This window comes from Chenopodium album, chromosome 8 (assembly GCF_948465745.1).
Source record: "Chenopodium album chromosome 8, dcCheAlbu1.1, whole genome shotgun sequence".
Taxonomy (NCBI): domain Eukaryota; kingdom Viridiplantae; phylum Streptophyta; class Magnoliopsida; order Caryophyllales; family Amaranthaceae; genus Chenopodium; species Chenopodium album.
In genome coordinates, this window is record NC_137841.1 from 37,385,048 (window position 1) to 37,457,136 (window position 72,089).

The 72,089-nt window shown below is 38.9% G+C and overlaps 1 protein-coding gene across 3 annotated transcripts; it reads right to left on the reverse strand.

The window, feature by feature from the left end:
• Window positions 1-14,060: 14,060 nt before the first annotated feature.
• Window positions 14,061-42,768, reverse strand: LOC145641824 (peptidyl-prolyl cis-trans isomerase CYP59-like). Of its 3 annotated transcripts, XM_081692799.1 has the most exons (15): window positions 42,629-42,768; window positions 42,277-42,382; window positions 40,622-40,726; window positions 35,261-35,378; window positions 35,076-35,126; window positions 33,176-33,267; window positions 32,627-32,726; window positions 30,061-30,183; window positions 29,884-29,961; window positions 21,858-21,904; window positions 21,725-21,780; window positions 20,080-20,120; window positions 19,375-19,471; window positions 15,151-15,283; window positions 14,062-15,061 (listed from the first exon to the last, which is right to left on the reverse strand). In XM_081692799.1, exons 2-15 carry the CDS (start codon window positions 42,372-42,374, stop codon window positions 14,521-14,523), a joined length of 1,680 nt encoding a protein of 559 aa, XP_081548925.1. In that variant the 5' UTR covers window positions 42,375-42,382; window positions 42,629-42,768; the 3' UTR covers window positions 14,062-14,520. The 3 variants fall into 3 exon arrangements, with proteins under 3 accessions (XP_081548926.1, XP_081548928.1, XP_081548925.1); XM_081692800.1 differs by lacking the exons at window positions 40,622-40,726; window positions 42,277-42,382; window positions 42,629-42,768 and adding an exon at window positions 34,136-34,683 and having other exon boundaries at window positions 14,061-15,061; window positions 35,261-35,343; XM_081692802.1 differs by lacking the exons at window positions 40,622-40,726; window positions 42,277-42,382; window positions 42,629-42,768 and adding an exon at window positions 34,136-34,680 and having other exon boundaries at window positions 14,061-15,061; window positions 35,261-35,338.
• Window positions 42,769-72,089: the final 29,321 nt, after the last annotated feature.

Here is a 72,089-nt window from a genome sequence, read left to right on the forward strand (position 1 = left end):
TTAGGGAGATAAGAAACAATAATAAGGGAGCCTAGGGTCACAGGTTCACCAATAATTAATATTCTGGGATAGAACGAAGTAATTAATAATTAACAATGCACAGATAACATGATTAACAGGCTCTCGCAATTTATTAATCAACATAGATCTAACAGGCTCTCATAATTTACTAGACCTAAGTTCCTATTAAAATTAGCCTTTAATATTAAATCAACATCTGCTCGATTCATCAATTCAATATTGTTAAACATTCACAATCAAATTACATCTGCTCGATTCATAATCTAATTGCAAAGAATTAAAACAATTCAATAGGAAATTATCATGCAATATCAATAATCAATAAATACAAACTATCCCTTCACATTAATAATGGATCCCCATAAACCCTAGAATGAAACTACTCACTAATCATCATGACTAAACCAATCAAGTAAATAATTAAAAGCATAATCAAGAAAAGCAATTAAAATAGCTGAAATTAAAATGGAAGAAATTGTACCAAAAATAAATCTGGAATTAAAAGAAGTATTAAGAACAAAAGTTTAGAGAGAATTTAAGAGAGAGAAAAATACTAAGTAGAGAGAGAAAGTCTAAGAAAGAAGGTAAGCTAATAATTCCGTACATAATCGTATTTAAACCTCTCCTAAAACAAGAATTAAAACTAAACTAATCAGCTACTAAGAAAACACACGCCCGATCGGGCGAAGGGCCGCCCGATCGGGCCTGCCTTTTTGCTCTGCCCTTGCTTGGTATGCTGCGCCCGATCGAGCCTACGCTCACCCGATCGGGCGCGCTTCTTCCTGAGGCTTGCTTTTGCGTGCACTCGTCCGATCGGGCGTATGCTTGCCTGATCGGGCCCGGCTTCTTCTCTGAGGCTTGGATTTCGATTGGGCTCGATTCCTCAGCCCAATCTGGATTTCCTCATCGGGTATTGATTAGTTGATCCAATAGCCCCGGTATCGCATACCGAGCCCTTAATCACCGGCTCTCACCGATCTTGGGCTTCAAGAGTGGTCGAGTCCATCTAGCATCCGTAGTCGATCCATAAAGCCCGGGAAAAATGCTCCAAGAGTGCAATTTCCTGTAAAATACAACTAAAACTACGAAACCACTAGAACACACAAATTAGTAATAAAAGTGGCCCGAAAGAGCCAAAAACACTACTAATAACGACCAAGGGACGGGGATAAAACACTATATAAAATGGACATATCATCTATCCAGCTCTCAGTTTGCAATTCTCATTGTCACCACCAGCGGGTCATCATGAGGGTAAATTATGCCCTTCTGGTCATACTCGTCGAACGTGGCTCGTGGCTGCGGGGGAAGAGGTGGCCATCTACGCTTATCATTGTCGTTTATTTGATGTATCATCGCCCGCAGGTCAGGCCGCGCTCTATTAACTGTCCCCCCATGTACTGGACCCCCGCTGATCACGTACACCCTGCCCTCTGGCTTGCCATCTCTATCCTTGTCTCCAGCTGGGCCCCTCTGACCTCCTCTACGGTCAGCTCGGCCCGCTCTATCCTCCTCCCTTCTTCTGGGAGGGTCACCACGCTGCTTAAATTGACTCAGGTATCCTCTCCTGACTAAGTCCTCTATGTTGTCCTTCAAGTGCGTGCATTCTTCAGTGGTATGGCCATAGTCCCCGTGAAAGTCACACCACTTACTGGTATCACGACTCTTGTTTACCATCCTTGGAGGCCTCTGCCACTTATCATCAGCCTTATTTACGCTGAATATGTGAGATCTGGAATGGGTTAGTGGGGTATACTGATCAAACTTCCCAGGCCTTGACCCTCTCCTTGGATCGGACCTTCTCAGTCCTACTGCCCTGTCCGCTTCTCTGCGGTTTTGCTCAGCTTTGCTTGGCTAGTCCACCCTGAGTGTGTTCTCTGCCCGGGTGACCTCTGCCCGCTTAACTGAGTCACCTGTTGCTTTCCTACCCATCATTGCTTTGTCAGTCTCGTCTGCTTTGATAAACTCATGCGCTTTACCCAGCGCTTCAGCGAACGTTTTGAGGCTCTTACGCTCCATATATGCTTTGAATGGTGACCCTGGCAGTAGGCCACTCTGCATTGCTACTAGCGCTACTTCTTGGCTCATATTTGGAATGGTTGTTGCCTCCTTGTTGAATCTGGTGAGGAACTCTCTTAGAGGCTCATCCTTTCCCTGAACCAGGGACATCAGCTCGGTTGTCATCTTGGTTTTGTCCACCAAGGTTATGAAATGCTCCATGAACATTCTCTTCAGCTGGCTGTACGAGTATACAGAATATTTGGGGATGGCGCCGTACCATTCCGCTGCCAGCCCCTCCAGAGTTGGTGGGAAAGCCTTACACCAGACTGAGTCCGTCATGGTGTAGAGTACTATATGATTCTCGAAAGCTGATATGGCTTTTGGGTGTTGTGGTTCCATTGTACTTGCAGCTCGGAATCTTCACCTTCTCCATGGGTTCTTCCAGAATCTCCCGGCAAAATGGGGAATCATCTGGAACAACCTGGATTCGCGTTCGTTTGTCTCTCTCCGGGCTGGGTCCTCGCTCTGCGGTCGGCGACCTACTGCGAGGAACCCGCTTCTCTGGGCTGATTCGAGCGGGGGTTATTTCCTCCACGCTCCATTCCCTATTCAGGTTGCGAGCTTCCAGCTCCAATACCTTTTTCCTCAGCTGAATGAGCTCTTTCTGCTCCGGGGTGAGAGGTGAGACTTCCGGCTTTTTCGCTGCGGACTCCGCAGCTGCTGGTGTCGGTGATGGGCTTCCCCCTTACCCATATTGGTAAGGATCGCTGTCATTGCAGCCAGCTGCTCCTTGCTACATTTAGAGAGGTTCTGCAGAATGGCTGGCATGTTTACGGGCTGCGGTTTCTGGGTTGCAGGTGTTGAGACAATAAGCTCATTGTTCGCGCCTGTTAACTGCATTCCGTACTTGAAAATAGAGTTGGATCCTACCGGATCTACTAGTTTCGCCGCTGCTTAGCAGTGGCTGATGTCGATCCGATGGGGTTGGATTTCTGCGAGATGGTCGATTTGGGGTTTCCAGTGGATCCTTTTGGATCGCTGGTTACTAGGGGTGTTTTTTTTGGTGTTTGGCTGGTTCTCATTATTTTTGGACATGGGTGTTTGTACAGTTTTTTCTCCGGCCATGGTGGTTGGTTAACTAGTCCCTAGCTCAGTTGGTGAACCTCAGGTTAGATGATCCAATCCCCTCCTTCTAGCGCCAATTGTTCCAGGTATGGATCCAAGGGTTCTGCTGGGTAAGCTGGGTCCCGTCAACAACCTACACACGGTAGCACACGTAAACTGCCCTCGGGGGTGGCTCGAGGAACCCCCCTCCGAAGCTTAAGTTAGAGAGTGTTTAGAGAGAGAAAGTGTACTTAGAGAGATATAGAAAGTGTAATAACTTGAGTGTCTGACCTCCTTTCCGTTGTACTTTACCCTCTATTTATAGGCGTACTATCTCCTTCGTGGATAGTTTAGCCTGGTCAGCCCTGCGGGCTGACTCTGCCAGGCTGATGAGCCCTCCTTTAGCTGCTTATTCGGCGGTGAGTGTGCACCCTGGGGGCTGGGCGATAGTTCAGCGGGAGCTATCCTATACAGAAGCCTTCAACAAACTCATCTCAGATGGCATAAAAAAGAAAATTGAAAGAGCTGGTGGCTTATGGGAAGAAGAGCTAATCCATGTCCTATGGGCCATCCGGACTACTGCCAAAGGGGCAACCAGTGAAACCCCATTTCTTACGGTATACGGTGCTGAAGTCGTCTTGCCCATTGAACACTACGAGCCGACTCTCAGAGTCATGCTCTATGATGAAGAGGCAAATTGGGAGGCCATGCGGCTGGCATTGGACTCCCTCCCGGAACGCAGGGGCAACGCTGCCCTGCGCCATGAGATATACCGTCTGAGAATGACCAGAGCCTACAACAAGAAAGTGCACAAGCGTCCTTTGAAAGTTGATGACTTTGTGTTACGAAAAATGGAGGCAACCGGTTGGGCCAATGAGGCTGGGAAGCTAACCCCTAATTGGGAAGGCCCCTACCGGATTTATGAAGAAGTCAGGGATGGCACCTACCGTCTGGAAACCCCAGACGGCTGGCGTCTGCCTAGAACTTGGAATGTAGATAACTTAAAAAAGTACCACTTCTGAGAAATGTAAATTTTTGTAAACAGTAAGTCAATTAATGAGAATTCAGACTTTGTTTGCATAATTAGTTTGCCATTTTTATTGCTTGTCCGCCTGGGTAATACTCAGCCGGACTCTTTGTTAACTAACTAAGTTTGATACTTAGTATAATTCAATGTTATAATTGTTTGTCCGCCTCGGTAACACTCAGACGGACTCTTTGTTTAACTAACTAAGTTTGATACTTAGTGTAATTTAATGTTGTAATTGCTTGTCCAAGTCCGCCTGGGTAAAACTCAGACGGACTCTTTGTTTAAAAAACTAAGTTTGATACTTAGTGTAATCTAATAATTGCTTGTTCGCCTGGGTAATACTCAGATGGACTATTCGTTCAACCAACTAAGTTCGACACTTAGTGTAAATTCAATGTTGTAATAACGCTCGGCCAATGGTCCGATTAAAAACTAAGCACAAAAACGCTTAGTGGCTATACAATCGGTCTCAAACAAGACCAAAGGCCAATATGGCCGGATGGTTGCTTTATTTTATAAAACTGCCTGTCCCAACATGGACAAAGGCGTCCGACGACATCCCTCCGGGTGCAATCGTCACAGAGAATAGACTATTCGTCGGTTCTACGTACCTATGTTGATGGCGAAAATTGAATGACCGAATTGATCAGCTCATAGCCGTCTGACAAGAATAATCTATGAAGAACGATTAAGTTACCGAATACCGGATGCCGTGGGGCATCAGTCGGTCACCGGTTGAAGTTCTCACTTAGGTTATTTATTCCAAAGTTGCACTCACTCTCCCTATTGGGGCAAAAGATTATGTGTAATGGCTATGTGTTAACCCCAGACGGAATATAACCGCCTGGGTAAGAAGCTCAAAGCACCCGCTCTAATGGTCGGCTGTGCACTTGGTTTGGGGCAATCACCATTGTGATTGATTGGCCTAAAAACACTCCATACTTCTCCTAGTATCAAGTGTTTTCAAGCCAATCAATCAATTTGAAATAAAACCAACCACACAGCCGCCCAGGGGCAAGAGCACCCGGATTGCAAATTGCCGCATGCTTTTTTAAGTTAGGCAAAATATTAAAGAATTGCAAACAGACGCAAAATTCAAATTGAAAAACTCAAACACAAACAAGTATAAACAACCTACTGAGTCTGAATACTTCATTAAATATTTAAAATGGCTCAAAGGCCAGAAGTTGTGTTAACCGGAGTTACATCCGGTGAAGAAACAAAAAATAAATTGTTAACCCAACCCCATGGTTGGTAAAGATATAACAAAACACGGCATACAAGCCGGTAAAGAAACAGAATGGCATACTGCCGCAGAAAGTGGGGAGGCCCGCCTATGACTGAGGTGGATGCTGCAGCTCCGGCTGAGTTTGGCTGGTTTGGCCCTCATTTCGCTCATCCGCCACCGGCTCCTCGTTATTAGAGACTTCATATCCCTGCTCAGCAGCCCAATCTTTGAAGCGAGGCGGTGGAGCATCACCCAGTAGCTGGGCATCATACACCTCAGTGGCGTAATCATACCTTAGCTTATAGACCTCAAAGTATATATCTGGGTAGAGGAGGCTCCAAGTGATCTTCAGCCGGGCCAGATTATCACGCTCATTCTCCTCCATCAGCCGCTTTTGCTCTTGGGCTAGCTCGTCCGACTGCTTGTTTCGCAGATTGACAAGCTCAACCCCTAGGCGGGAAACGTCTGCTCGAAGTTGAGTGTTTTCTTGATCAGCATCTTCTAATGCCTTGAGCTCAGACTTGGCATCCTTCAGTTTCTGATCAAGATCATCAGCCCGGCTGTTAGCTTCGTCGTTCGCAGCCGTCAAACTCCGGATCAGCTCCTCCTGTTTCAACTCTACTGCTTTAATCTTTAAATCACACATATAATTAGCATATTCAGCAGAGTTGAGGTTTTCAAGGGCCCTCCATTTGGCGTCATTTACCTCTTCCTGTTTTCGCCTGAAGAGGCCCCGGAGGCCATCCACTCTCAGCATCACCTGAGAAAAGAGCAGTCGGATTATGATAAGCTAAGTTCAAATAAAGGAAAAGTATTGGGGTTGTGGGATTTTTTACCTCAGCCAGTTGGCCCATTATCCGGTCGAAGTCCACCACCGGCAGGTCAGGTATGGAGTTCTTCTCCGACCGGGTGAGGGTCTTCACCATCCGTTTGGCGAAACCCGCAAGATCCGGCTCGTCGGATGTCAGATCTGCACCAAAAGTAGTACTCTGTGAGTAAGAAGCAGCATAGGTGGCACTCATCCATTGTCGGCTGCTGACTGAACCCCCAGAGGGGTCTACCTTAGTCTTGACTCTCATAAAGTCAAGTGGCCAAGGTATTTCAATCCTTCCCTTACCTTGGGTATCCGGATGGGGCGTAGGCTTCAGCTCCTCCCCAGTTGTTGCCGCACCGTCTACAACATTAGGTGGCTCGCCACCCTTTGATGTCGTGGAGGCATCCGGTGCTTTCTGTTGCGAGCGTTCCGAGCTTTCGCTCAGAATTTTCATAACAGAAGGAGATTTGCCTCCGGTCGTTGGACGATCGGATTTGGAAGCAGAGTTTGTCTGGGGAGGGGGATCCTTCGTGGCGGCTTTCGCAGCCGGAGCTTTCTCCAGATCTTCTCCTGGCCTTTTGAGAAGCTTGGAGAAGGATCGTGGCACTCGCTTTGCAGAGTCCTGAGCAATGAACAAGGGTCAGTATACCCAACCGGCAAATTGCCTTAGTAAAAAAAATGTATATATACACATATAAAGTCAGGCGGTCTTAGCCCGCCTTTCTTAGCTTCTTTTGCATCGACGGATGCTTTCTTGGCTATGGCAGCCTCTTTGCGCAGCAGCGTCGCCGACTTAGCCGGTGTCTTTGCCGGGTCGACCATCTTCAAGGCGTCGGCTGCATGAACAGAATCCAAGGTTAGAAGAAATTGCGGCAAGTTTGCAATAAAAGTAAAAATAACAAATACTCCGGATGTAAGGTAATCTACCCTTGGGAAACATGGTGCTCAGCCCGCAGGCGGACAAGAAGCATTCATCCTTGAAATAGTCCGGATGGGGGATCTAGTTTTTGGGAACTATAACGTGAGTCCCATCCCCCATGGGCTCAGTTGTGGTCTCAAAGAAGCCCGGCTATATTATTTGCTCCCGAGCCCTAGTCGATAGCTCCGGGAGAGGGCATTTCCTTCCCAGAAGAGCTGGTTCTGTGTTATACCGGCGGAGAGTCCGGTTGTGTCTCAGAGTGGGGGAAGAAATCAAATAGAATTTGTCCTTCCACCCGGACCATTTGGACACTTTGTCCAAAGTCATCAAGTATTGGGGCAAGGTACTCAGAGTATACCATGCCCCATGGCCGCCTGGGGCCTTGCTCAAATAATGCATGTGAGCGAAGGCGGAGAAGCTTGGATTTATATTCTGGAGCTCGCAGGCGGCGATGTAACTTAGAATGTTCACCCACGAGTTGGGGGTGAGCTGCCAAACTCCTAAATCGTACCCCTTCAGGATTTTCCTAATCCCGGGGTGGAGAGGGAACCGGAGGCCGGCTTCTATTACCGCCTCGTAGCAGACAAAATAATGGTCTGCATTATCAATGTCATCGTCCCACGCCATTACTGCGTCAGCAGGCGGAACGATGATATCCCACCCCTTCCCAAAGGGGTGCTTCTCTTTAAAGGCCCTAAAGCCGCTTTTCAGTAGGGCGATGTCACCCGGCAGCATGTTCTAGTCCTTTTTGGGTTAGGTTGGTCAGCGACTTTAGGCGGATGCTGATAGTCAGCCGCAAAGTTATCCGGGTCAGAGCCAGAAGATTCGGCCTTTGACCCTTCACCGGCCTCGTCGTCACCGGTTCCATTAGAGGAGGCGGCTTCCTCACCGCCTTCCTCTCGTATTCCTGAGCTCCCGGAAGTAGAGGGAGACTCTTCATCAGAACCACTCTCCTCCAATTCCCTCTGTTCCCTGTCCTGGAACAACCTCATTGGCTGGCACTGACATAGTGCGCCGGCTCCTAGATTTCCTGGCCGTCTGTTTGACTCTGGCCATTGTGTCCTGCACAGACACAAAGAGGGAGGAATTTGGGGATGAGCACATCGGTTCTGACAGTCCAGAAAAGGCACCCCCTGTTCTAGACTCAGTCGTCCCAGGGGACCGGCCGAGTGTCCTAGGCAGTGCCGAGTGTGTGGATTGAGAACTCATTTATATTTTCTAAAAAACTATGTATACAGGCGGAGAAAGAATTGTATACAAGTTGAAAAAGAGAAAAGCTAAAATGGTACAGGCGGTTACCTTACTTTTACTCTGAAAAATCTGAAAACCGCTATAGCCGGTAAACCGGGTGTTGGAAAACTCGGAAATGCTCTGACGCAGACGGAGGCAGAGAATCTCTCTCTAAAAAGCTCTCTCTTTCTCTCTCCAAGAAGTCAAATGAACGTAAGGTGAGAGAAAAGGGGGGGTAAACTTCTATTTATAGAAGGTGAAAACGGTGGGAAATTTTTCGTTTGAAATTTAAATTTACTATCCGTTACTGTTCACCTCTGATAGGTGGACACGTGTCACAGGCCCCGCGTGATATGCACGTGAGCCCTGTGAGGGGCAAATGTTTAGGGTAAAAATACCCTAGACACGTGGACCAATGAGAGGAGGCCACGTGTCAAGTTCAGGATGGCCCACGTGGCTTAATATCCTCTTGACACATGGCCCCCTTGGATACATCCCTGAAATGGCAGCCTTCAAGGGCCCAAATCCCAAGAAGCACCGTAAAACGGCGCAGCCAACTGAAATCTAGGTCAAGTGACCTAGATAGGGGCACGTTCTCCAATGACCCTATAAATAGGGAGATATTTCCCCATTTTGGTGACACATTCAATCATTTATTACACCTACATTCTCTCTCATCAGAAAAACACCTGAGCTTGGAATCCAAGCAGATCCTCACCTAAATTTCCGTACTCTTTATTTCCTTTCAAGTTACTAACTTGACCTTCGGAGGCGGAGCTCCAACCACCCGGAGTCTCCGTTGTTTTGCAGGTACAACTCAGCCGAATTAGACTTCGTGACGTAACTCTCCCAAGGGACAAAAACACCCAAAACACTACCCATATTGTATTCAAATTACGTTAGGCAAAACCACAAGGTCTAGTCAGTTCCGATAGTAAGAATCGTCACGGTTGTAGTACTCGTTAAGTTCTTATAAAAAAAGAAAACTCTATCCTTAAGCTTTGCATACAGTTAATGGAATTGTAATTAATTTTAACCAGTAATTTCACTCCCTAAAGCCTGCCAGAAATTCTCAAAGTTGCACTGGCTGTTCCTGGAGTTATTAGATTGAGTTATTTCCACTTTCGTGGGTTTGACTCGTCATCTTTGAATATCACAGCTCTAAATTTGGTGCCACTACAGCCATCTACGGATCTACCACTAGTACCCACCGTAACAGCCTCCCAGAACATCCATAACCACCCATATTTTATCACCAAAACTGCAGAAAATGAGACTATTGAGCAAATCTCTGTCAATAATTATTTTTTCATTAATGAGAGGAAATTTTGACAATTACCACCTTATATTATGTCCATTTTAGCAATTATCACCTTCCATTTTTTGAAAATTACCACCTTTTATTTTGTAAAACCACAAAAAAAAACTCCCACCTAGTTGACTCCTAACTGCCTAATGATGTCATGTGGGGCCCACTTTTACCTTCCTTCTTCTTTTTCTCTCCCATTTCCTCTATGCTCACTCGATTTTCAACTCACCTCTCTCTCTTCTCTCTACTTCGCCATTAATATCAATTAATCCAATTTCACCCACCTCATTTGTTTAGAAAATTTACTCCCTTGCGTCACATCCTCTTTCACTGGCATAATTCTTGTTCAAATAAGTTGCAGCATTGTCCCAAATTTGTACCTTATTCCAGGCGTTGTAAGAGAGTAGAATTGGGTGGAAAACGACGCTGAAGGGGGGACCAAGCTAGGAGGATTTTGGTTGTTGGAATCAGCAAAAGGGAGTAAAAAAGCAAGGTAATTTGACTTTAAACAGTGAATTTGTCAAACCCTAGAAATCGTTAAACTTGAATTGCATACAAATTTGTGTAAGGTGGTATTATATTCATGAATTAGTTGTAAAGTAGGGTTTTTTATTGTTTAAGCTGCATGTTGTTAATTAGTTCACCAATTGAATACCCTGACCCCTAATTTGAATTGCAAAACCCTAATTTCAACTACACTGATTTAATTACCAAATTGAAAATCAAAAACCCTAAAATCAATTGAAACCCCCTAAATTAAGATGAACAACATATCTTTCTTCGTGGAATCGTTGTCATGTTGCAGCAACACCAAATATTGTTCGTTAATTTTGGTTTGGAGGAGTGAATTTAAGTGTTTCTGATTTGTTTGAGGGAAAAAAGTGAAAGGGGAGATGAAAATCGAGTTAGGAATGTGAAATTAGAGGAAAATTGGGAGGGAAGGTAAAGAGTGGGGCCCAGATGACGTCATATGGCAGTTGGGAGGCAATAAGGTGGTAACTTTTGATGTTTTAAAAAAGATAAGGTGGTAATTTTAAAAAAAAAAAAAAATAATACTAGGTGGTAATTGCTAAAATGGACATAATAGAATGTGGTAATTGTCAAAATTTCCTTAATGAGACAATAAAAAATATGCACTAGTAAATTTAGACCTCAATTCAGTATAAACATTGTACCTACATGATATGAGGTCTAAAAATACCAACATTTGTTGTAAAAAATGACGAGTAATTATTGATGTAGATCGCCTCAACATGTTTCCCCTTCTGTAGAAATTTGTAATATTTTCACTATAAGCTATAAGTCTGTTTGCAAATACAATCGGAATTTTGTATTGTAATTGTATGGCCATTTCAAAAATTTGCATACAAGGAACCGAAATGTACTTGTATAATGATCAAATGAACATTGTTATGCATAAAAACAAAAACAAATCATCAAACATGCTAGGAATTATACATGATTCAATCTGAACGTTTCTTTGAGTGGCACACATACATTAATACATATATGTAATCCTAAATGTGTAAAATGCAATTTTCGTATGAACATTGAAGTGATGATCGAACCATACATGCTACAAGTTCAATTTAAAGTTAACAATTTTTGCAAACATTTATTTGTCACACCTCAAAAGAATAATATATAATTTGATGACTTTTTTCTCACCATTACAATAAATTTCTATAGCAGCTATTGAACCCCTTAGGCGACACTCCATCTTAGAGAAGGCGTTCACCTTATAATCACTGAACATAGAGCTCAGCAAGTTCGTCCAAGGACTCATAAGCGTCGAGATTAGGATCACCATTTTCAAGCATCCATAAAAGATGATCAAATAAAACTACTTCACACTTAATGTTGATGCTATGATTCCCTGGACTTTTCGATTAGAGCATTCAACAACGGGTGAGTCAAGTACTTGGAATTGATCACATACCGCCTCCTCGAACTCCCTACGTAGATAGTCTCTCCATTGTCATCACAATGATGCTGTCGGCGGTCTCCTACCTTCGAACATTCCTTAGTTGAGTTGGATCTTAGACTAGTATAGGATGATGATCTTTTCAATTGCCTTGATAAACTCTTGCATTTCCTTAACATCAAATGAAGCTTTTTCATCTTATTTTTATAAATGCTATGATAGATTGAATGAATTTGAAACCATAGAAAGAAACTAAGATAATGAATAAATAAAGGTGACTTAAGATACACTCACATTGGTGCCAATTTGTAATAGGAAATTCACTCTTTTTTATTTATTTATTAATTTTAATTTATTTATTTTATTTTCATTTTTTTTAGTTGGGTGGGTATAATGAAGTTGTTGGCTTCTATTCCATGAAAGTGGGACCATATGTAGCCAAAAAATTCTATAATGACATAATTATACTTTCTCTTCATATTATACTTACACTAACATTTAAGTTTCACAGTATCACATATACTGTATGAAAATGGAGCATACATACCCTTCCTGTCTTACTGTGTTGGGGTGGTGTGTGGCGAAAAAGTAGAATTATAGTGGTTTTAGGGTTCAAGTAAAAGACGGTTACACGCCAAGCCATTTAGACCTATTTGCTGTGTCAACGAGCCTTGTGCTCAAACATGTTGTGCTTGAAATGGACTAAAGAAAAGTTAGGGCCTATACACAACTTGCCCACGTACCAACATGCCCCTCAACAATTTTTAGCTAGCTCATCGTGCTCATGTCAGACTCGTACCAAATTTTATACATGATGTCTATGGACAGCATGTAGAAAATTATTATGGATCTCATTTCATGTTGAGTTTACGAAGGGCTTGTGTTAGGCCTAACCCCTAATTGTCAGCCTAATTCACACATAACTCTAAGTCTCTAATGATACAAGTGTGATATAAATATGAATATAGGAATGATGATCTAACTTTTATTGAGAAATGAATTTACCTTTTAGTAAATAAAATAACTATGATTTATGATTTTTTGAGTTCATATTACAAAAAATAAATAAAAATAAATAAATAAATAAAAATAAAAAAAGCAAATTTCAATTTTTGTCGGAATAACATTATATGGAATTAGTATTATGTTAATGTTTATAATAATGCTAGTTCTAGGCTGTTAACAAACTAGTTAAAAGAAATTTGGATGGTCGTCAAGTCTTTATAAAACTTCCAAACCACTATAAAAGTTTAGCCAAAGTAAAAATTTATAGAAATTTTGTTGGCAATTTTTATTGTACAACCATTGTACCACGCGCATGGTAAAACAAAGCAAAGCTGCTATTTCTTAACTGCTGAAGATTAACCCAACTCTTTGGGCAAGTGAAGTAGAATTGTCTTCCATGTCAATTTGCTTCTTAAATGCAAACAAATCATATCTTAAGAATGTAGGTAGAATGTCACAATGGCACCATAATTTAATCATCGATTACGTGCATAATTAGAAAGTTGTTGTGAAGTGTTGGATCACTCATACTTGACGATTCATGGTTGGATTTGGAAAAGTAATGAAAGCTTATCACCAACTTAACGTAATCTCTTCTTGCTTAAAAGGAAATGCATCTTCTATTTATGTTTTTATTTGTTTATTTTTTATTTAGAAAAAGAAGATTAAGAGTTGCAGTGATACAATCATACAAGTCATATAACTTATTTCTCTTTCCAGGAAATGGAGTATGTACCAAACGTTCTCTCTGTACAAAATGATACAAACTAGGGAGAGGACGCTTTTGCTCGGCGCTTGTCTTTCCGAATCGTTATCCTCCGTTTTATATCAGTTGACACATTATTTTAGACACATTTGCCAATATATATGTTCAACTATCTACATCTTCAATCACAAATAAGCAAAATTATATAGAAAACATTGATAGATAGAATACATATGTTGAAACAAATTTACTGAAACCTCACATAATTATGTTTCATTCTTAACACTACATAACAAGAAGAAATCAAAATAATTTATTTAAATAGTGTCCAAAGTCAATACGTTCCACTAAAAAGTGAATAGATTCAACTAAAAAGTCAATACCTAATTTGATGGCATCCACCTAATTATTTCTGCTTGAACACAAGGCCAATACCAACACGGACAAATCGATCTACCAATGAATTATAAGAGGTACTACCGACACAATGGTCGATGATATTAGTAATAAACTTGAACGTTGCATATTAATTTCTTGCTGATGATCAAACATGAATTTTGTTACTCTACCCTAAACTAAAAGCTAAACTTTCTTAAAGGCTAATGATCAAACATGTTTTTTGTTACTCTGCCCTAAAAAAAAAAAAAAAAAAAGTTAATCGTTCTCAAATCTCAATGCATGCAGCATGCCTATTTTGGAGATGTGATAAATGAGAGACTGGGAAGAGTTTGGTCAATTAGTGGTGAGAGAAAAGAGAAAAAAAAAAAAAAAAAAAAAAAAAAAAACAGACATTGGGCTTTGATTTATCAAAAGTGAATTGAAAAGCAAATAATCCATAAACACATAAAACCAAAGTAATTCCTGTACTCAAACTTAGCAAATTTCGTCTTCTAACCCCAGTGGACATTTTTTCTGCTTTTAATCAAAGAAGGCCTATAAGTTGTACATGCATCTCGTGAAAAGAAAGAAAGTAACTTCAAAAAGTTCAAATTTCCTACTCACCGAATTCACGGTCAAAAATTTCATTACAATATGGCCGATTTCTCCTCTTTTTAACTTTGTACCAGTTGGTATATTGTTAATACTATTACAAACTGAGAACTACAGTAGATAAGGGTACTCAACTGTCTCTCTGTAAGCTAGGTATCGACACAAAAAACAAGAAGCAAGATCAAGAGGGCACTGGCTTACAAAATCAGAAGCATCTCTATTAATCGGATCGACAAAGTTCACCTCCTGTCAGTTCGCCGCCTCTCATTGTTGCCATGAGTGTAATCTCTTGAGCTTCTTCTCTGATTTTGCTCTTCCTTTCTGCTTGGCTCATAAAAATCTGAATCTCTCCTCCTATCCCTGTCCTTACTCCTATCAGCTCCATCTCTCTTGCTCAATATACCTATATTTTCAGTCATTTTTCTGTTATCCCCATCATTTTTCTTCTCTCGGCAATCCTGGTCAATCCTGCGATCATACCTACTCTCTTTCCGATTCCTGTCTTCCCTCCCATGACTTCTCTCTCTTTCCTTGCCATCCCTGACATAACTATAACCTCTCTCCCTTTCATCCCTTCGGCCACCATGCCCATCATGATCATCATTTTTGTATCGACGTCTCTCACTGTCCCTTGAGTCTCTATTCTTCCCATCACGCCTGTGTTTATCATCACCGTGATCCCTCCTTTCAGATTTGTGTCGTTTCCTATCTGGCTCATAATCTCGGTGCCTCTTTTCTCTTTTTGGGCTTCCACCATCTTCATCAAACACCATCTCATAGCTGCAAAAATGGCAAACATTGTTAGACATGGTAAAGAGCCATCCTCAAGGGAATAGGTGCAGATTCATCAATAGCTGCTGAAAACTAACCCTGCATCTCTATTTCCACCATGCTGCTGATTATCTTCTTTTAGAACATATTTCTGATGCTGACCAGGCATTTCTCCCATGGAGCAATCTTTTGCAACATGATCTAGTGCACCACATTTGAAGCATCCTCTTCCTACACATGACAGAAACAAGGCATTTTAGAAGCTATCATTGGTTTATCGTAGAGCTGCCAAATTTCCAATATGAAAAAGGAATGGAGGGAAATAGTTCTTTGGCGGTAAACACAATTAGTATTTGGTTGAAAATCTTAACTATGTTTTAGAGCCTTTTTGGTTGTAAACACTGTTAAACAGATTTATGATATACACCAAAGCTGTTACTTGGACTTGGTACAAGTGATGTACTTTATTGTCAGACATGCCTAATTCCCATAGGTTTTCTGCTGTTTTTGAGGATCATAACACGCTCAACAAAGCGACACAGGTATGATGATGAAATGGATAAGTCAAGGTGTGAAGAATACAGGTGCCATAGGTCATCTACTCATCCATATTCGAGTCTCCACAATTCCAATACAAAACTGACAGGTATTATGTGTTTGTCATTTTACTAGAACCAAAATCTTATACAGTGCTTCCATGGCAATCACTTCTTCACATACAAGAAGCCACAACAACTTTCAACTTTGTTTAAGCCTACATTGGGACTAACAGGTGATATAGGGAGCCTACCCTACACCAGCCAGCCTTCTACTAGAAAGGCTATCCACAAAATAGAATATACCTAGACCCCACCAATGGAAGAATTCATCATTCCACGTGATGTGAATCAAAGGTTAATTCTTTTGAAGGGTTAAATACACTTTTAGAAGGTCCAAACAACTCTATTGTAGGTTGTCCAAACAAGGAAAGGTTCAATAGCTGAAATGGGGAAGAAAGAAGCATGATTTACAAGGAAGACAAAATGACACATCTGACTTCGACGAAGATTGCGGCTGCCACGCGCCGACTCAGGCCCCACGCTGCTCCTGCTTGGACTCTTCTTGACCGTGGACAGACGCGTGCACCTCCATGGTGGCGCGTGCATCGAGCTTCGGCTCTGACTTGAAATGGAAGATTTTCCATACTTAGGTTTTTTTTTCTAGAGTTTTGCTTGCAAGTTTTTACCTTTCACTTGAAAGGGTTTTTCTTGGTTTAAGCACTTAGGATTAGCTTTATTTTCTGTTATTTAGTTTCTGTAAACTTCCTAAGGTTATTAGGAATGTTTTTAGTTAATTAGAGTTTGTTTAGGAGTGTTTTCCTTTTCTAGTTAGAAGTATCTAATTAGGATGCTTGGAGCACAAGGTTAGGGGTTTGTCCTAGTGTCACGATCTGAATGTTTTGACACCGGATCGTGCGGCGCGCACTTGTCTATTGACGACAAGGACGCAAGCCTAGAGCAGGAAAGGTTCGTGAGCACACAGCAACACGGACCAAGGGTATCTCAAGGAAGCACTCGTCAACCACGGGTGCGGAATCGGGGCTTGTGACGGCCGATGCTTCAAAGCGGGCACAAGCGGAACCGACGAGATGAAGGCGTCTTTTGGAGGTTTCTTGGTTTGGTGGGGGATGCTTTAAAACAAGGTAAGCACAATATCTACAAAGGCTTAAAACAACACACAAGTCTTAAAGCAAAGCAATGGGGTCAGGAGCTATGATTCAATAACCAATCACTCCTTAAAGAGCTTTATATTGATTGCATAGAGAAATACAAGTGAATACTGAAACTACAGTAACACAATAATACTCCCTAGAGTCTAGAAAATAAAAAGGAAAGACTTAGAAGGTAAAACCTAAGGAAAATACAAGGAAAAGGAAGGGGATACATAGAGAAAGAGGCGGATTCTAACACCTTGTCCTTGTAGGAGTAGAAGTAGTGCCTCTTATGCCTATAAATAAGGGGAATTTCGTGGCTTAAAGAGACACATAATAATACACAAAAATTCAGATTAATTGTTTAAGTTTTATACTTAAGTTTTGGTTGATTTGCGAATCAATTGTTGTTTTGCTTGTTTTAGTTTAAAACATTCGTTTGGATTAATTAATTAGGTGGATTCTTAGTTGATTGGTGGATTTCCTGTATAGAATTAAGCTTAAACTTATCCCTTGTGTTTTGTTGATTTTCGGATCAATAATTCACATCATCTTGGTATCAGGTTGAGCGCTTTGGGTAGAAATTAAACCAGTAGCGTTTGGCTGAGTATCTTTAGCTGAAATTTGGAGGGTAGACTCTAAAAACGTTCAGCTATCACGTCCTAAAATTTCGTAATTTTTGGACAAGTAACGAGTTCTGCACAGCCTCAAACATTTGGTATTGCTGCACTAGTTTCCAGGTTGGCATGCTTTTGGTAGAAAAAAAAAACGGTAACGTTTGGCTGGGAATTTTTTAGTGATTCTTTTTGCGTTGGACTCTAAAAACGTCAAAAAATGTCGTAGCAATTGGTTGAGTATCGCGACCTACACAACCTCAAACTTTCGGTGTTGCTGCACTAATTTGCGGTTGAGAGCCCGGTTTTGTTTTACTTAATTATTGATCAAAGATTTGATATTTTAATCAAGAATTTTGCATAAACTAACCATGTTAGTGTAGGAGTTATGAGTGACGAAGAGATACCACAGGTTCCTAAGGGTTTGACCCTAGAACAAGCCCATAATTTGCGAAGGGATCGACAACTAGAAGCCTTGACACAACAGGTGGAAGAATTGTTGAAGAGAGTTGATCGGCGTGATAGATCTTCATCAAGGAAGGGTAGTTCCACCTCAAGTTCAAGTGAGGAAGAACGTGAGAGGAGGAAGCCTAGGAAGCCATGCAAAGATTACTCTTCAGGTGATGAATCTCCAAGGCGAAGGAGGAGAGATAGACCAAAGGATGATTATCGTAGTTTGAGACTTGATTTTTCAGAATATAGTGGGAACATAATAGAGCCTGAAAAATACTTTGAATGGGTTGGAAAAGCCGAGGCATTCTTTGATTGCAAGAAGTATGACGAGAGAAAAAAGTGCAAGATCGCCAAATTAAAACTCACAAGCTACGCTAGTTTGTGGTATGATAACTTGAAGAAAAAGAGGCGCAAGGAAGATCGTTCTAAGATTACCACTTGGGAGCAACTCAAGAAACACACAAAGAAGCGATTTGTGCCCCAAGAATATGTGCAAGATGTATACATGGAGGTTGGTGCCGAGCAAGGAGTAGAGAATTTCGAAGAAGAGGAGGATAATGTCAAGGAGTTAGATGCAGAAACACAAGGCCAAAGCTTGGTCCTTAGGAGAACTTTGCACTCTAAGCCCGTACCTGTTGAAGAAAATCAAAGGGAGAAAATTTTTATGACAAGGTGCAAGGTGGAGGAATGTCTATGTGATGTGAAGATCCACACAGGAAGTTGTGCCAATGTCGTGTCTACAATGTTGATCAATAAATTGGATTGGCCTACAACCGACCATCCAAAGCCCTACAAGTTTCATTGGCTTAGTGATGAGAGTGATATTAAGGTACTAAACAAGCCTTAATCACTTTTCCAATTGGTAAATTTCATGGTAAAGTGCTATGTGATGTTTGTCCTATGCATGCTTGTCACATTCTTTTGGGTAGACCATGGCAATTTGATCGACATGGGAAGCATGATGGTGAGGCCAATATTTACTCGGTCAAGGTAGGAAAGAAACGTTTTAAATTGCTTCCTTTGTCTCCTAATGAAAACTGTTCAAAAGCTAAGGAGAATCATCTTTCTAATATGTCCATGAATGCAAAAGGGTTCGAAAAGAAGATGGAGGAAGATTGTCAAAAGGATAGTGATGAAGAGAAACATGTTGGTGCTAAAGAGCTCGAAGCAAGGGTGATTGAAACAATTGATGTTCCAATTGTGTGTGACGATGTTCAAGATGAGATTATTCATGATGATCTACCAAACATATATGCATGATGGCTTTAACCAACATATTTTAAAAGCTGATGTGTTAATTTATAGTTCTATAATATATCTAGTGCCATTTTTATGTACAGAAATGGCCTCTATCATTATTTCATGTTCTGAGCTGTAGCTTTATCCTACGGAATTGGTACTATAAAGAAGATAAATGACTTTAAACAATAAAAAAAAAAAAAAAAATAACTTGGCATTTATACCTTCTTCCCGGCACCAACAGAATTAAATTGCCAAACTCAAAGTAAGAGAAGAAAAAACAAGAGGGGGTGAGGGGGAAGAAAAGCAACAGAGCATTTTTTTACCTTGAGTTCCTTTCCGTCTAAATTGATTCCAGAGCTTAGAAACACTTTGACTAAAATCAACTTTTATCCTCCTGTCATCAATTAGTGCATTGTCCATCTACAAGAAGACAAAGTACAAGTTACATAAGGTCCACCAAACCTTATTCTCTTCTTTAAGGGTATGATAGACAAACTATTGGAAATTGGAGCTAATAACCTGAAGCTAATTAAACCTGACTAAGTTTTCCTTATTTTCCAAGTATCGTATTGCACCAGTTAAGATTGCATTTCCAAGAAATAGGAGATGATTACCAGTTTCTATTTTCCAAGTATCTTATTCCACCATTTCAAATTGCATTCCCAAGAAAATTAGATATGATTATCATTTTCTACCCCCCCCCCCCCCCCCCTCTCTTATATCAACTTAAGAATCTTCCCACCCATTTTTATTCCTGAATCAGTGTAACCAAATTTGCTAGATTCCATTTATGATTCGAAAAATACGTATTGGTACATATGAATTGGTAAAACAAAGAGTTTTGGATTAATTTAACAAGATTTGTTGATGAATTGCATTTTGTACCCATTCCACATACCATGAATTAGTTATCCCAAGTATGTTCCTTTTCTAAATAAAAACTAGAAAACAAATTATATATATTATATCAGTATAAGAATCTATGAAGATCAGCAAAAATGTAATATGTTTCCTCTGCTATAACAAACCTTGAAGTAAGCTCGCTCGCAAGCGTCATTACTCTCAAACTCTGTTACATTTAAACATTATTGACAAGTCAGTCATCACAGATAGCTATTAAGTGATAATATGTAATTATAAAATATTTTAGCATGCATGAAGTAAAATTCAATTTAAGCATCAACAATACTAAGCATAAAAGACCAAGTAGAAGCATAAGGGTGTTTCAGGGAGTTAAATGATTCAGTCCATTCTCCATTGTAATCCTTCATTCAGTAGCATCTTCCGTTTAATAACATAGCATGGTCAAAAGAAAATTTAAAAAAAAGAACATTGAAATATACACTGGTTATGCTGTTCAATACATCTTTTTGCTATGTTGCTATGACTAATTAAGCATTCATTCAAATTGTAGTTTGAATCTTATTCCTTATGGTGCAAGCATTTCCGAGTTCATGGTATCTTTAGTTTTCCATGTTCAGTTAACATGGAAAGCCACCTTTGCTATTCCGTTTGCAAGAGATGGAGTGGATAGCGTAAGAGACAAGAGGACTCATGTTTAATGAAGGGGGGTAAAGAACAGGTGACAGTCTAGCTAGGTGGACCCTTCTAACAAAGAGCGTTCACATTTAATAGAGGTAGCACCGGAAGAATAAGGTGAATTACCATTGAACAATGTCCAAACAGGTGCTACGAAGTCCATATTTCTAAGGGCGTGGAGGCTGATGGATGGTGGGGAATGTTTTGGGCTTTGGATAATTCAGTGGCTTCCCTCTTATTAAAGATGGTTCAGATGCTACTTGAGCGACGATCTGAAACAAATATTTTTTATTGGCATGGAAAAGCTGCATGATTCATGGAATTAAGTCTACCAACTTTATGTTTTTAATCTTAAATCTGAAGTTCTACAACTGCAAGTGCAAAATTTGGCTCTTTGATTCAAACTTAGAGATGGGAGATTAGTCATTCAGTTTGGAAAATTTTGGTCCGGTTCACATTTGGGTACAAAGTTATTTTGGTCAGGTACTCAGGTACATTAAGTCTTTGGTCCTCTTCACTATTCACAATTCAGCTGTATTGCCATTTGGTTTGATATGCCAAATTTTATCAATATCATCCATAACATTTTCCAGGTTGGGTCGGTTCAAGTTGGGTCATTTAGAAGTTGAGTTATGAATATAAGTCCAAGCTTGGGTTAGAGCATTTGGCTATTAGGCACAGAAATGTTCGTCACATATCTCTGCATCTTTGAAATGTATACGCCATTCCAAAAACAAACATACTGCATCGGAATGTGATGAGGCATACAAGTGTTTTTATATATCCCCAAAATAACAAAAAGAAAAGATAAGAAAAGAAAAAGGGAATGGTTAAATGAGTTATGTTGTCGGAACCTAAGCACAATAACTTATTGTGAGTTAAATATACTTGGGCTGGAGTGAATAAAAATTGATGAGTATGATTTAATTCCATTAAACATAATAGGAAAAGGAGAATAGTGAACTAAAACACAAATAAAAACAAAGAGAACAATTCCCTTTGCTATTCTAGAAACCCTAAGTCCCTAACTAAAGTTATAGTTCTCATTTAATGCTAGCTTAACATTATATATTGTGACTTTCACTCTCTGCTAGTAAATGCATAATCTTATAAATTAAACAACATTCTACTTACCAATGAAAGCATAACACAGGCTGTCACCAGTCTTGAAATCACGGATGACCTCAGCCCTGAGTAAACCATTCAGTCAGAAACAACCTCAAATTAATGGATGATCAATAGTAAGGTAAATAGTATATTCACTTACGATGTAACAGTTCCAAACCGTGAGAATATAGTATGCAAGTCCTCATCCTACATAAACAGTAACACAAATATTAAATTACAGAGTACAGATAAAAAAAAAAAAAAAAAAATATCAATAATCAAGAGGGAGTTAAAATGGAAACTCAGCTCCCAGCTCCCAATATTAGGGCCTTGGAGAATTGATTTGCATCTCTCCATATGAAGGTTGGGAAGGCATTTAGGGCATGGAACTAAGTACATGGTGTTCAAAGACTGTTCTAAAAGGAATTTTCAACATGCTAATCCTGATCTACTCCTACCATGTTTTGTAACAATATCAGGCTTTGGATAATGGTTGTTATACAAGCGCATCAATCATTCCATTTCATTGTCAAAAGTCAAAACTGCTAAGCATATTGATAAGAGATGAATTATGCAAGATGGAAATCTACAAAATGTAAGGGTACATGAGCCAATTTGTGGTGTTTGACTATTTGGATGAATATCCTACTTTGTAAATTGGCTTAGGTGACTAACACTGATACTTGTGTCTTGAGATTACAGTTGATGATGGGAAATAGAAATACAGAAACAAGAGTTATAAAAAAGAGGGGGGGGGGGGGGGGGGGGGGGGGGGTCTAGTACTTGATCAAAACTGCAGCACTCCACTTCAAACACAGCAATATTTTCTTTACTACAAAGAATTCTAAACCAATACCAATAAGAGATGAAAATAGACCAAGAGCTTTACATTGATAGGTCAATTGGCGAGAAATGAAGAAGTTATAAGCTTGGAAGTTAAGTTGTCCGGCTTGCAGCTTACAGCCTTAGACCGCCCACTCCATATTGCAATGGAGAGTCTTGGCTGAGTGCTTGGAGCGTCTGCTCCTCACACTGGAGCTCTCTCTCTCTGCATTCGGCTGTGTTCTGAAGAAGGATTTCTTGTCAAACTTGGATTAAAAAAAACCTATTCCCTGCCAGAGGAGCTTCCAGTGACTTGTTAGGGCTTCCCTCGCAAATGGGGGATGGTGTTCAAAGAGATTTATTGGTATTTGGTAAAAATTAATCTTAATGCAAGCTTCAATGGAGGATTTAGTCAGCACTCAGCCCTCCCATTTGGGTTGACCATGCCCTTAATTACACTCTTTTTCATAGGGTTTTTGTTTGATTTGGCAGCAAACCCCCTGGAAATGGTGGTGTCTAGTGGAAGTGGTGGAAATTGTGGAAGGAAGAAGATGCAAGAACAAGAAGTCAGCTTCAACGGAGGAAGATGGAGTGTAATTATTATTTTAATAAATTCACACAATTTTCAACACTAGATAAACGCCCCATGCTTATCATAAACTATAAAGATAAATGTGAATCCATGCAAATAATGTAGTCTAAGCTTACAATATCATGCATTGGCAACAACTCCAAATATCTACCAAGTAGAAAAGATACATATCTTAGTAACTAACTTATTTACACCTGTAATTCATTGGCTGTTGGTTGACGGCATTTGGGACTTAGTAGCAAATTTTGTAATCTATGTTTATCAAGGATTTAAGTTTGGAAGACTTTTTCAAACACAAATATTTGAGGATTTTTGGTACCCTATGACCAAACCTGAGATGAGTGGTTCCCTCAAGACCGGTCAAGTATTTCAACTATCCAACAACTCGGGTGCAAAGCAAAATATACCCTAGCCGGGACTCAACAATACAGGGCCAATAGGGGGGAGGAGGGAGAGGGGGGGCATTGAACATAACACATTTTTCAATGATTTCTCTTCTTATACATTTTCTCTTTATTTACAGTTTGACGGGTGATGTTTTGGGGTTTTTTGTACGTACCCGAGTGGAGGGCGTGTACGTCCCGCGGGAGACAGATCCGCAATGCAACACTCGAACGGCCCGATCACCTGCAAAACAACGGACCCCGGGGGGCCGGAGGTCCGCCTCCGACGATCAAGTTAGTGATCGATGTAATGTATTTTTAGAGAATAAAATAGAGAGAAGGGAGAGTGATTGTGAGGGGCATGGCCCTTGGAGAATGAATTAACTCCCCTTGAACTGATGTGAAGATCAGTATTTATAGAGCGTTGGGATATGTGCCTTTTAGGTCATTTAACCTAAAAGGCTCTAGGTTTATGGGCTTAGAGCCCATTATCACTCTTCTATCATTGAGTGACACGTGTCATGCTCTAATTGGCTCATAGAGAGCTGAGCTTGCGGACACGTGTCGCGGTGGCATTGGTCCACATATAGAGGGTAATTTTACCCCAAACATTAGCCCCTCGGAAGGGGTAATTTCTCTTTCAAGAGGAATTGCTCCTTTCGAAATCAAGGCTTTGCCGCTTGTTCAAAAGCTCTTTGGTCGGCATGTGTCTAGGTCAATAAAAGAGAGATTTGATTAACTTGGAAAATTTGATACCTTATATGGTATGACATTTTCTAAGTTAATCAATCATAATAATGATTGCCGCTTGAACTAGACAGATGACGACTTTCATTTCTTTATGCCCCACTATGGTAGGATATTTTCGAGACGTTTGATATCTCATTAGGCAGGAGGCGAATGGCCGCCTGACAAGACAGGAGGCAAATGGCCGCCTGGAAAGTTTTGTAATTATACTTTCAATGTCCTTTTACCCCATTGGGAGGACTTGTATAGTTTCTGAAGGTAATCTAGGTAAGAACTTCGGCCGGTCACCTACTGATGTCTTTTAGACATTCGGTTCCCGAAAACTTAGTCGTTCTTTAGATTACCCAGGTCAGGCGACTATGAGTTGACCAATTAGGTCGTTCAATCTTTGTCGTCTGCATGTGTTCGTAGAGCAATGTGCCACCCAAATGGGAGATGCTTCTCCTCGACGAATTCGCCCCAATGGACGTCGCCGGTTATCTGACTCATGTTGGAGCAGACGGCCTTACTCATGTTGGAGCAGACAAATTTATAGAAAACAGATAACCATCCGGCCATTAGCCTCATGTCTTTTTAAGACGGTTTGTATAGCCACTAAGTTTTTAGCTTAGTTTATTATCCGGCCATTGGCCTCGATAGCCTCTAATCATGAAACAATAGCCGTTTTCCATTTGTACTAGAACAGTTGGAAAACTCTGCTTTTTAGATTTCACTTTAGATTAAATCAAACAACTGCGAGTGCTGCCTTAGCATTCGGTAGGGCTGCTTGATGTTTTAGTAGAGCAATGTGCCACCCAAATGGGAGATGCTTCTCCTCGACGAATTCGCCCGAATGGACGTCGCCGGTTATCTGACTCATGTTGGAGCAGACGGTCATACTCATGTTGGAGCAGACTGTGGCTGTCGGCCTCTAATAATAATAATATCCGGCCATTGGCCTCACGTCACTTGGACGTTAGTTTAGCTACTAAGTTTTAAACTTAGTTTATCATTCGGCCATTGGCCTCACGTCACTTGGACGTTTGTTTAGCTTCTAAGTTTTAAACTTAGTTTATCATCCGGCCATTGGCCTCACGTCACTTGGACGTTAGTTTAGCTACTAAGTTTTAAACTTAGTTTATCATCCGGCCATTGGCCTCACGTCACTTGGACGTTAGTTTAGCTACTAAGTTTTTAACTTAGTTTATTTAATTAATGAATCAATATTCAATAATAATAATAATAATAATAATATTCAAATAAGCTTTAACCGTCTTACTTGAAGGACCATGAAAGGCCGGTTGCCGAGCTTAACCGAATACGAAGGTTGCTTGACATTTATGCCGCTTGACCATAATACTCCCAAAGAGTCGATCCCACAAATATACATGCGGCTTCTTACATATACATGCGGCTTCTCATGCTCTCATCGGTGAGAGTAAGATACATACTCTTGAGGTGATGTTGCTCCACTTATATGAGAGAGCAACTTCACATATAAACATACGGCTCCACACTACTTAAGTTAACTTGCAGCTCATAATAATGCTGCTAGCCCACTGGACTCCTTAAGGTGAGTCGACGTATTTTCTGCCTGGAGCATATGCAATCACAGCCGGATTTGGAGTTGCTTTAAATGCTTAAAAATCGGAGTCGGAGATATTTCAGCTCCTTGCTAGAGCGCCATGCGGCATCTGCCGCTTGCTTTCAATTTAGTTTGCCTCCTATGCTAACTCATACAAGATAGGACGCAAGTTCTCGAAATCCGGCTGCTCTTTCCCATTTGCGGCTGCTTGGGTAAGCTTGCAAAGTGCCGAGTGTAACAAAATACCACAATGGCTTCATGTTTTAGTGTTACAAACGGGCTAGAGCTGCTGTCAGACGGTAGTAGCCAGATGCTCTGCTTCTTTGACATGTATTCCTTGATAGCACTAATTTATATAAAAGGAAGCCCCTGCTATAGGTAATGGGAGCTAAGCAGCCCCTGCTCACATGGACGAACACATCCAACTTGGCATTAGAGCCGCTTGTGTATAGCCGAGATTCAATACCGTCTGACCCTTGTATAATATATACTTAAGTAGTATGCTACCCATGTATAATATATACTTAAGTAGTGCCGCATGCTTTTTTTTTTTTTTTTTTTTTATAATCATAATAATGATAATTATTGATTCGCATAATACTCATGCGGTCTTTCAACCAAGTAGCTGTCCAGCCATGTCACACATGTTTGAGCAAACTCTTGGCATCACACTCGGCTCCATGGTCGGGTGCCTTGCACAACGTATCGACCTCTCGGCTTTTAAGCTAAGAGATGACTATGTATGTATGTTGCTGCTCGGATACAAGAGATTGAGGTTTCCCTCACATTAAGGGGAGCTTGCTCATTTCACTCGGCTCTTATGCCGCTTGTATTTGAGTTTAGCATGGCACTTAGTTGCCGCTTGACAATCATGTCACTGAGTTTGCAACTTATTTGGCTTAGTAGCCGTTAGACTAAGCTCACAATGATGATAATGATGATCAGAGCATCCGGATGTGTAGGGGAACAAAGCAGCCCCAGTCATCGAGCTCAATGAGCCAATGAAACATCCGGTCTTTATGAAGAACAAAGCAGCCCCTACGGCTGTACTTATTTGATGAGCGAAGCATCCATGCAGCCGGCTTGAGCATGCGCGAAGCAACCCTTGCAGCCGGCTTTGAAGGTGATTAAAGCAACCACTTATATGAAAAACATAGCAGCCACGCGGCCGGCTTTGATAAAATAACAGAGCAGCCCTTACGGCTGGGCTTGGTTAGGCGCAAAGTAACCCTACAGCCGGACTTAGCTGAAGTAGGATGCAGCCCCACATTCGGCGTAATCGGGAACAAAGCAGCCCTGCAACCGCCTTGATTGTGATCACCAACCGTCACCTTTTATAGTGATAACCGGTTGCTTTAATTCGAGTCGGCATTTTTACCACTTGGATTGGAGCAACTTGGGCTGGCTGTGTGCTTCAATTGAGAATAGTACAAGGGGTAGCAATATATATATACGGCATTTTTGCCACACACCCCTTGCCGCTTGTACCGCACTTCTTACATGAGTACATGTTTGAAAGATAATTGCATTATTAGTGTCTATGATAGTATTGATCATAATGCCACCATTCTCATTATGCTATCAGGTTGAATTTGAGTCGGCATATTGCCGCTTGTATAAGAGTAAGCTTGGGCTCCTGACTAATGGAGAAGCTACTTGGCTGTATAATGCCGCTTGGCTACTATCACAAGGTGATTTAACTTGCTCATCCTTCATGGTCATTCGGGTACCAAGTGCCGGCTGCCTCAATGATCAAGTGCCGACTGCTGCATTGATAATACATCTTAAAATATGATAATACCAATCATCATGCTTGAGAATTCAAGCAAGCTTTTTGCTGCTTGTATATTATTGTCATCCACGTGAATAACAAAAGACAAATTCAATCATTGGTAATGATTGAATAATGATAGTGATGAACTCAATGGTGCCGCTTGATGATTAACAAGGGCGGCTGTAATCAGTAATTCACTAATTCATGCTATTACATGCGGTTTATATATACTTAGATACATGAAGATTAATGTCGTATGTATAGTCTTGTAAATATGATATTACTCTTCAAAAGCTTTGTCATAAATAAATATGAAAAATAACAAATGGGAAGAGTAGGCTGTTTGAGAACTAACAACCAGGCACTTGGCTTATTTCATTCGTCTACCGCCTCTATTAATCAAGCAACCAAACGTCCGGCTTTGAGGTTGAACGAGGCAACCATGGCAGCCAGCTTTGAACAGATTAGCCGCATAATTGATGACGGTGACCGGCTGCCACCATTGATGAAGTTGATACATTTGATAAAGTTGTCGGCTGCCGCTTGATTGATCGGTGCAAAGGCCGGTAATGAATACCACCTGATCACCATCTTTGCTATATGGAGATGAAGCTCCACTTTGCATGAATGAGCGGCTCTCGCTCTTTCCCACAAATGCCATATGCATTATGCTCTTCATATATCAATATGAATTCCGTTGCAAATGGAAGAGGAATAAAATAATACTTGTACATGCGGCATTCCCATCATTCATGGAGAATTGATGCTTAAGTTAGGCCGCATGTCCCCCACTAATTTCAAGAGTTTATTCTTGAAAAAACAATTTGTATAATACAATTATTAACATATATATATATATATATATATATGTTAATATATGTGAATATATGTGATATTGATAGTATCAAATTATCAATCAAAATGATTGGCCGCATGCCGCCTGCTTTATTGCATCGGATGCCGCTTGTTCTATCTTCAAGCAAACAGCTTGGATAGGCTTGAATTAATTTTGCTAGATGTCATGGTCTCATGGTGGAGTACGAATGTTGCATCTAGCTGGCTCAGTAAATGAGCAATGATTAAAATAGCATGCGGCTACCGCTTGTATGCATCCGGCTGGTTGAGGTGGCCTGAGCATGCGGCCGACTCATAAAATGAGTCAGATTAAAATAGTGGAGTTGGCCAATTTAGCCGTCTCACCCCTAATGTACCATCCTCCAACTTAGATCAAATGGCATTGCCTTTTAATCTTACATTGAGAGAATAAAATATGCATGACTTAGTGTGACAGGCCTTCTTGACCGTCTGACTCTTGGCATTCGGCCTCATGACACCTGATGTACTCAGCATCCAGCCTTAGGACGCCTGGCGCCTCCTAAAGGAGGTTCCCCCTATTAAGTCGGTGATCCACCGTTGTGCCATTACAGATGTGCCTCCCCACAGACGGCGCCAAATGTTTTGGGGTTTTTTGTACGTACCCGAATGGAGGGTATGTACGTCCCTCGGGAGACAGATCCGCAATGCAACACTCGAACGGCCCGATCACCTGCAAAACAACGGACCCCGGGGGGCCGGAGGTCCGCCTCCGACGATCAAGTTAGTGATCGATGTAATGTATTTTTAGAGAATAAAATAGAGAGAAGGGAGAGTGATTGTGGGGGGCATGGCCCTTGGAGAATGAATTAACTCCCCTTGAACTGATGTGAAGATCAGTATTTATAGAGCGTTGGGATATGTGCCTTTTAGGTCATTTAACCTAAAAGGCTCTAGGTTTATGGGCTTAGAGCCCATTATCACTCTTCTATCATTGAGTGACACGTGTCATGCTCTAATTGGCTCATAGAGAGCTGAGCTTGCGGACACATGTCGCGGTGGCATTGGTCCACATATAGAGGGTAATTTTACCCCAAACAGCATGTACTCTTCTGGTTATTGTGCCTTGCATAGATAAAGCTTAAAGGAGGCTTACGTAGATTCATTACATGATAGTAATGAATATCAAAGTTTCACTTACATTAATCACTACAATATGTAAGTATATTTGGAAACATAATAAAAATAAATAAAGTGTATTTTCCAGTATGTACATTCACACTTCAGAGCTTGATTATTAATGAGCAATATAAGCAACCATGTGGCCATTACATTTCATTCTATTGTTTCTTCGGCAACACTAATGTCAATGGGCAGCCTAATAGCCTAATAGGAGTTCTCCTAGGTCTTAGCTGATAATTACTGGATCCAAAAATATAGATGGCAATTTAAAAAGAAATTTTTTTCTAAAGGGACATACTGAAAACTCACCTCAGTCACCGGATTAAGTTTACATACAAACAACACATTATCAGGAGGTTTTACATCAGCATCTGGAATGTCACCAATCTGTTACAAAATAGATATGAAAATGCTTCTTTGGTTATCTTTATATTGTAAACAGATTAATTAATTAGAAAAATAAAATAGATCTTTGAAAATACATACACTTTCAAGAACCACAGCCCTAGAGTGTGCTTCCTTTGTACGTATAGCTTCCTCCAGCTCTTCTGGAGGTAATTGTTCGTCCATAGGTTCCCAATCATCTTCAAGTCTCACATCATCATCAACCTATGCATATGAAACACAACAAATTCACAAATAGAAATAATGCCAAAAAGAGTTATAATAAAATCAGAAAGAAAAGCAGATCTTAACAAAAGTCTTAAGATTCAGAAAACAATGGAGCAAGAAGCTGAATTGGGTCTTAGTTCGCCATATGGTGTAAGGTCAGCAACAGATATCAGTTTTAAAAGGTGCAAAGGTGTACTGAGGAGAAAAGGTTTTCCCTGGATCCTAGGCACGAAGTACAAAATGTAAGGCAAAGAGCTGAAGATGCACACCTTTTGTGTATGTTTTATCTTACACAAAACATAAAACCTAAAATATAAACTTAAATAGACAAATCAATCAAAGAGATGAGTCAGATTACATGTGAATACATGACTGTTCTCTTTGGAGTAAGATCAAAGAAGAGTGTGAGACAGATCGGAGAGAGAAAATGGAAGTCATCTAATGAACATGTCATTAACGACCACCGTGTTCACTGGAGCTATGGTATCGGAACTAACCAGAAATAGCTGGCAACCCCTTCACTAACGTAGCAAACAAGTTGCTGACCATCAATTGCTACCAATTTTTATTAAGATTTTAGAAGTTCTAGGGCTTATAAATTGAGTTTCAAATTGACAAAATCTAATGCAATTAAATTTGGTAGAAATTAATTCTTAAAAACCTATTAAAATTTAATTTGAAGTAAATTTTATTATTTTTCAACATTTCAACTCATATCCATGTTATCACCAAGGTGAAAATTTTTCTGCCATGACTCGCCTAGTAGGCTACCAGGCTAGTACCCAAGGTGCAATTTTAAAGCTAAGAACACATTTATGAAAGAGTTTAGCTTCCCTCTAACTAAAACATTGCATATCACCCTTGAGTCCAAAGGCTTCAAATTGAGATAAATGCAAGCAAACATATATGTGAGAGAGGCAAGTTTGAGTATTATAAGTGCTGAAGATTGAACAATGACAGATTCATGCTAGAGGATAATAAATCATATCGATTTTCAACTGTAGAGGAAAAGGCATAATAAGAATTCTACAGCAATCATGTCTTCAGAAAAGGATCAAGCTGAAGGAGTTAATGTTTCAGCCTATATGATTTTGCCTCAATCTCCTTATTCAAGGTGATAAACAAGATATTAAATAGCTTTTTCGGGAATTCTCTGAGGATCAACACAAGCTTTATTACACATTACTAAAAAAATCTCAACAAGACAGCTGATCAAAATTCTCGTGCTTTTTTTGTAGGGAACAAATTTTCGATATGGCTCTTGTTGCTAAATGCTAATGAGGTTGTTGATCATGTCAAACATAGAGGCAATATAGTTTCTATCTTTAAGTTGGAGTTTTACGAGAATTGCAAAAATGTTTGGTCGAAATTTATTTGAATTTGGACAAGGTAACAAATCAAAAAGCTTTGATTCCGTACAGAGGAAATGGTCTTTCGGCTGTCTGTCTTCTGCTTGGCAGCCTAGAAAGTAGTTCTGGGCTTTGATCAAATTGATAAGAGGTTGTGTAATAGACTGATATTCCTCAATCTACTAACAGTAAAATAAAGAGAAAGATTGGTTCTTTATTTAGCTAATTAATCTGATCTTTTTGGTAAGTTTATTAATAAAGAAATGAGAAAGGTGGAAGCTTTACTATTGATTAGTAATGGTGGAAGGATTACAGAGGCTATTACTCTCAAAAGTGAGTTGAGCTCACAACTCTCCAAAAGTGACTTGAGCTCACAACTCTCAACAAGTTTCATCCAATTTTTGCCTACCTTTTTCTTTCCTCCCTCTCTCTATTTATACCAAGGTTATAAACTACAAACCTAATAATACTACATTTCCCAAATTACCCATACCACATTTGATAACTACTAACATACTAAGGCCCCGTTCTCTTCACCTTTTTTTTGCTGAACTGAAATTACTTTTGCTGAACTTAAATTATTTTTACTAAACTGAAATTAATTTTACTGAACTGAAATTATTTTTACTGATTCCATGTTATATTTCTTCTTTGAAGTTACTGATTTATACTGAACTTAAATTATTTTTACTGAACTGAAATTATTTTTGCTGAACTGAACTTATTTTTACTGACTGAAATTATTTTTACTTAATAATATTTTTTTAAGGTGAAGAGAACAGGGCCTAAACTACCCATAATACCCTCCCCTAAGTCAGTTCATTACAACACCGGCCCCCTAAACTTTAGCGGTTTATTTTTTATAAAAAAAATACGCAATGGTCTTTTTTATTACTACGTATTAAATCTGAAATAAACAGATGCAGAAATGGATTTGTGAATATGTATCAAAACAATTCATTAGAGATAGATAGTATATGACTTTTTATATCAAAAAAATAAGCAAATCAAATAATAAAAAAATGAATACGAGCTAATCGACAGAAGACAGACATCTTATGATATTAAAGAAATTGAAATAAAACTATTACCTCTTCTTTTGGTTTGCCTTCTGGTGAAGCATCAGGTATTAAACTGGCCAGCTGGGGAGGGTCTTCAAAAGGATCGTCAAGCACGTAAGTGTGCTTTATCCTGTTGAGATACAACAAACATAAAAAAATAAAAAATAAAAAACACATGCAGTATTAGAATTATGGTCATAAGTAAATCGAACTAAATTTGAATCACGAAAATTTATACTCCCTCCGTTCCCTTTACTATATGCCTATTTCTCATTTTGCACGGGAATTAAGAAAGTTAAAGATTCCTTAAAACTAATAATTGAGAGTATAAATATGCATGTGGGGTTAGTGAGGGATAGAGAGAAAGAAAAAGTGGTTGGGAATTAAGAGAGAGAAAGTATTGGGAATTGATGTTAAAGTACAAAAAAGAAAAAGAAAAAGGGTGACAAATCATCAAAAAGAGAATAATATTGTAAAAAAGTACCACCTATAAATAGAAACAAGCACTTAATTTTGGTCACCACAAAAAGGAATACATGCATGTAATAAAGGAACGGAGGGAGTACTAAAATTGTGCACCTTATATTCTTAAATGGTCTTCCCTTCTCATCCAAATAAGCTTCATTTATTCTCGTTAGTGTTTCATGACCTTCTGCAATCTCCCCAAAGACCTAGTCAACATAAAGTTACCCTTGTCACTTTAGATGATCATGCGTCAATAACAATATACACAACCATGGGACTGAGGAGACCTTCAAAGACATATAACAACCATCATTCAATCCCTTCCCTTCCAAAAACGCTCAATCTAGTTTAGTAAACATAAAAGGTAGTGGAAGAAAAAAGGACAACGAAAATGACACAGAGAACTCCCCACCAAATGTTGAAAGAACCCCATGCAAGGGATAGCATTTTATAATAGGTTTTGAGGTCATGTCAAGTAATCATCTAAACTAAAATAAGTCTTTTTATAAAATGATTATAACATATACAATACGCAAGGAGGTAAGGTAGATTGTTGGTCCAAAATTTTGTAATCTATCATATATTATTACACAAAAAATGATTGACCATGCATGGTAAATGAATCATATAATTCCTTTCACCACTCAACTGTTGAACACAATGCAACAATAGTTGGTTTCAAAATAACAAGGAGAGTGCCTTGTCAAAGGCCCAATTAGGCAGCATCAATGTTAATCTTCACTTCTTAGCATTATAATATTTCTTCTTTTCACATACCACAAGTTCTTGAAGAATGCTTTTGAACAGAACTGTAAAGTCCTTATTAGACAGGAGATGAAAGTATTTCTCGTAAAGTGATCGTGCTTTAATAAAGCTATTTCCACTTTCCACGACCATGACAAATGAGAGTCAACAAAAAACGAGGAGAATTGAGTAGGACAATCTACCATGAAATAGAAAAACGAGATTTCAACTGGTCAGTTTCTACAGATCTCCCATGGTATTACATTTCAGCCATGATCGCATTGTAAAGGATATTGAAAATAACCAATCACGAAGGTATCCAAGATTTACCATGAACCATGTATATTTTGAAAAACCTAACTGCCTTAGCCAAGAAGGGGCTTCAAAATGTTTAGCCAATCCACGATAATTTACTTGATAAGTCCCCCAAAAAATAAGCATGGATTTGTGACCAAAATGGTTTCCATTAAGCACGGCATCAGAATTTCTCTGTGGCCCCTTCATCCAAGCACCACAAATTGTACTCTTTACAAATCCAACACAGTAAAGGTTAAAAAACAACAACAAAAACAAAAATTATCATCTCCAACATTCCATATACTGTCAAAACTCAAGATAATAGATTTGTCCATTATATGAGAAATCCTTGCTGATAGAAAATGGAATAGATGAAGTCATAAAATATAAAACAAAATGCTTCATCTTTTTCTTTCCTTCTTTGAATTCCAGAGCAAATGGGGCCTATGGGAGCAGTGTTTGAAAAGGAGGCATTGAGGCGCAAAGCATAAGGGGTCATGCGCTTTTGTGGTCTAGGCGAGACAATTTTGATGAGATGCAGCTTAAGGCGCGCGCGAGCACACACACACACAGTTCTTCTGCTACCAAAGAAAAAAGCAATTTAAAACTATGAGTTCAACTATTGATTTCCTGATCACATGCCTCAGTCTACAAAGAGCCAAAAAAACTAGCTGATGTATGACTCAGGGCGTCCTTATAACCAGTCAAAGAAGGATATAAAGCATAGATCAAAAGTAGGAGAAAGGAGAGGGGATAAAGAGAGATCAAAAATACAAGAAATGGCACAGAAAATTGTGCTTGAACTGCAAACATATAAATATATGTAGTCATATAAAGATCAGGTAGCAGATTTAACAAAAATAACCGGTAGCAGTCATTGCACACATACAGCAACATCAGTTTGAATAAGAGACTAAAGAAAGGAAAATTGGAACGGAAAAGGAGATGAAGTCGCTGGAAAAAATTCACTTACAGTATGCTTCTCGTCCAGGTAGTCAAGCTCATCTCTTAATGTTATGTAGAACTGCAAGTAGAATCAGTATCATAAGGTGAAATTCTGAATGAAGAAAATATTGTACTAATGCTCCTAGGCAAACTATCATTATTTCATATCCAAGATGTGTTAGAATAAAGTTGAAGTACGCTAACTCCTATTACCTGGGACGCATTCAAATTCTCCCCAGCACTAGCCATTGCAACAGTACCCATTTTTGAGTGCTTCACGTCAGGGTAAATTTCATCTTTGAAGAACCGAGCTTGGTCACCATATAAAAACCTAAAAGAAAGATTGATGTTACTTCATGTATATTAATATATAATCAATAAAAGTTTTGGTTTCAGATCATTTTTAGGTTGAATCTTTTTAGATATTGGGTGGACAACTCATAATATTCGGCTTTAGTTAAACCAACAATCAAGGGCACTATATTCATTCCATATACAAAAAGTTCCATTGTTCAATTTTTACGCAAGTAAATGTATAAATCAATATTACCAAAACCTGAGCAATACTTTTTATGGAATGAGAACCAAACATAAAAAGTTCAAGGATCCAGTAATGTAGGTCAGATTTCCACTAGCATATGCTCCATAGAAACCTAGTTCGGTAGTGACAAGCATGCCAAAGCTATAATCTATAAAAAGTATAGATAAAGAGAAATTTGATCAACGCACATATCCAAACTTCTTAATACTTTATCTAATTCTTTTAACTAAATCAGAAGAAGGTTTATAATCCTGTTCATATGTCCTTCTTTCAACCTTTTTATTTCCACCCAAGTACTACCATATCCAAACATATCATAGATCAAGCCCTATAAAGGCTAGAATATATCTTTGCATAAATTATTATGCTATTCTTTAACCCTTTGCTTATGTCAACATCCTAGAAAGAAGATGAAAGAATAAAAATAATTTCAAGTCACCTACAATGATTTCCTATTTTGTACTTTCGATAAGATACCATGATATTTAGCTTTGTAAAAGATTTATGATTGATACCTTATTTAAGAGTAGCCAAATGTAAATCAGTAGGGATTGCGATACATAAATTCTATATCAACCCCAAAAAGAAAAGGGCAAGAGAGGAAATCCTATACACGGAAAAGTACATACCTTACAACTAGAGGTGTCAATTCGGATAACCGGATGGAGTTTGGGTCGGGTCTGTTCGGGTCGGATATGTTCGGATCAAAATTATCCTTTTAACTTGGATCGGGTCGGATCGGGTCAAATTCGGGTCAGGTCAAATTCGGGTCATGGTCTATGGAGTCTGGGTCGGATACGGGTCGGGTCAACTTCAGATCGATTCACTTTCGGTTCGGATATATTTGGATCGGGTTTGAAACGGGTTTAGCCGAGTAACTTCGGGTCGGATGAATTTGGGTCGGGTTGATTTCGGTTCGGATGATTTCGGTTCGGTCAATTTCGGTTCAATTCCTTTTTGTGTTTGGCTGGATTTTGGTTGAGTTGACCAAATTTATATCCAAATAAGGTTATTTTAAAACTAGAGATATTGTTTAGTTTTTACCTTATTATTGGGTCAAGATTATTAATTACGAAGCACGAAGTTTTAGTTTTCTCATTTGATCAAGTTATGTGTAATTTTTATCTTTGAGGAAACTTGAGATTGAATAATTATCGATGACTTATCATACCTATATAAGTGAGAAGTGAGACGAGCTAGTGATATATTGACGAATAATAGTTACATATGGTGATATATACAAAAAAGTATGTCATTTTTTTTAGGTTATTACAAGTTTACAACTCTTCATCAATTGTACAATCATATGAGGCTATGAGTTATGTACTATTAGTTTAGTTTATTACTGATTCAATTTTTTAAAGATATTTGTTAGAGTTGTTAGAATTACTTTATTACTAATTCAATTTGTATATTAAAAACTTGACATTATACATATTGATAGTTAATTGTTACTATGTAAATTCTTTTTATTTAAGCATAAATTATTGCATATGTATGTAGTGAGTATATAACCGTGCGATGTATAACGCCTATAATTCTACAATAATGCACAATTGTACTCCGCACTTTTAACCAATAACTTCAGTTTTATCAATATAACATATTTCCAACAAGTTTAAAGTAATATTAATTAGTATATTACGAATCATATGAGTTATCAAACTAAACATTAAATGATCTATAATATACAATAATTAAGTCTATAAGGGTGTGTTCTATTCATTTGATTTTCACTAACCTAACTTATCTTAACTTACCTGAACTTATATGAACTTACTAAACCTTATTAACACTTATTATTTTAGTCTTAATTTGTACTTGGGTAACCTTATTAGAACTTATTAAATATGAAGTGAACTTATCTGAACTTATCACACCTGAAATCGTAAGTGAAAATAAGGTGAACAGAATAGACCCTAAGTTATGACAATATGCAACGGACTAGCGTGGGACAATACTAATATAAGGCCGAAAGGTTGGATATTCAATTGATAAGCTTAAAGCTTGCGCAAGATAAATATGGCTTCAGGCCATAACTCTCCATGTTCTGTTTACAATTTTCTGGATACCTCTTACTTGCTAGGCTTCACTATTTATACTACTACAACAAACATAGAAATGGCAATCAAGCCTTAATTAATACAAGTACTATTGTTTGGCATTTTACTACTTTAGTCTAATACAACCAAAGGCTAAAGCTGTTTTGTCCCCTCTGCTACTCCTTCGACGGTTCTCTTCCCTCCCCTGCTTTGCCTCTTTTGTGCTGATGTTGTTGGTAAGTTGCTGCCTCTTTTTGTGACTTACCAATGTCACGGGTGGTGGATGAGGGTGCATTGCACAATATATACAAGATACGTAGTATATGAAATGAATACTTTATCACGAGTTCAGTTTGCACGAAAGTAAAGCACAAATATACAATCTATGTTGATAGTGAAAATAATAGGGAGTGTAATTACGGATTTTTAAATTGGTATTAATAATACTTTTGCTACCTCTTATTTATGTTTATTAATTCCCATAATTTTCTACCAATAGTGACTATCAATCGGGGACGGAGGGAGTAATAATAATGATCTTGTGGGAAAAAAATTCTACTAAAAGATGAAGTAATAAAAAGAATTATGTAAAAAAAAATAAAAGGTAAAAAGTTTAAAAAAAAAGAAAAAAGAAAAGGTAGTATAAAAACCCTATTATGAACTCCAACCTAACCCTAGTTCTCTCTGTAGCTGTCCTTCCTCCTCTTCATTCTCTTTCCTTTTTTTTTATTTTATTTCAAGGCAAGCATCGAAATTCTGGGGAACTTCTCTGTTTCATACGTATAGTTCAATTCGTTGGTAATTCCATTTCATTTGTAGGTATGTAATTTACCTCCCTATCTTAATTTCTAATAGTCCCACCATTATATAAAACTAAATTACCTTGTTATTGCTAGATTTTTTTTTGTTTTGAAATTAGAAAAGTATACATATAGATTTGACTTTTTAGGCTACCCAAATTATTTTATTCGTATGAATTGTTATTATATACAACTAATACGAGTATTATAATATACATGGGGATCGTATGCTCATTAGATTTAAATAAATTTGTAAACGGTCAACATCTATACTAAATTGCAAAGATATAAAACTAATTGCAAGTTTTTGATTTATGATTTATTATTTAATAAGTTCTACACTAATTGCAAGTTTTTGATATATAATTTATGATTTACAAGAGGATGCTAGAGGGGTAGATCTACCACGTCTGGTTCCCCCTTAGTTTGGTAGCAGAAGTAGCTTAGCTTAGTTTGTTTTTTATTTGCTTTTGTTTCTGGGTGTTACTTTGTTTTTGTTTGTTCTTTGCTTTTTCCTCTGTTTTATGAAATTTATTTTCCTTATTTAAGGTTTGCACTATATTTATGTATGGGAACGTTGCTATATTATTTTTATTTTTTTTTTAAAATCAAATAATGATGAAAGATGAACTAGATTATTAGATCAATAAGGTCTGCACTATAAGGTCTGTCAATTGTCTCTTGCTTACCCCAATGCATCAATGACCCATCTATTAGCGTATTTTGTTTTACCTTTGTTTTGTATGCATTTTTAATGATGTTCATTGTTCTTTTCAGCAATGGCTCCGAATGATAATTATCTTGAGTCTAATATAGGTATGATTCTCCAATATTATTCTTTTAAGTTATTCATTTACTCTGATTGTATATTGATTTTTTTTTTGTTTGTTCATCAGATGATAGTGATTTACATTCTGAGCTCGTGCCCGAGCCAATTGTGGAAGATTTGACCGTAAAAGACTCCATCACTGATTTATATTATTGGAGTCGAAACATTGCAATGATATTATATGCAGCGTATTTTGTATATGAAAATAAACTACTAAAAAATACCTAAGTTTGAATCATTGGATTAAGTATATGTAATATATTTAATTATTATAATGAAAATGTAAGCGCTTGATGTATCCTTTAAAACTTTATTTATTTTGCTTTCATAATTGTTTCTTATAAGTAACATCAGACTAGTAGTAATGTGATTTATATTGATATAATTGGTTGTAGGTGTTAGAGAAAAGAATTATTAGTTCATAAAATATAACAGAATGGGAGGAAATTCATTAAAAATGACAATAGGCTTTAGGCAGCATTTAACTAGAGTTTTACAAGCAAATCAATTAACTCCCGCTTAATGTTTAGGTTTATTAGAAATTGTGGCATTTATTAAAGCTTAGAAAGTAAATTAATATAATTGATATGTACATGAAGTAAACTTAAGACTCCGGATTATTTCTTTGTAGTCAAAAAGTTAACTTATTAATAATTAGTAAATATATAGTATAAGAACTTGAATAAAAAAGTAAATAAATAATTATGATCGGGTTAAATTTGATCAGGTAAAAATCAAATCGAGTTAAAATTTGATCGGGTTAATATCAGTTCAAAACAGATCGGATTAGATCGGTTATTTTTCAGGTCAATTTCGGATCGGGTTGAGCTCGGGTCGGGTCAAATCGGTTCGGTTTGAGTTTAGGTCAGGTCAAATCAGATTCAAGTTGAGTTTAGGTCGGATCAAATCGGTGCCGGGTTAAGTTCAGATCGGGTCAAGTTCGGATTCGGGTTGAGTTCAGTTCGGTTACAGATCGGGTTTGGGTCTTGAATTTCTCGGATCAAATCGGATCGGTTACAGTTCGAAACGGATAATTTTTTTCGGGTCGGTTCGGTTTTGACACCTCTGCCTACAACCAACAACATATTTATGAATTTATCAAATTTCAGCCGGATTCTAGCCATCATTTCAGCAGGATGAGCGTATGTCCATACGATAAGGGTGAACAATATATCAGAAATAAATTTTTTATTATACAAAAGGAAATGCATGCAGATTTCATACTGAACCAAAACTGAGGGATGATAATTTCATTATGCCTATTAGAGCCCCATCGATAAATCATTTCCTTTAATAAAAGCACAAAAAAAGAACCTCGACTTTCATACCAGGTGAATAATTTCATTATTACACAATACATACTTATAGATAGAGTTGCCGCCACTTCCTGTTCCAGTTGGATCACCAGTTTGCGCAGTAAAATCCTTCTGCACTGTGTGAAATAAACAACCATTGTAGTATTTGATCCTGCATCAATAAACATAATGCAATTCCTTAATTTTATGTACATGACTACATATTGCACATGACTATTATTTTATTTACAAGTAAGGCTATAATTAAGCACCTAATAACGCTTTTAAAAAATATAGTAAAGTTCCTTAGATGATTATATAGATGTCATCTTACAAAATCTTGAGCACCTTACAGCTAGCTAACTATAATTTTTTTAATTAATCATTTATTTAACACTAAACTATGACAAGTACCAACACTAAACTTCACAAACTTGCATCAACCCATCCAAAACCCCCTACAGATCACCTACTGACCTTCCATTAACAAAACCAATAGCATATCCAATAATTAAAAAGGAAATTTATGATGCTCAATATGCAAAGAAAACAAAAACCCGCAGATACACTCAGTTACTTTGACAAGGCAGTCAAAATACAAAATGTGATTTCACCAATAACATCTGCAATTCACTACATCAAAAATCATTTCATGTAAAGTAGAACAAAAAAGAAGGGGCAAGGACTCTATAGGCAGCAGAAAATAACATATCCCAAGAGTGCATTGCACAAGCTTCTAGCATCTTCAACATCCAATCCCGTCAATAATAAGAAGGGGGAAATTAAAGACAGAAGCACAGAACCCATTCGAATTCATCACCCCCAATGCTAATAACTAAAGGCATAACTTACTACGAAGTACTACATAATAGCCTCTAGTAATACATGCTTTTATGCCCAATAGGTTAAACAAAAGTCCCATGGCAACACAAACCTACACCCCTGGCTAGTTTCAAATAATTAATAATGGGCTAATCTCTAAGTAACAACATCCGACTTCATCACAACCTTTAGTATTACTCAAGTCCATGCCCGAAAAAGCCATTTTGTAAAGCACAGAATTCATTGCAACATAATCACACAAAAATGCAGCCCACAGTCTCAATTTATCAGCCACAAGATAATTTACCAAGGAACAACATCACCATAGCCTATAGTATTACAAGAATTTGTGCCCAAAAAGGCCAGTTTGTCACACTCGTGTTTTTCACAGCTAAACAAACACACACACCCTATAGTATTCTACAAGAGAACATTTGAGACAAGAAATGAATATCAATTTTAGGATGATTGACCCTTATAATCCAGTCCATCTTTTTTGGGGCTTGAGGAAACGTGTCTTAGGTCCATCAATTAGTAGGTATGAGAGGATTAATGTTGGATGACGAATGATTGGTTTGCCTATTTGCGCGAAGGACTCTCTTTAACAGAATACATAATTTCTTGCTACGGAACCTGTAAAGCGGCTGTGGATACTGCTGTACGAACATCCGATGCTGGATATCTCTGCTGATTCCCCCTACCCCTCTCAATCTCATACACACTGAAATAACCCCACAGGCCACAACAACAAAACGTTATCCCCAATTGCTTCCTTACTTTAATTTTCCTATACAACTAAGGGATTTTATTAAGTACCCCACGAATACAGCACAAAAATTACACAGAAAAATAAGAAAAATTACATAACAAAGAACAAGGGAAGGAAAAGGAGAAACTTACTTGCAAAGCTTCAAGAAGTTTTTACAAGTTAACGGACAACGTTCAATGAATAAGTCAATCACGAATTCACCCAAACTTGTTTCCACCATAACCGACATTGTCTCTTCTGTAACAATTAGAAAAAAGTCACAATCAGAAATAATTCAATTTTCATAGTTTCGTCTCAACATTCAAGGGTTTTGCAGCACATTATCAACCAAATTTGACTCAATCATCAAATTAAATTATTCTTACAAAAGAATTTTGACAGCAAACAGTTCAATAATCAATCCACTATAAATTATATGAAAAAAATTAACGATTAACACTAGATTGTGAAACTGATTTTCGATGGTTAAGAAAAGAATCTTACCTGATAAGCTGCTTCAATGAAAAAGAGAAAGCTCAGAAGCTGCTTCAATGAAAAAGAGAAAGCTCAGAGGCTGCTTCAATGGAATATTCAGTGTACGCTGGAGGAGAGAGACAGTGAGAACGGAGAAGGTCTAATATTTTTTGAGAGAAGACGAGAATGGTTTGGTTGCCCTGCACGGTGCTATGCCGCTTTGTCCAACTATAGGGGCAACAATGGTACTCCGTATTTTGCATCACTTTTAAATTTACTACGAAGGCCAACGCGCGCGCGCGCGACATGGCTAGCCAATGCGGAGAAGTTATCAAGGCTTGTCTTTGTACTTAAGATTTTAGCTTGTACATAGTTATGATTAGTAAGCATTTTGCACGTAAAATGTCTTATGCAATCTTTAAATACCTTGAAACTGGTAAGAATTAATACAATGAACCTTTAGAAAGAGTAATAATCGACTATTAAGTTCAAAATCATATATCCTTCACCTTTTCTTATGTATTTTAAAGAGTAAAAAATAGCATTTATATGTTTTTCTTATAAAGTCTAGATGATTCTCTAGAATAAAATTTTGATACATATTACAAGCTAAAAAACAAAGAGAAACAAACAGAAGAATAATGAAATTTTGCATCAATTTGTTCTTGGGTACCCTATGAGTAGTTAGGACTCTCAGGTGTTAAATTTTAGTTTTGAGTTTGGATTTTGCTCTAGTCCAATGCAACGTACATTTATATTTAGTATTGCTGTTAAGTCTAATATTATCATCTAATATAAAGTTTGGTAGCTTGAACCCAATGTAAAAATCCAAAATAATAAAATACGGAGTAGCTTTTTTTTTTTCCTCTCTTTGTATATTGGTCCAGGGGCTTTATTTTTTATTTTTTAATACTCTGTAATTAAACCCAATGTAAGAAGAGTTGAGTTATCCAATGCAGGCAAGCTTGAGCTCAACTTAATTCAACTCAACAATACAAAGAAATACAGTAAATCATTAAAATGATACTCATTAGATGCAGAGCATATAACATTATTAGGATACATCATATTAGAATATCACCAGATTAGTGGTATCTTCTCTTCTAACAAGTAACAATAAACCTTTAAGGTAGGTTAGGATTGATAAGAGAACTACTCACACCTCCTTTCCTTCAAATATAGAATATACATTCAGAGCCTAAGCACAAAGGCATTCTACTCCCTTTAAAAAACATGTACCTTGAAAAATTGCATCTTTTAAAGTTGTGGACTCTTATTTTACGCTCTTAACCCCAAAATTATAATCAAAATTTAGATGTCCTTTGCATCTCATAACAACGAATCTAATAGCAATGTTGAAAGCCACCTTTGTAAAATTCTACAATCCCCAAAATCAAAACCAAAGTACAATCTAAAGATCAAAAATAAAAATCCTAAAAAATCGATAGGGAAAAAATTAAAGTACCTTTTGATCGGATTTGTGGTAGCGCTTAACTGGACAAACCACAAAGTCACTGACAAATATTCATGAAATGATCAAATTGAAAAAATAGAAAGATACATGAGGGGATTCCATGGGGTAGTGCTCGGAAGTTGGTATATTTCCCTCGCTTATAGTGTTTCTGGTTCTCCATTCACTTCAATTATCAACTATATTTTTTTCTTTCAAAATCCAATCAAATTTAGGAAAAATAGATGAATACCTAGACCCTAAAATTTTAAAAGTGTAATACCTTAAAATCTAAAATCAATCAAAACCTTATAAAACAATTGAAATTAAAATTGAAAAGTACCTTTGAAGATTGTTAGTGACTTTGTGGTTGAAACTTGAAACCAATAATTCAACCGATTGAATGTGAAGATGAAAAAGTATGTAATAACATAGAGAAGATATACAGTATTAAAAAAAAATCTTGTAATATTAAATAGGGGCAAATGCATAAATACACATTTTTGGGGTTATAATTGTCACAACACTATTCATAAGAGCAAGATTCTACTTTTTATAAAGTAGGGAAGTCAAGTGTATGTAAATACGGTATACGTATCTAAATACAAATATAAAAGTCGAAGCTACCCGTCAAAAAAAAAAAAAAAAAAAGTCGAAGCTACCCGTTTGAATGTATTTCCCCGTTTCATGATTTCATCTTCTTCCATCTTCTTGTTTTCCCGCTTTGTGTCGAGCAAGAGCAAATTCATCCTCCATTGCAATGTCATCTTCTCCATTTTTGTCAAAGATAATTACTGTTTCAGGGTTTTTTGTCCCTCTAGAGAGTTACAACACTAAGACTGGATCCAGCAAGGGGCGCCTTTACCTGCAAAATAAACGGACCGTCGGTTGGTTGATGGTCCGCCTCCGAAGATTAAGTTAGTAAAGTATTCGGAGTAAAACGTGCGGAAAAGAGTTATCTGCTCTGATTCCAAGCTCGGGTATGGTGCTGTCTGTTTCTTGAGAACGACAGCTCTGTAATAAATGTTGATGTGACGTGTTGTCTCGTGTTACGTAATTGTCCCATAAATGAGGGAATTGTCCTTATTTATAGGGTCTTTGGGGAAGTGTGCCCTCCCTAGGGTTTGATGACCTAGGGATTAGGGCACGCCGCAAAACGGCGCCTCAAAGTTTGGGCCTGTGTTATCTGAGTGACACGTGTCACTCCTCCTAAGAGGCCATTTGGGCGTCTCTTAGTGTGACACGTGTCGCTCCCCTAATGGTCCACTTTGGATCATCAAACACCCCAAATCAAGGGTGATATCTGCCTGACACGTGTCACCATCTTGGAAGGTCCAAGGTGGCGCTTCTTCCAGCGACACGTGGCAGGCTCCAATTGGGCCACTTGGCCGTGTATAAAATACCCAAATCAATTACCAATTTGCACTGTGAAAGCCTTGGCATTTCAAATGAAGGGCAAAGGTCAGTTCGACTATCAAATTTTGTGTAATTAGGGTTTATCTATTTTGCGACAACAATTGGAGTTGAAGATTGCATTTTTTAAAAAGACATACTCATTATAGCATATTAATCGAAACACTTGAACTCCTTTAGCTACGATCACTTGATTAACCTGCTTAGACAAACTTGACTGCTCACCATTAAATACAAATTCCAAAATAGATCGTCGCAGGGCCACCATAAGAAAAAGACATGGCCACAAACACAAATAGTACAACAAAATAACACACACGTCAACAAAAAGCTGAGTAATCACCACATATCAGGCTACAAGAATAATAGAATATTTATATAATTAGATCACTTAAACAATGTAGTTGGAAACTACATTACACATATGCACCTTAAGGGTAAAATAAATGTTTACTCTGCAAATATCCTTTGTCACATCTAATCTCGAATAATAATTTATTCCTTCATTCAATTAACTCATATATCCCATAAGTGTCATGCTCTTTGTTTTATACCTAGCCTTGGAAATGGGCAATTCAAATAACAAATCAACAAGTATAAAAACTTAAATACTCTCACTAACCAGAGAACACATCTAATCATGACCAACATGGGTCAAGTCCCACTGTAGGGGACCATAGAAAATTATAAATAAAAATTGTACCTCATTCTTAACTTATGATCATTATCTCCTCACCAACATGCCAAGGATGAGGTCTATAATGTCAAGCCTCAAACCAAGAACAAGATAATATTTCTCAACATTTGATCTCATACTTTGATCAAACAATCATTCACAATGTAATAGATAATATCTCTAATGGCACCCAAATAATTGACAATTCGAACTCGATTAAATCATAGTATATCTCAACTTTTATAGGGAAATAAAACTAATACCCAAATATAATAAACTCACAACCCAAAAATGATACTCTGCATTAATAACCCTAAAACATCAAGAACAATACTCCTTATAACAACAACATGAAAACCCATAGAAATAAAAACACAATCAATCAATGTAATACAATAAAATAATACACCAATTAAATCATATGTCATCATAAATTAACCATATGTTTTCGAAACATGATCATATGAATAACAATCATAAAGTTTCACATTATAATATAGAGTACAATCAATAAACAAATGATAACCAAACATGTCCAATAAATTTACACATAATGATAATACAACCGCTTTAATATCAAACAACTCCAAAGGATCGATAGTGTGTTTACCTTCCCCAACCATCAGTATTAGGTAACGACCGGGTTCGTTACGACCACAAACTAATAACATTAATTTGTATACAAGAGGTCGCAATTTCGTTGGCACATGTATGTGATGATCAGGAAATAAAGCAAAAGGGTAGGCAAAAAGGTTCGACAATCGTGCATAATGAATTATGCAATGAAGATCATGGATTGATGAAATATATTTCTCAGAGACTAGGAAGGTTAATATATTGGACGAATGATTAAAATAAATTATACAAATGCTTAAATTTATCATGCATGAAAAAGTCAAGTGTTCTTAAAAGGAGGAAGAAACGGATGATAAGTACAGTAATACAATGGCCAAAACGGTTTTAGGATTGATGGGAGTATTTATAAGTAGAGAGATTTAGCCAAAGTCCGGAATAAAGTTGTACAAGATATATATTTTTTGAATAAAAAAGAACACGAATACTCTAATTTTATAGTCACAAAATATACGGGGTATTACAATAACATAATTTAGAAAAGCAATAAGTCAAAGCTTACAAATTGGAACCATAAAAGCCCTTATTTAAAAACAAACCAATATTCAAAATCTCAAAACATAAATGAAATAATAGTAAAACATAAATAAGTTCAACACAAGAACGAATACTCTCATTCACACCAATCCCTTGACAATGTGTATGCCAAATCCCTGAACTTCACATCATTAAGCTAACCTTTGCAATACAGCTTCCCCAATAATACAAGTGTAATAATTGGATCATCACAGGGGTCATTAAAAAGCAAAGACTATGACCAAAAGAAAACACAAAAAAGCATGCAATTAGCAAAGCAAAGCTGAGTACATACAAGCTACATCGCACAAAACCTAGGATGCTCAACTAATTAAAATAAATAACAATCAACATGACTTTATTAACCAAGACTCCACACTAAAATAGTTAAATCAACTTAACATACTCACTAACCAATTCCGAACACTTGATTCTTTATATTTAATTTAATTAATTAATTTAGAGTAAGCAATAGACGAGGTTGTCCGCCAACCCACCAAATCATTTTGGTTCCTAATGACCATTTCAAATAAAAGTTTAGCGGTACGCAAGAATGGGCGTGACTCCATTCTCACAAAGTTAGTCTATCATAAAATAAAAATGTAAATACTAAAAGAAAATAGGACATGTTGATCAAACAAGCCTCGGAAAGCCACAAGCTACCACCGTGTACCCCAATTCATAATTGTCAATACTCTAGAAGTGCTCATTCATGTGTTCACTTTACGTGATTACAAGTTGAATTTAAAACCGACTCATCCAAGTAACCATACATATAATTCACTTTTATTCTTATTTAGGACTATGATGATCACATCACAAATTAACCTTTAATTCATTTTAAATTCCAAAGTATCCAAAATTGTTGAACATAGTCAACCCACCTAGCTATTTCGGCTTAAACTCATGGAATAATTAATAAACTAGTGTTCGGCCCGGGCGTTGCTTCGGGTGTTACTTTGAGTATCTTTATCATTATTATCAAGAGCTTGAAAGAATTTTTTATTTTTTTTATAATATTATAATAACAATAATAAATAGTTTTGAATAATTTTTGCTTTTATTTCTAATATGTATTTATATAATTATGTGCATAGATAGAACAACATTAGCTTATAGCTTGGATGGTAATAAGTTGGTCTTCATTCAATGAGGTCTCGTGTTCAAACCTTATTGTATGCATTTTTGGTTAACCATGACATGAAACAAAAATATGCTAGAAGTACACGTGGCATATTGAATGATGATGTGACATTTGTAGGAGTTTATAGGTATTATTAAGTGGAAAATCATGAATCATATTCATAAAGCACCTAATCCCAAGTTCGCATGCATAACACACAAGACACATAAATATACCTTTGAAGCGTGAATTCAACATAGCGAGGAGAAAATAGAGCCCCAAGCGTTGCTCCTCTACTTAGTCCACGAGCTTCGAACGAGCCGTCCACCAATACTAGATTGGTCGAGTGATTGAGGAAAACCGCGATCACCACCTTTAATGGACTAACCGACCACCACGAACCACCACCACCACGAACCACCTTGAGAGGCCTTGAGGGAGGAGAGAGAGCTGTGAGAGAGAGGGAAGTTTGAAGGGATTGGTCTCGTGTTTGCCAACTCAGGTTTTGATTTTACTGATCACTGAATTTCTGTCTGTGTTGCAAACCCTAGGCAACTGACGAGGGGTGGAACTAGGTCATTGAAACTAATCTTCCCCCGGTCAAACTAAATTTATAAACACTTAACAAACCTATATACAAGTATAGAGGTAAGTCAAGGGTCGAACCCAAAGGAACGGTAATGTTTAAGCACTCTCAATTATGTGCCTAAGCTAGGTCGAAGTCTAAGGATAAAAGGAGAACACTAACAACTAACAAACAAAGAAACCAAACAAATAAAGCACTCTAGGAACGGGGATCAACAAGTAATCATGACAATTGTAGCAACTCGGAAATACATGCAAGTCAATGGTTGTGAAGACTTGGCAAGCTCAATCAAAAGAGTCAACAAGCTATCTCCTAGAGGTCAAACTAGCGCCAACTACGAGAGACTCTAACTAGGAGCATCCCTAATCAAGCTCAATCGACAATTGTAAGCTACAAATCAATGGTCCGTATCAATGTAGACTCATAATGCAATCTAGCATAATTCTCAAGGCCTAATCGAATTACACACATGCAAACTTCCATTAATAACTTTAATCTCAACAATCCCCAAATTAAGCACAATCAATCAATCATCCAAGTTTCCCCCAATCCCTAACAAACAACTACTCTAACATCATCATCTAATCAACTAACAAATAAAGAAATCAAGAATAAACAATATATGAAGAACAACTACACTAATCAAACATCAAAATCAAACCAAACAAATATGAAATCAAACAAAGCAATAAAATGAGATAGAGTTAGAAATGCTCATTGATAATAGAGAAGAGCTTCAACACAATTGTAACCATTAAATCTTCAATCTCTTAATCAACATTGAAATTCCTCGCTTTCTCTCTCTAAAATCTTCTCCTAAACTAACCCTAAAACTAGAGAGAGAAGCTCTCAACTAAGCTAAAGTTATGATCTAAAATTGTGAATTAAGTTCTTCTAAACTTGCCCCAAAAATTGGGTTATAATAGTATTTATAGAAGGCGCAAAGAAAATACCGAGGGGAGCGCGCCCGCGCCCGTGCCTATCTGGGTTTCTTCGGCTCTTCTCGCGGTTTCCTGCGTTCGCTAAGGTTTTCGAATGAACACGCAATATGATGATGATGAACACTTAGTGGCAGTCCCAAAAAGCACTTGACAGTGGGTTCAACACCCCATCTTCATGAGAGCACTACTTGAGAGCGCAAGAGCTAGAACTTGGATAACCCACTTCCTTGCATCTTGAGCTTTCCTATTGCCATGAGCTTGCTCCAAAAGCATCTTCCACCTTAGTAAATCACCAATATCAAGACCCGGACCTCGTACAATACCTATAACCACAAAAATAGAGAAAATAAAGGAGAAAAGAGTAGAAAAACCAACAAAATGCACAAAAGCTACATAATAAGATAGGAAAGGTAAACCAAGACCAAATGCATAAAACTGTGCATTTATTGAGCATGAAAGCTATGAAAAGAGGAAGAAAATAACCTAAATGCTCATCAAATGGGTGCCATTTATGACACCCATCAAATACCCCCAAGCTTACCTTTTGCTCGTCCTCAAGCAAAACAAAACTAAGGGAGAAATGATGAGCTTATTCAAACAAACAAAAAGAAGAGAAGAGACAAGAATATACACTAACTCACTTTCGTAGGAATCACGGTCAATTTTAGCAACTAAAGACAAGCGATTTAAACCCCTAGATCGCCCTAGAGGACGAGTGATGCTCTTGTAAAGGTTTCCTAAGAGATTAACCTATAACTCTCTTAATAATACAAACAAGGCAAAGCACGAAAAAGAAACTTATATAAAATAAAAGCAAACAAATGTTCATGAAAGGACTTTTCCAAATGTACAAGCATAAATGAATGCAAATCTTTCTAAACAAGTAAGGGAGTGCACGTTCTAAGATATCTAAGGTTGATTGAAACATAGGACATGCTAAGCATAGAGAACTAAAGAAACTCAATTCTTTTTCATCTCAAAACATTTTAGCACATTCTCCCAATTAGCTTCAAATCTACTTTTAGTGAGTGTCTCTATAGTTCCTCGAAGGAACCGGAATAACAATAGATTTGAGGTTTCTCGACATCTTGACTTTGCATCCCCTCTCCTTGGGCTTTAACTCATAATTCCCTCCCTCGATATGTGACTCAACCTCCAGGTCGAAAGGTCTTTCCCAATGGTTTTAACGTAAGGGCAAAAAGGGTGAGGGTAGGCTAAAATTTAAAAATTTGGTGGTATCCCTAATAGTGAAGCAAAGAAGGCGCCTTTCTTAGAATCACAATCAAGTAATCACTAAACAAAAACAAACTAACACCCCCAAGCTTATTCAAAGCTATAACCACAATCATATATACAAAAAGTGTAAACGCTTCTCCCCCAAGCTTAAAGGAAGCATTGTCCTCAATGCTTGAAAAAGGGAAAAGAATCACATCAAAATATTTTTGAATTTTCTCATTTTCACTTTATTATTATTATTATTATTATTATTATTATTATTATTATTATTATTATTATTATTATTATTATTATTATTATTATTATTATTATTATTATTATTATTATTATTATTATTATTATTATTTGTTGTTTTCATTTTTCTTAAAGCAATTGTTCTCGCCTCTTTTAACTATGGACGACTCTTACAACTTTGCATTTATTATGTCTTTTTTTTTTAAACTTTGGACGCCTTTTTCCAACATTCATTTGCCATTATTCACAATATATACACAAGACAAGCTTGCTTACAAATAGAACCAACTTCCAAACTCAAGAACCACAAACTCCAAGAACATGATCATTTGCTTCACAAAGATAAAAAATGGAACAAAAAGAAAAAAAAGGCTCAAAACTTTATAGATGTGTCTTGAAAAGAAGGGAAAAGGCTCAAATGGTTAGCAAGAAGGCAAATGTGAACCCAATAGCTAGAAATAAAGAAGATTAAACCTAGAAAAAGAAAAATTACCACCCCGAAAAGATGCCTTTGTCCTCTCTAGATGGTTTGGTCTCGTGTTTGAGAATTATGAGTCAAGATTCAAGATTAGGTTTTCAATAGTCAAGGATCCATGCCGCTCATGCAAATAAATGTTGAAGGCTTGAAAAATGATGAACCTCACATGGATGTAGCAAAAACTCACTATTAATTTCAAATTCACCAAAAGGGAGCAATTGCAAATTTTCAAAAACGAATAGAATCCGGCTTCAAGGTCCCAAAAGTTCTAAGCGACTACCTTAGCATACTCTATCCTAGAATCAACCAAATATACTCTCAAACCATGCACACCGTTACCATTTAAGATGAAAAGCATTCAATTATACAAGTCCAAAGTATTATGTCCAAAGCAAGAACAAAACAAAACACATTGCAAACTTGCCTTGATAGAAACAATAATTTTTTTTGGAGTTTTTCAAAATATAAGAATATGGAAAAGTATATACATAAGTGCATAGCATACATGAATCAAAATCCCATCAAACATGATAGAATACCCCCCCCCCCCAAGCTTGAATGAGACAATACACTCAAACATAAATCATAGAAACCATGGGAGGGGAAAACAAGGAGATCAGTCCAACAAACCAATCATATATCCAATAAGTCATCATCCACTTGAGAAAGAGCAAGGAAGGATATTATTGGATTTAGGTGGGTGTAAATACCCGCAAATGACCCAATTAAACCTTTCAAAGCTAATTTCCTCAAGAATTAAACCTTGCCTTCCATATGCTAGCAAAAATAGGAGTCAAACTTCCTTGATTCTTGATTCAAATCGAAGCACCAAAGTATATCAAGTCATGTACCTAGCAAAAGGCACATAAACATTTCCATGAGAGAAAATCTATTCTAAAAACAAAAGAAAATGAAAGCAATAAAACACGGGTTACTTCCTGAGAAAGGCTTGCTTAAGGTCCAAGCTTGACCGCTCTAGTAAAATAGTATTGCAACGATCGCAAGAGCTTGTCAAATGCACTACTACACATTTCATAAGAAATTAAGCGTGCACATGACAGAAAGAAGGCATGCAACAAGCTTAGTGCACACCTATGAGGAGAGAGATGCCAAGAGAAAGAAGAAGAATCAAAAGAAAATTCAACAAAATAAAAAAATGAAAAAGAAAAAGAAAAAGAAGAACAAGGCAAACTCTCCTCACAATATTTTTGGGTGGAAACATCACCCTTTTCCACAATTGGGGGCAAATGAGCCACATACAAACCATCATAGACAAGGGGGTCCCCAATAGGCTCATTGACAAAAGAAGGGAGGGAAATAGTGTAAGGGATATGGTTGAATCTTCTTGAGAAAGGGGTATGAGAAAAGGGAAAAGGGGTAGCTACTCCCTCACCACAAGGTCTCACATCGCCAATGAGGGCATAAAAAGCAATCTAGAATCTTCAAAGAAGAACACTCATAATCTCCATCCCCCTCAAACATCCAACTTCTAAGAGGAACAACATAATCTCCTTCACTACATTCATGAACAACAACTCCCTCAACTTCCTTAAGGCCCAAAGTCTCATAACCATGCATGAATGGATGCAAATTCATTTCAAAATCATCTCTCTCGCATGAAGCATTCTCAATGAACTTACTTAAAAGGCTATGGGTATTCCTTTGACACTCAATAAACACATTGGACATAACCTCAACAAGTCCAAATACTCATGGATAGAAGAGTCACATTCATACACTTGAGACTCATCACAATCAACAAAGGAAGAGAATTCTAGATTCAAAATATCATCAAAATCATCATCACTCTCAACTTCCTTTCCTTCACTCCTATGCTCAACAATAGGATCCTCACACAGTCTTGGTTGCTCGTGGATATCATTATCATCATTCTCAACACACACATTGGATTTGGAGCTTTTATAAGCAAGCGTCAAGAGTGATATTTGGCGTTCTAGCTCTTCACCAATCCTTCTTCTCTCCATAAGAGCTTCCCAAGTAGCATTAGGAGATTCAAAAGGTGTAGAAAGTTGAGGCTCAACAAGAGAAGAAGAAGTACAACCAGGATTGGAAGAATCAACATTAAAATCATGAGCATATACATAACATTGGGGGGTGGAGGCACAATCAAACATGTGAGATTTGTTAACTTGGGCATGCGCCTCATTATCATAAACAAAAGAGGAAATAAAATTGGAAGCATTTGTTCTAGGTTCAACTATGGGATCATGTGACACATCATGGGAAATCATGCTAGCATTAGAAGAATTAACACATTGCACATCAAAATTAGAAGCATGATTACCCCCATTATAAACTTTCCAAGCAAACCAAACATAGAATTCCCAAGCATCATCAATAGAAAATGCTCTAAATCTACCATTATGCATTCCTTCAACTATGTCCCTAGTTTGCTCATTCAAACCAAAATAACAAATCTCACAAGCCTCCCAAAGGCTACAACGATTATAGTTAAGAAATCCCTCAAGTCTATGGAAATATTCACGAAAGGCTCATTGTCATATTGAGGAAATAATAGACATGCCATTTTTTTTTTCCACAAAACAAACAAAAATCAAATAAAATAAAAGTATATACAATGGCCTAGACTCAAGCAATAAAAAATACTCAAACATAGACACCGTTCCCCGGCAACGACGCCATTTTGACGAAGTGTGGAACTAGGTCATTGAAACTAATCCTCCCTCGGTCAAACTAAATTTTTAAACACTAAAAAAACCTATATACAAGTATAAAGGAAAGTCAAGGGACAAACCCAAAGGAACAATAATGCTCTAGCGCTCTTAATTATGTGCCTAAGATAGGTCGAAGTCTAAGCATAAAAGAAGAACACTAACAACTAACAAACAAAGAAAAAAAAAAAGCACTAGGAACGGGGATCAACAAGTAATCATGACAATTGTAGCAACTCGGAAATACATGTTTGACTAAGTTTGGAGAAACGCAAGTTTCGAAAAAAAAGTCAAAGTATCGGTAGGGACTGAGAATGATTCAGAACGTTATGCGATCCTAAACCACTCTTGTAATGCCTATACCTGCAAACTAGTATTAGTCAAACAGATAAAAGAGTTAAGAAACGCGTATCTTGCACCGTCGAGCACACGTCTCTGGAGGTAACCAATTTGTTGCTTCGTTGTTGTGACAACTTTCGGCAAGCTAGGGAATGCCATCCTGCTATTTGTTTTGACGATCTTCAGCAAGCTAGAGAATACCGCCTGAAGACTGCTACGCCTGTAACTGCCTCCAATTCCGCCGTGATAGACATCTACAAGCTAGAGAACCCCATCGAAGATTGCTTCGTCTGAAACGACCTTCTAGCGCTTTGTGATCATCTTTCACAAGCCAGGGAACATGATCGAAGATTGCTTCGCCTGAAACTATCCTCATTTGTTGCGACAATACCCTGAAGAGTATCACCAAAGACCAACTCCTGTCGATCCTTTGCTGCTACATCTCGTGCCTTTTTCTTGAATCATTGTGACAACCTTCCACAAGCTAGGGAACGCTATCCTGTTGCTTTAACGATCTTCCCCAAGCTAGAGGATACCGCCTGAAGACTGCTACGCTTGTGACTGCCTCCAATTTCCGCCGTGATAGTCTTTTTCAAGCTAGAGAACACTATCGAAGATTCCTTCGCTTGAAACAATCTTCTACCGCATTGTGACCATCTTCCGCAAGCCAGGGAATATGATCGAAGATAACCTCGCTTGAAATCACCTCCAGTTGTTTGTGACAACACTCCGCAAGCTAGGGAATGCTGTCGAAGATATCTTCGCTTGAAGTCATCTCCAGTGGTTGCGATAATATTCCGAAGGAAACTACCGAAGATCAACGCTTGTCAATACTTAAAAGCTCGCTTGAACTTTGCTTCCGCTATGCCAATACATCGGCGCTTTTGCTTCTTGTGAACCATTATGCCGGTGCCTCTGCTGTTTATGAACCATTACGTCGGTGCCTCCGATGAGCCAATGCTTAGGCTCTTTAAGCTAAGTGAGATGATAATTTATCTGGTCGATCACTTAATGTGATTGTAATCAAATTGATTACTAGATCATGTCAAGTTGCTTAGAGGGGCTAACTGGTGTACCATGGAACCCAAACTGCTGCACGAGGTCCATATAACCATATTACAAGGCCACACACTTTGTCGCCGTATCAACGCCTGCTCGAAGGACTTGTTGCCACGCTTTTTGCTTGTCGCCAGACGACGGGCTTGTCGCAAGGCGTTGCACTCGGGATTTTCAGATAAATCCTCTTTCCTTATGCTGCTGTTGTTCATTGCCTGGTTTCGCTCCGAACCTTTAACTTAGTTGTTTCCTTTCAACCAAATCTGCTTAAATTAAAGCTCTTCATCTCTAATTTGTAAGTTTTGCTTAACCCCCTCTTATCCTTAGAAGAATCTCATGCATTTATATTCGCGGCTTTTCGGAATCCGAGAATATCCTTACTTGTTTGCTCTTTGGATTGTACTTGTATTTATATTTTTGACTATAGGACTTTGCTCATCTCTTTAATTATCTTAGGACTGTCCTAAGGCTCAATTAAGACTTAATGTGTTTTTAGCTCATATGACTTGTCATGACTCAACTCAAAGTGTTTAACACATGCGTTAGACTAAACTCGAGATGATATGACACGATATGACTCAATGTACATGACTCGTGTGTGCACAAAAAAGCAAAAAATTTCCGTCATTTTTTGTAGAGGGTATTGACTTTTCCCAAAAAGAAAGACACAAAAAGGAAGAAGTTTTTGAAGGTGCATGTTGAATGAGCTTAGCCAAGTACATGCATTTGATGCTGTCTCTCAAGGTGCAAAGGTTAATTCATCCTAGGCTATCCTAGTTGACTCAATAATGAAAGTATGTAGGAAACTTAGGCACGGAGGCTAAGCACTTCATACTTCGAGATGCGATAACGATTACAAGTGATGAGATGTTTTGATATGACAAGGCATGCTTCAGCGTTGTGTTAAGATTTCATGACAGAGGGTTCCTAAGGGGAAGACTATTTGGTCATGTAACTGTGCAGTGTGTGAAAGTGAGACTAAGGTTAGGCTGCAAGGGCTAAGTGTGTGGAAAATATATTGAAAAGGGTCAAATGATGGTGACCCTTAGGCTGGGTAAGCTAACAATGTAGGGATCAAGCCCCCAAGTCTAGCTCTAAGTAGATAGGGATGAGCATTGGAAATTCCTATATATGATCAATTATGAATGTAAATGTGAATGCATGTTTATTACGGCCGCACCCCTTTGTGAGGTTGCCTACGTATCCATTAGGAATCAGGTCGAACGTAGCTCTAGCCGAACCTCGCACAAGTATGTGTATACCTCAAAAAGGTCTTTTTTAAGGGTTGTAACGTGGTTAGGCTAAAGGTTAAAGAAATAGGGGATAAAAGGCTCAAGACCCTAGATAAGCCCCCAAGGTGTGCAACTTTGCTTTTGGAATATTTGTATTTTCATGCTTGAGGTTTAGCTCTTTTTTATTTTATTTTTATAAGTGTGGGCAATCCCGATCATGCGGTCTATCACTCACTTGGCATTCATGTTTCTCAGGCACGGTACCGAGCACTTGATAAGAGACGCAATCCGAGACGTGTTCTTATCAAAGACATGTTCATGTCAAAGACATTGGAACACTTGCCCTTTTGTACACTTTTATTATTATTATTATTATTATTATTATTATTATTATTATTATTATTATTATTATTATTATTATTATTATTATTATTATTATTATTATTATTATTATTATTATTATTATTATTATTATTATTATTATTATTATTATTATTTTTTATTTTTTTCTATTTTAATCTTTTGAAGACACTCAAGCTTTTTATGAAATTGAAAATTGCATAAGTTGCACACCATGCCATCCCAAGATTAGGTAAATATGAGTTGAAAAATGAAGGGTCTATCGTTAGACGAGGCTCAAAGTGGTTTACCAAAAAAAGATTGCATATTTGAAAGGTGAAAGGTGATATGATGTGGCTATAAGGGGTGCCTCAAATCATTGGTATACCTTGTGCTTAGTTCGACAACATTTATATATATATATATATATATATTTGGCAATTTAATGAATTGATCATATGCAAGAAAATAAATGCTCATTTTATTAAAGGAAAAGAAATAATGATCCTACAAAATAAATCTAAGGAGAATAAAAAGGTGCCTATGCTAGACTTAATGGGGAAAGGGTAAATAAAAAATAGAAAAAGATCATAAAATCTTGTAGTTGAAGCTTGTTTCTTGTCCCTTGGCTTATCGTCACTTGGTATTCTTGCTGACTGGAGGTATTGGAAGCCCGTTATTGTCGATCAAATATTGGATTGCTTCCTTTAGCTTCCAACAACTCTCAGTAGTATGACCCCTACCTTGATGGTACTTGTAGCGTACATTTGGATTCCAACTAGGCAATCTCTTCTTAGGTGGGGGATCTTGAATGGGTTCAATAGGAGTAATGAATCCCTTTGCATGGAGTTGATCGAAAGCAGCATCGTAGCTAATTCCAATAGGGGTGAAATCCTTTCTTAGTTGTTTTCTAAATCCTCGATTATCCATGGCTAAGATTTCATTAAGGTCGAAAGTACCAACACTGTTACTGGAGTAGGTGTTTTCGGAAGAATAAGGATAGTCGTTCTTCTTTCCTTTCCAGCCACTGTTGTTATCGTTACTAATCTTGGCTTTTTTGTTGCTTGGAGGAACATGGAGGAGACTTGAATTAATGAGGTCTTGAACGCAATCTTTGAGGATGAAGTGTCCTTCAGTATTGTGATCATGGCCTCTATGGTGTTGATAATGAGAACGCTGTTCGATAACCATTATCCAGTCTCTTAATCCTTCTATTGCACCCATAAGCGTGACAACGATATTTCATAATTCCTGAACATCATCTTCTAGACTTGATGAGCTTTCACTAGTATTACTTAAGAACATTTCTTTTTCGCCGGCCATTATTACAACCCTTTTTGTGAAAAGTGATGCTTTATCAAAAGTGTTATCTTGGTTAAGTGCTCTTCTCTCCTTGATCAAATGCTGAGGAAAAGGAAGTTAGGAGTAAGTTTTCTCTTTTTTATTATTTATTTTGACTTAAGCTATATTCAACATGGAAGAGAATGTGGAAGAGAATGGGAATAGATTGGACCCCGTCACTCGAATGACGGAAAAAACCGACTCACGCATGAACCTAAGACATGGTCATGGTGACATATACAAAGTGTGTGCTAAGACTAGTGAGTGTAGGTGACATGTTAAGACTCGTGTCACGACCATGTGGCTTAGTGCCTAGACTCAATTAAGGATTTAACAAGGTATTATTATTAACAAAATAATCGAATTGATTGGCAAACAGTTTAATTAGACACATAGTGATGACTCGAGCAAATACCGAACTGTCGCCAAAGCAACAGGACTGTCACCGCACTTCGCAGTGTAGCGCCAGACGACAGAGCTGTCGCCAGGCGCTGCACAACACAGTGTGGCGCTGCAGTCCAAATCGCGGCGCCATTGCTGGAACGTTGATTTGGGACTGCTTTCGGTATTATTACTCTACAGGGCATGCCTAAAGTCGTACTAAGTCAATTCTGATTAAATTATTAGACTTTAATTACTCAAATTAATTAATTAATTAATTAGGCAAAGTCCTTTTAGTCATTAATACGTTTATTTAATCTTAAACAAACAAACGGTTAGGAAAAACACATAGAGTATGCATAACAAATAATGCACAATTAGTCAAGTAGGCACAATATGATGCAATGAGTTCGCAACCTAACCATGGCTCTAGTTCTCTAAAGTTTGGGATATGGGTTAGTCAAAGAGGGTCCATGGTTAATTGTCCGGATGCATCGCGCGGAAGCCTTATCTTTTGAAGGGTTAACGCGAGTGGATGGGACACCGCGAGTTAAAAACTCGCTTCCATGGTTTGGTGAATTTCAACATTCTCGGATGTACCCTTTTTTGCACATAGTGTTTTATCAGGTAGATGGAGCATGAATTCTCAGAGGGTTATGTCCATATGTAGAACACATATGGGTTTCACAAAATTGAGAAAACTCAATCAGGAAGTAGGATCGAGCAAACAGTGCTATAAACTAATCAAAATTAGAACGCATATTTCTGGCTCGGTATTGGAAGAACTTGGCGCCAGCAAACAGAGGCCGGCGCCAAAATTTGACTCTGTCGCCACAATTTGGCTCTGGCGCCTGGCGACAGAGTCAAATTCTCGGCGACAAACTCTATTTTCTGACGCTAGTTCCTACATGCCTCAGCAGCTTTCTGTGCTCGATAAAATTTTCTAGTTTCGCGCAGCATTATTTCGATCATAGTTGTGAAAGAATTCCTCAAATTTCCTACGTGTAAAAATCCTATGTTTTTAACTCATTACAGATGGTCTTTCTAATGAGATCTTTTTTATGCATATGACAATAATGTTAATCAAAATTACGCACATGAAATACTTAGAACTTTTCGAATCTCATCCACTCATTCTAAATCATTGCCGAAATAAATTTCAGGAATTAAAATAGAAATCCTCCCCAATGGAGTCGCCAAAAACTGTAGGGAATATTTCAAGCATTACCCCAAACTTGAACCCCATTGTGATCATACACTAAAGTACGGTGGCGTCCAAAAGGAAAGAAGCTAGAGCAAAAGAGTCGCCAACAAGTTTTAGGAACTTGGTAAACCGTTCACGAGGTGAAGGTTACACCCCTTAACGATCCAGGAGATCGTCAACTCCAATAGGTCTGGAACCATGACTGGTAGTTCGGGGATGGAGGTACAAATCCAACCTAAAAGAGATTGAACCTGCCCTAATAATAGGCCTCTACTTTATTCTTCTCGTATTCATGTGCGCTTTCTGACTAAGATGAAATCAATAGGATTATCCCTAAACTTGTTTATCTATGTTGGTTGAATATTAATGCACAAATAAAACTATTATTGGCGATCACTTGAATTATAATCATATTAACCCTAAACAAGATTATTAATTATCTTATTAAGCGTGATTACAAGTACCAATTCCCTTTAAACATGCATAAAAGGCGTGATCAAGCAGTAACAATAAATATCAAGCAACATAATAATCATAAACAAATAATACATCATAATAACAATCATAAGCATAATCATGTTTAAGCATAATAATAGCAAGATCCTAGGCATGATACTAACAAGATTAATAACAAACCCTAGCATGTCACTAAACAATAAAAATCAAAGCTTTAATCCTAACATGATACTAACATGATATTAGGAAAGAAAAGGAAGCATCGCATGAATCACAAATGTCATATTTGATACTAGAAATTATAGTTATTACCCTAAACATGATACTAGGAAGCAATAAACATATCCTAACATGATACTAGGAATCGTCATAACAATCTAGACATGATTTCTATATCATAATATCAATTAAAGAACTTACTTGGATGCCTCGTATCTCTTTCTAATAACAAAATACACATGTTAGTAACTTCAAGGAAAATATAAAATCAAAGAATTAAATTAAATAATTGAAATATAGATTTGGGACCAAACCCTCAGAAATTAAAACCTTTCACGTCTAGAGCGAAGGCAACTCCGAACTATGCTAGGTGTGTCTAAATCTTGTGAATGCGGAATTTTGTATGAAAAAGGCTAGTTTAGAAGATAGAGAGAGAGAGAGAGAGAGAGAGAGAGAGAGAGAGAGAGAGAGAGAGAGAGAGAGAGAGAGAGAGAGTAATCAAGAGATTCTTGATGGGAGTTGGTGAGAATTGGATGAGAAGAATTGATAATAATTGATGATTGAAAACGGAGGTTTAGGAGGCTATTTATAAAGAAAATCAACCGGATGTGATAAAAAACGAATCAGAGTTTCAAAAAGAATAAAACACGACCGCAGCGCCAAACATGCTCGTGGCGCAAAACGCTGGACTCTACCGCCAGTCGCCAGGTCTAGTGCCAGATGCTAGGTATGGCGCCAGGCGCTGGAAATAAATTTCCACGCGTTTTCTTAATTTGATAAAATTTAGCCGTACGAGAGGGCAAAATCGTATTTTCCTTAAAAACACTTCTTTTATTCTGATTAAAACTCTAAAAGTCAACTAAAGTCAATTTATCAATGCTAATTAAATTAGGAATGAAAAGAACCTTCTAGAAGAATCTAGAAGACTATAATCAATCCTAATTGCAATGATAAATCAATATTAGGCCCTCCACTAGATCATTGGGCCGCATATAAATATCAAACCGGACCCAGTTTAGTAATTTGGCCATAACTTCCTCATTATTCATCGGAATTGGGCTTATAAAATATCGTTCGAAAGCTCTTTTCGAACTCGACCCAACTATACTATAATTGGACCCTTGCCATAGACCAAGCCAAACTACATTGGCTGTTTTCTTAAAATAGGTTTTTAAAAACAGAGAGAAAGAAAAGAAATAAAAACTAACCGCAACACTAGACTTTCCACACTTTCACTTCATTCGATTATGATTCGACGTGAAAGGTACTCATCACTGGGTTTGGTTTTGGGGAGACACAAATGGGTGTCTACAACATGCAAGTCAATGGTTGTGAAGACTAATGACAAGCTCAATCAAAAGAGTCAACAAGCTATCTCCTAGAGGTCAAACTAGCGCTAACTACAAGAGACTCTAACTAGGAGCATCACTAATCAAGCTCAATCGACAATTGTAAGCTACAAATCAATGGTCCGTATCAATGTAGACTCATAATGCAATCTAGCATAATTCTCAGGGCCTAATTGAATTACACACATGCAAACTTCCATTAATCACTTTAATCTAAATAATTAATCAACACAATCCCCAAATTAAGCACAATCAATCAATCATCCAAGTTTCACCCAATTCCTAGCAAACAACTACTCTAACATCATCATCTAATCAACTAACAACTAAAGAAATTAAGAATCAACAATATATGAAGAACAACTACACTAATCAAACATCAAACATCAAAATTAAATTTAAACAAATATGAAATCAAACAAAGCAATAAAATGAGATAGAGTTAGAAATGCTCATTGATAATAGAGAAGATCTTCAACACAATTGTCACCATTGAATCTTCAATCTCTCTTCCTCACTTTCTCTCTCTAAAATCTACTCCTAAACTAACCCTAAAACTAGAGAGAGAAGCTCTCAACTAAGCTAAAGTTATGATCTAAAATTGTGAATTAAGTTCTTCTAAACTTTCCCCAAAAATCGAGTTATAATAGTATTGATAGAAGGCGCGAAGCAAAAACCTAACAAGCAAATACCCAGGGGAGCGCGCTCGCGCCGGCAAGGAGGCGCTCTCGCACCCGCAAGTGGCGCGCCTGCGCCCGTGCCTTGCGAGCCCGTGCTTCTCGAGGTTTCTTCGGCTCTTCTCGCGGTTTCGTGCATTTGCTAAGGTCTTTGAATGAATTTGCAATATGATGATAATGAACACTAAGAGTGGTAGTCCCAAAAGGCACTTGACAGTGGGTTCATCACCCCATCTTCATGAGAGCACGACTTGAGTGCGCAAGAGCAAGAACTTAGAGAACCCACTTCCTTGCATCTTGAGCTTTCCTATTGCCATGAGCTTGCTCCAAAAGCATCTTCCACCTTAGTAAATCACTAATATCAACACCCGAACCTCGTACAATACCTATGTTTAGGGTAATTTTACCCTGCCACGTGGCCCAATCAGAGGGTGACACGTGTCAGCCTCAGGATGACCCAAAGTGGACCAATCCCTGCTTGACACGTGTCATCCCCGAAGTTAAGGGAAAAAAGGCGGCCTTCAGGCCCAAATCCCGAGGAAGCCGCAATGCGGCGCAGCCCACCAATGATTAGGGATCAATGACCTAATTAGGGGCACAAATCCTGAGAACCCTATAAATAGGGAGATTTCCCTCTTTTGGAGGGCACGCTTTATCATTTATTATTACACATTGTCCTTGTGATAGAGACATATGAGCTTGGAATCCGAGCAGATACCCACCTAAGTTTCCGTACTCTTTATTCCTTTTCAAGTTACTAACTTGACCGTCGGAGGCGGAGCTCCATCCACCCAGAGTCTCCGTTATTTTGCAGGTGCAGCTCAAGCAGGATCAGTCTTCGTGTTGTAACTCTCCCGAGGGACAAAAACACCCAAAACATTTGGCGCCGTCTGTGGGGAGAGTACCTCGAAGATGGTTTAAGAGTCTGTACCACCCCCTAACCGTCCGGGCGATGACCCAGAAGTCTTTACAAGCCATGAAGATGAGGATCTTCAGGTCGAAACCTTTACAGCCAATGATGGCTCTCTCATAACCAAGCGCATCCGGCCCAGAGACACTCTGGAGCGGGGTGCCTCCCAGGCGGGTACAAGCCGACCCTTCGGGTAGCCGGAAGGGGAAACCTAAACGGCAGTTGGATCAGCCCCTGTCACCCGAGACGAACTCATGAGATTCATGACCAGTTTCAAGGGTGAAATTAAAGAGCTGATCACCCAAAGCCGGGCTGGCCCAAGTAAAGGTCAGTCGGCGAAGAAGACTCCTCTGGAGAAGGGGAAGTCAGTCAGAAACCGGCAGCCCACTCCTCATCCAAAGGAGAAGGCAGCCGGGACCGTTGATTGGTAAAAAATTCTCCTTCCCAAGAGGAACAACAACACCAGCCGGACTCAACAGCCGGTGGGAAGTAAAAAATCAATTCCTGATGCCCGGGAAATAATCAACCGCAAGAGGAATCAGCAGCTGTCTGAGTCGGCTTCAACGTCGAACTTTCCAGACAGCTTCAACAACTCTACTGCAGGGAATTCTCTCTCTCTGCATGGGAGCCAGACAGGCGGTAACACCATCCATTCTGGCCCTCAGATGATTAGAGCTGTGCCGTATGTGCCTACTCAGGCTTACGGACAGTATCCCCCTCACTTCATGCAGCCAGCTCTCTTTGGAGGTCAGGCGACATATCAAAATGTCCAGCCATTGGACTGGCAGCTCCGTCTGCTGCGCCTGGGTGAACAGCCTTCTACGTTCACCCGGGAGATAACCGAGGCGGCCCAGCCGGCCAAGGTTAAGAATGTGTTGGTTGGTATCTAGGATGGTACCACCAATCCGGAAGACCACCTCATGGCTTACACCAACCTCATGTATCTGCAGGGGTTGGATGATGCCACTTGGTGTCGGTGCTTCCCGGCTACATTGAAGGGCATTGCCCAACAATGGTTTGGCAACTTGCCAGCCTGGTCCATCGATAGTTTCAGGAAGCTCGCCTTCCTGTTTGCTTCCAACTTCTCAATGAACATCCCTGCTAAGAAAACAAGCCTTGATCTGAGCACTGTTAGGCAGGGAGAGAGAGAAGGGTTGCGCTCATATGTCAGGCGGTTCAATCTGATAAGAATTCAGATTCAAGGAATGTCTGACGAGGTAGCTTTTACAGACTTTTTCAAGAATCTGAGAGACGGGTCGACTTTTAAGTTCGACCTAGTCAGAAAAGGGGCTTTCACCTTACAGGCGGCCCTGAGGGAGGCGGAAAACTACATTCAAGCTACCGACCTCTGCTCGCCTGGTAGCTAGTTGGACGCCAAGAAGTCCGACAAACAGAAAGACAGCCGGTCAGCTCAGCCGGCCAAAAACAAAGAAGAGAGCAAGAAAAGAAAAGAAGTCTGGGCAGTTACTGACTCTGACCAGTCGTCCCAGAAGAAAAAGAAAGTTTAAACCGTACGTTCCCAAGTACGAGTTTAATAAAGACTGCAACTCCATCCTCATGGAGGTAAAGGACCGGCTTTCCATTGAAAAGCCGAATCCAATGAAGAATCCTGTTCAGTCACGGAACAAAAATAAATTCTGTCAATTCCATGAGGAGGTTGGCCATGACACCAACGACTGCTTTAGTCTTCAGCGGACGTTGGATCGTCTGGCCGACAAAGGGCTGTTAAAGTCCTACCTTTCTAAGTCCCCAGCTGGGGCAAAAAAGAAAAACAAGGGTTAGTCCTCCAAGACTACCCCCAGCCTGCTAGTAGTTCGGATACTGACAAGGAGCCGGTCTACACTATAGCAGGCGGGTTCTCATGTGGTGGCCCTACCATCCGGGGCACCAAGAGCCATCTTCGAAAGATGGACAAAGATGATGATGAGCAGGCGTCTGCAAGCTCCTCCTTCCCAAACGTCTTGATCACTGAGAAGGATAGGGGCAGCGTTCGTCGTCCGCATGATGACCCGGTGACAAGGTAAAGTCGTATCCCCTAATAAAAAATAATTACCTAAATCTCTAACTAAAGTAGATAGGGAAGTAGGGTCGAACTCCACAGGGAAACAGGTCTTTTTAATTCTAATTAATTATTATAATCTAAATTATCTAAGTAACCAATATTTTAAGTGTGAATTCTATACTACGAAGAATGAGTTTAGGGAGAAAAGAATCAATAATAAGGAAACCTAGGTTCACAGGTTCACCAATAATTAATATTCTGGGATAGAACGAAGTAATTAATAATTAACAATGCATAGATAACATGATTAACAGGCTATCGCAATTTATTAATCAACATAAATCTAACAGGCTCTCGCAATTTATTAGACCTAAGTTCCTATTAAAAATAGCCTTTAATATTAAATCAACATCTGCTCGATTCATCAATTCAATATTGCTAAACATTCACAATCAAATTACATCTGCTCGATTCATAACCTAATTGCAAAGAATTAAAACAATTCGATAGGAAATTATCATGCAATATCAACAATCAATAATAGCAAACTATCCCTTCATATTAATTATGGATCCCCATAAACCCTAGAATTAAACTACTCACTAATCATCATAACTAAACCAATCAAATAAATAAATAAGAACATAATCAAGAAAACAATTAAAATAGCTGAAATTAAAAAGGGAAGAAATTGTACCGAAATAAATCTGGAATTAATGAAGGAATTAAGAACAAGAGTTTAGAGAGAATTTAATAAGAGGAAGAAAAATACTAAGTAGAGAGAGAAAGTCTAAGAGAAGGAGATACTAAGAATTTAATTAAGAGGAGAGAGAAAGAAAAATTAGAGAGAGAAAAAAGAAAAGAAACTAAAACTAAAACTAAACTAATCTAAAAACTAATTGAGGAAAAGCTAAACAAACTAAAACTAAACTCCAGCACACACCCCTCCACGTACTATTCCTACCTCCTTAAATAAGAAAAGAAATAGGATTTTTAATCCAAGTTAACTTCTTCTAATTCCCACTCAAAATCAATGATGTGGGAATTTGGAGCAAACCAACGAAGTAGCCCAAGGAGTTCGCAGGCCCAATAGCAATTAGAAAGCCTCATAACCGCCTGATTAAGCAACTCTTACACTTGGGCCTTAGAGTTTCTAAGTCCAAGTTCCTTCACTTGTTGATCCGTATTTATTGTTGCAAATATGGACCTTTTCCACTTAATCGAGCCCTTAATCACCGAACTAAGTTTCTTTAACTCGGTCTTGGGCTTTAAATATACGGTCATAAAACACGATTCAACTCTAATATCTTTGTAGTGGCTAATAATCTCGGAAATTGTCATAAATTTGCAAATTCCTACAAAAATATACCAACTCTACAAAAACACTAGAAAACATATATTAGTAATAAAAATAGCTCCGTAGAGCTCAAATAAGCATAAATATGACCGTGAGACGGGGAATAAATATATATATATAATAGACTCATCACCTGGTTGTCATTGAATGTAAGGTGGCCAACCAGTTGGTTGGACGAATCCTTATTGACACTAGCAGTTCCTCGGACATCATCAGTCTCCGGTGCCTGCAAAAGCTGAAATACAATGTCAGCAGCATGCATCCGGTCACCCACCCCTTGGTTGGTTTTGGGGGTGGGATGGTCTACCCATCCGGTAGAATTGACTTACCCATCCGGCTGGGAGAGAAAGGCCAGGGACGACATATTGTCGTCAGATTCTTGGTCGTTGAGGAGTTGACCGCCTACAACATTATCCTTGGCCGGCCAACCCTCAATGTAGCCAAGGCAGTGATCATCCCGTCTCTCATGCTTATCAAGTATGAGAGGGATGACGGCTCTGTTGGTTCCCTGAATGGGGATCAGAAGACGGCCCGAGAGTGCTATCTCTCAGTCATCCGAGACACTGTGGCCCCAGGCGGCCAGGAACCAATAGACCTTGAAAATGTCAAGGATGCCGACCCAGCACCTGCCCCACCAGCAGCCGAAAAGAAAAGAAAGGCACCTCTGCTGGTGGAGGTGAAGAAAGAGAAAAAATAGCAATCATTGACCGGCGAACGGTCAGATGAGTTCCGTCCCCAACCGGCTGGTGAAAGCATTGATCTCGTTCGGGATGACAGCCGTCCAGAACGTACTGTAAAGGTTGGGACGGTTGCTCATGCTACTTTAGGTGCATGCTTGCACCTTCTGCTGAAGGAATTCAAAGACATTTTTGCCTTTGAAGTGGAAGAGATGCCAGGCGTCAGCCCGGATCTCGCTGTCCACTAACTCGCCGTGGACCCTAAAAAGAAGCCCATCCGGCAGAAGAAAAGAAGCCCATCCGGCAGAAGAAAAGAAACCACGGCGAGGAAAGAAGTTAGGCGGCAGCTGCCGAAGTCAACAAGCTGCTAGACACCAGGTTCATTCGGCCTTGTAACTTTCTCGACTGGGTGGCCAATGTGGTCCTTGTTAAGAAACCGAATGGGACCTGGCGCATGTGTGTTGATTACACAGACCTCAACGAGGCGTGTCTAAAGGACAGTTACCCGCTTCCAAAGATCGACAGTCTGGTCGACTCTACAGCCGGTCACGCCTTGATAAGCTTTATGGATTCCTACTCCGGCTTCCATCAGATACCCCTGTGGAAAAAGGATCAAGAGAAGATGGCCTTCATCACTGATCAGGGGTTATTCTGTTATATTGTGATGCCGTTTGGCTTGAAAAATGCGCCTGCCACTTTCCAACGGATGATTAATACGGTCTTCATTAATCAAATTGGGAGGAATGTGGAGGCGTACATTGATGACATGATAGTCAAATCCAAGCTACAGACGGATCACCTTGCTGATCTCCGAGAAACATTCACCACCCTCAGGCGGCATAAGGTCATGTTAAATCCAAAGAAATGCGTCTTTGGTGTTGAGTCTGGAAAGTTTCTCGGATTCCTGATTGATCAAAGGGGGATAGAGGCTAACCCCGAAAAGATACAGGCGGTGATTGACATGAAGTCACCCCGTTCTGTCAAGGAAGTTCAGAGACTCACCGGTTGTCTGGCCGCCTTGGGGAGGTTCCTCAGCCGGTCAGGTGACAAATGCCTCTACTTCTTCCAAGCAATCAGGAAGAAGACCAGATCTGAGGCGGCGTTCCAGAGGTTGAAAGAGCATTTACATTCTTTACCTAGGTTGGTCAGTCCTTTGCCTAGGGAGACGTTGTACATGTATTTAGCCGTCTCAGATCATGCCCTCAGTGCCGTTCTCCTTGCTGAGCGAGATGGCATGCAGCTCCCAGTTTACTTCATTAGTCATGTTCTTAAAAATGCTGAACTCCGGTACCCCATGGTTGAAAATTTTGGCCTTGCTTTGTATATGACATTCAAAAAACTGAAGCCTTACTTTTTGGCACATCCGGTGGTCATTTACACTGACTAGCCACTCAAGCGGCCAATGTCTACCTTGGATTCATCCGGCAGAATGTTGAAATGGGCTATTGAAATGCAAAGCCTTGAAATCACTTACGAACCAAGAAAGGCAGTGAAAGGCCAGGCGTTTGCCGACTTCATTGTTGAAATGACCCGTCCGGTGGCTCCGGATAGTCTTGATCAGGTTTGGAAAGTGTACGTAGACGGGAGCTCTACAAAGAACGGCTGTGGTGCAGGCGTAATCTACGAGTCTCCTGAAGGGGACAGATTTGAGTATGCACTACGCTTCAAGTTTCAGGCCTCTAATAATGAGGCGGAATATGAAGCCCTGCTAGCCGGCATTCGCATGTGTAAGGCGGCAGGGGCCATGAAAATTGACGCCTACTCTGATTCCCAATTGGTTGTTAGCCAGTATGAGGGAAGCTATGAGGCTACTCATCCGGCTATGATCAAATATCTTCAGGCAGTCAAAGAAGAGGCCGGGGCACTTGAGGAATTCCGGCTGAATCAAGTGCCTAGGTCGGAAAACAACCAGGCGAATGCATTGTAAAAACTGGCGTCTTCTGCCTGCCATGATACACCTCGGTCTGTCTTTTGGGAAGTTCTTGAAAAGAGAAGTATCTATGAAGATCCCATTGGAGTTCTGGACTGAAGCTCTACCTGGATGGATGGCATCCGGGCTTATCTTTCAGACGGAAAACTTCCTGATTCGCCACAGGAAGCAGCCGTCCTGAAGAAGCGAGTTGCGAGCTTCGAGTTGAGAAACGGAGAACTCTTCAAGGCGGGGTTTCTTAAGCCCCTGTTGAAGTGTGTCACCCCAGAAAAGGGGAAGGAGGTTCTCGAAGACTTGCACTCGGGATTCTGCGCCTCCCACATAGGCGGCAGGTCCCTGGCCGTCAGAGCCAGACGACATTACTTTTGGCCCACTCTTAAGGCAGACGCCAAGGAGTTGGTGAAGAAATGTGACAAGTGCCAAAAATTTGGCAAACTCATTCACCGTCCGGCTACTGATCTGACGGCCATCCACAGCCCAATCCCATTTGCAAAATGGGGCATGGATATCCTTGGTCCTTACACGCCTGCTCCAGGCGGAAAGCGCTACATCTTGGTGGCTGTGGATTATTTCACCAAGTGGGTGGAGGCTGAGGCGATTAAGAATATCAAGACCTTAGACGTAATTTCCTTCATCTGGAAGAACATTATCACCCGGTATGGGGTACCTATGTCTATGGTGTTTGATAATGGTCCTCAGTTTGAGACGCCTCAGCTAAGAACTTGGTTGGGAGATCAGGGATCTCAAGCTGTTTTGCATCCGTCGGCCGGCCCCAAGAAAACGGCCAAGTTGAAGCCTTCAACAAACTCATCTCAGACGGAATTAAGAAGAAAATAGAACAGAAAAAGGGGCAACCGGTGAAACCCCATTTCTCATGGTTTACGGTGCTGAAGCCGTCTTGCCCATCGAACGTTACGAGCCGACTCTCAGGGTCATGCTATGTGACGAAGAGGCAAACTGGGAAGCAATAATGCGCCTGGCATTGGATTCACTCCCAGAACGCAGGGGCAATGCCGCCTTGCGTCATGAGATTTACCGTATGAGAATGACTAGAGCCTACAACAAAAAAGTACACAAGCGTTCCTTGAAAGTTGACGACTTAGTGTTACGGAAAATGGAGGCAACCGGTAGGGCCAATGAGCTGGGGAAGCTAACTCCAAATTGGGAAGGCCCCTACCGGATCTATGAAGAAGTAAGGGACGGCACCTACCGCCTGGAAACTCCAGACGGCAGGCGCCTGCCTAGAACTTGGAATGTAGACAATTTGAAAAGGTACTACTTCTGAGAATGTAAATTTTTTGTAAACAATGAGTCAATTAATGAGAAATCAGACTTTGTTTGCAAGCTAGTTTTGTTTTTCCGCCTGGGTAATACTCAGATGGATTCTTTATGTATTTTTACTAAGTTTGACTTAATAATTGCCTGTTCGCCTGGGTAATGACCCATAATTTTTTGTGTTTAACTAAGTTCGATACTTAGTGTAATTCAATGACATTCGGCTAAAAACTAAGCACAAAAACGTTTAGCGGCTACACAACCAGTCTCAAACAAGACTAGAGGCTAAAATGGCCGGATGGTTGCTCATTTTATAAAATCGCCTGTCCCAACATGGACAAAGGCGTCCGGCGACACCCCTCCGGGTGCAATCGTCGCAGAGAACAGACCATCTGTCGGTTCTACTTACCCATGCAGACGGCAGGAATTGAACGACCAAATTGGTCAAACTCATAGCCGTCTGACCAAAATAACCTGTGAAGAACGATCAAGTTACCAAATACCGGATGCCCTAAGGCATCAGTCGGTCACCAGCTGAAGTTCTCACTTAGGTTATTTATTTTAAATTGCACTTCCTACCCCAATTGGGGCAAAAGAGTTGTTCAATGGCTATGAAATCTCTGCCAAGACGGACAAACGCCGTCTGGGTAGTGATTGGCTCGCCTGTTGGTGTACGGCTGTGCACTTGGTTTGGGGCAATCACTACTGTGATTGATTGACTTACAAACATATCATGCTCTTTGCAGCATCAGACGTTTTCAAGTCAAT

Bases quoted from the DNA above. Each gene is read 5' to 3' on its own strand.
- LOC145641824 (XM_081692799.1), bottom strand. From the start codon at position 42,374: ATGTCGGTTATGGTGGAAACAAGTTTGGGTGAATTCGTGATTGACTTA. The intron at 32,727-33,175 runs GTGCACAATTTT...GTATCTCAACAG, and splicing joins AGACCATTTAAGAATATAAG to GATAAAGCACACTTACGTGC. The intron at 30,184-32,626 runs GTAATAGTTTTA...TCATATGCATAG, and splicing joins AAGGCAAACCAAAAGAAGAG to GTTGATGATGATGTGAGACT.